Source organism: Silene latifolia, chromosome 1 (assembly GCF_048544455.1).
Source record: "Silene latifolia isolate original U9 population chromosome 1, ASM4854445v1, whole genome shotgun sequence".
In the NCBI taxonomy this organism is placed as follows: Eukaryota; Viridiplantae; Streptophyta; class Magnoliopsida; order Caryophyllales; family Caryophyllaceae; genus Silene; species Silene latifolia.
In genome coordinates, this window is record NC_133526.1 from 87,841,819 (window position 1) to 87,913,907 (window position 72,089).

At 39.2% G+C, this 72,089-nt stretch overlaps 3 protein-coding genes across 3 annotated transcripts; 1 reads left to right on the forward strand and 2 right to left on the reverse strand.

The window, feature by feature from the left end:
- The first annotated feature begins 20,577 nt into the window (after positions 1-20,577).
- On the forward strand, positions 20,578-26,423 carry LOC141607590 (vacuolar cation/proton exchanger 3-like). The gene is made up of 12 exons (XM_074426942.1): positions 20,578-20,949; positions 22,255-22,322; positions 23,814-23,842; positions 23,937-24,133; positions 24,221-24,433; positions 24,541-24,669; positions 24,822-24,938; positions 25,079-25,132; positions 25,328-25,444; positions 25,544-25,634; positions 25,728-25,792; positions 25,994-26,423. Exons 1-11 carry the CDS (start codon positions 20,692-20,694, stop codon positions 25,787-25,789), a joined length of 1,335 nt encoding a protein of 444 aa, XP_074283043.1. The 5' UTR covers positions 20,578-20,691; the 3' UTR covers positions 25,790-25,792; positions 25,994-26,423.
- A 140-nt stretch (positions 26,424-26,563) lies between these two features.
- LOC141649954 (cis-prenyltransferase 4, chloroplastic-like) lies at positions 26,564-27,867 on the reverse strand. Its single transcript, XM_074458622.1, has 4 exons — positions 27,505-27,867; positions 27,224-27,260; positions 27,151-27,169; positions 26,564-27,076 (listed from the first exon to the last, which is right to left on the reverse strand). The coding sequence occupies exons 1-4, from the start codon at positions 27,865-27,867 to the stop codon at positions 26,617-26,619; spliced, it is 879 nt and encodes a 292-aa protein (XP_074314723.1). The 3' UTR covers positions 26,564-26,616.
- A 1,024-nt stretch (positions 27,868-28,891) lies between these two features.
- On the reverse strand, positions 28,892-31,583 carry LOC141596826 (cytochrome P450 81Q32-like). Its single transcript, XM_074417113.1, has 2 exons — positions 30,613-31,583; positions 28,892-30,439 (listed from the first exon to the last, which is right to left on the reverse strand). The coding sequence occupies exons 1-2, from the start codon at positions 31,570-31,572 to the stop codon at positions 29,819-29,821; spliced, it is 1,581 nt and encodes a 526-aa protein (XP_074273214.1). The 5' UTR covers positions 31,573-31,583; the 3' UTR covers positions 28,892-29,818.
- Positions 31,584-72,089: the final 40,506 nt, after the last annotated feature.

A 72,089-nucleotide genomic window follows, 5' to 3' on the forward strand; every position in this document is an offset into this window, starting at 1 on the left:
CAACCAAGTTGATAAACCAACAAAAACAATTTGATTAAATAATGATCCAAAATGTATCGGTATATTCCACATTTTTGTCTAAGTCCCTGACTATGATCTTCTTAGAGCTAAGAAAATGCGACCCAACCCGAAATATCTCACACAAGAAGCACCGAATAACATTGCTTAATGGAGAACCCATAATGTGATCGGTAATCAAACAAGATCCAGCCCGAAGAAGAAAATAATCGGAAACACTTGGACGGGCGGGCGCCCTTCAAGAGTAAATAGAAAAGATAGCATATCTAAAGTAATCAGCATCCAGGAGAGAATTGAAATACGAATTGTAGTCACCAGTGGAGAAAACATCCATACAATATCTTACCAGCCAAATCAAGAATCTGAGACCCATAACTATATATTCTCCCCACAAAAAAAGTGGACTTTATTTGTTTGTAATATTTTGTAATAAAAATGCAGGTAAAAAAACTATGTGAACCATAATACTAGCCAATTCTAACACGTAAAATTTATATGCCCGTTATTTTGGTAGGCATTATTGGCCCATATTCTGAGAAATTTCCATTCATTTTCGTCCCTTTTGGCGTTTCTTATTTCTCGTTAAATCTCAATGATCGCCGCACTCAGGTTATTGCATATTGATTTGTCATACTATTTTTTTCCTGGGCAGGATAATGAGACTCTATGAATATGATAATTTAGAGAGAGATGAATTCGTCACATAATTTTATATGCAAAGGTCTTATATGAAACTTTGGTCTTATTCTTTTGAACTTAATTTTGCTGAATTAAACTGAATTTATAGTAGCTAAACTAAACTTAACTTATAAGAGCTGAACTGATTTGAACTTATAGGAGCTAAAGTGAACTTATAAGATATGAACTGAATTAAAATTAATTTATAGGATTGTAATTTGCTATATCAAAATTATAAAAGACATGTTCAAAATCCTACATAATAATAATAATAATAATAATAATAGTAATCAAAATTATAACGGGCATGTTCAACACTTTATTACTACTACTATTACAAGTTGTTTGATGTGAGCGGTAAGAGTTCTCATCTCTTAAGCAAGCTAAGCGGTCAGGGGTTTGATTCCTAACTCTTACGAATAAAAAAACCAAATTTGAGAGAATCTACCCACAATGGCATTTCTAGACTCCCAATCATGGGAGTTCGAGTATACGCACAAGAAAGAAAAAATATTTCAAAAGATCAAAAATCGCTACATCTCCTAAATTCACTAGTAGGAGTGCTTGAACACTATACCATTAGTATTAAACGTCAAATGCATACCACTTTGACAGGTACATCTTTGTGTCTTGTATTCACTCTCATATATATTATGTTCTGGCGTCAGTGGATCCCCACTAAAAATGTCTCATCTGTTTACCCATTAAGTTGTCTTCAATACTCCGAAAAAGATTGTCCCACGTATCAATAGGGAATATATACTCCTCATAACACCAAAGAAAAAAAAAATATTACTACTACTATTCTTAATGAGTTAAGAAAGATAATGTGGCTAAAACATAGAGCTAGGTTTCTATAGGTCAACTCCAATTTCATGCAAATAAGAAGGATAATGCGGCCTCTACCCTGCCTCTCCCCTCCTTCTAGGACCTTCTGCCGCCTCTACCCCCATCCCCTCCTGTCTCCCTGGCTGTTCTTCTGCGAGCAACGCGCGCGATGGCACACCAGCTCCAACACCAACACCATCCACCCTGCCCCACCATATAACCACCAACCCGATCTCTAAAACCCCCGCCTCCACCTCCCCGCACCTAAAGCCACAAACCGCAGCAACCACAACCACAACCCCGATCACCTACAAATCAGCCCTCACCAACTCCCTTCTTAACCCCCAACACCAATCAACCACCCCCAAATTCCCTATTTTTACCCCGATCCCGGGGAAAACCACCCCTCGCCGCGATCCAGCCGTTGAGCTGCCACCCCTCGTCCTCTCCTCTTTACGATCAAACTGGGAAAACTCCTTAATCATTAAACTTACTGGGAAATCAATTGATTCCACCCTCCTTGCTTCTTCAATTAAACTGTTGTGGAATTGCAAAGGGAAAATTCAACTAATCGGCCTTGGTAAAGGCTTCTACTCTTGCAAAGTCGAGTCTATCTCGGATCTTAATCGCATCAAGGAAAACGGACCTTGGTTTGTTCAAGGTAACTATCTACACGTCCAACCGTGGACCCCCAACTTCCAACCGTCCACAGCTTCTATCACTTCGATCCCCACTTGGTTGATCCTCCCCGAGCTCCCGATTGAATACCACCGTGCTGACATCCTTAAAGCCATCGGTAACTCAATTGGAGTTTTTATTAAGCACGATCCCAATGGCCTGCACAGGAATAATGCTCGATTTGCTAGAATCTCCGTCCAGTTGGACCAGTCCAAACCAATACCCGACATGGTTTGGCTGGGAAATTTCAGGCAAGAAATTAAACTCGCTGATAAACAAATCTATTGTAGAAATTGCCATGGGTTTTGCAAAGGACAGTGTCCTGGTTCTTCTGAAGTTGGTAAACCGTCCCCATCATCAAATGTCGAGGACTCTGTACTTCCCCCTGTTGACTCTGCTTTGGATAAAGACGTGCCTTTATCCTCTTCTAATTTGTGGTCCATTGTGCCCTTTAAAGATCCTGGTAAGCAAGCCCCTACCCCACCTTTCCTGCCTTCTCTTCCCAATAATTTAAAATCTTTCATCTCTTCTCTCCCTGACACCAGTCCTACCATCCCTTCTCCTTTTCCTAAATTGTTCTTTGATAGGCTTTTTGGGTTACCCCCCCTTTCTCAACCTTTCCTATCATCACCTTTTCCCCTTTTCCCTCCCAACCTCACAAAAAATTCAAACACCTTTACTCAAACAAAAACCGTGACCCCTGCACCTAAACCACAAAAAAATGACATCACCATCTCTTCCCCCCTCCTCCCCGGACCTGAGCCTTGCCCCTTATCTCACCCGAACCATCCCGTCCTCCTACCTCCAACCGGCCCTGCTCTTCCAGCCACCTTCGCCTCACCGAGCCCCACTAAAAATCTTACTTTTTCCCCTGGATGCGACTCCCGTGGACTACTTCCAACCCCCTCCCCTAACCCTCCCAGAAATTCAAATCAACGATATCACATTCACACAAGAACCTCGCCTCGTCTCGCGTCAGGCAACCGTGTGCAACCTGCGAGCCATCCTCGCAAATCCCTACAACCCACCCCAAACCTGCCTCAACATTTGCCTAATAAACACCAAGCTGATCTCGGGTTGCCTTCACCCTGCTCACTTACCGGACCTTTCGGATCTACCGTTCCTACCACCTGTCCTCAAGTGCTTCCTGAGGTGGTTTCTCCGGGAGTGGCACACTCTCCATCCCTCACTAATCGTACCACCGGAACTCCAGTTCTTGCTGGACCCTATGCCCATCTTGCCTCGATTGAGGAGGGTTTATCTATTGAGTTCGACATCCAAGGATCTGAGAACTGCGAGTTTTTCAAACTCAATTGTGATTTTTCGAACTGCTCTCCCATTGAAGGCCCTGGATGTGTGGATCAGTTGGGAACAAGTTCGGGGGTTGGAACACAGGGAACTCTTTCGACCTGTGCGGCTCGAACCGTCTACATCTCAACGGCTGCTCAAACCGCGTGCCAGACGAGGCAGAGGACGGGGTTAACCCTGCCGCCACCTCGAACCCTTTTCTCCTACCCGTGAATATGAATATCCTCTATTGGAACTGTCGTGGCATTGCTAGACCCTCCTTCCGTACCCACCTCTCTTACCTCATTAACGCCCACAACCCTGCCATTGTGATTCTGTCTGAGACTAGAGTCCGAACTCCTAACTCCCTGACCATCGTGCGCAAGCTCCCTTTTGACTCCTTCGAGATCTTGGACCCGGTGGGGTTCACTGGCGGCATCATTGTCCTGTGGAATTCGGGAAAGGCTGATATCACTCTTCTTAACAAATCAGACCAACTGATTAATGTGGTGGTTCAGGTACCCATTACCTCCTTCACTTTCTTACTTTCTGCGGTTTATGCGAGTCCTAAGTTCAGGTTTCGAAAAAATTTGTGGAATGACATCATTAATGTTTCTGACAATCACGACCTTCCTTGGGTTTGCTTAGGCGATTTTAACGAAGTTACTTGCAGTGCCGAAAAAATCGGGGGAAGGGGCATAAAACCGAATAGAGTGAACCTTTTCAAGACTACTCTTGACTCTTGCAACCTTATTGACATTGGTTTTTCGGGACCGAAATTCACTTGGACTAATAGGCGTCGTATTAATCCCATCCTTGAGAGACTTGACCGTGTCTGGGTTAACCAATCTTGGCTTGACCATTACCCTAACTCCCACAACTATCACCTAACCCGTCTCTCCTCTGACCATTGCCCGATTATTCTCAAGACTTCCCTCCCCCACCAACCTGCCCTCAAGTCCTTCAAGTTTGAAACTTTCTGGACCTGTGAACCTTCCTTTTACCCCCTGGTCGCCCATACCTGGCCTTCCCTGACTGACCCTATTCCGACTAGACTTTCTAACCTCAGTCTGACCATCAGCGACTGGGCGAACGCTATCTTTGGTAATCTCCCCGTTAGGAGAAAACGCCTCTCCTCCCGTCTCCTTGGTGTCCAGCGCGAGCTGTGCCTTAACCCCAACTCCAACTTTCTTCTTAACCTTAATGATTCCCTCACCCATGAACTCAACTGCATCCTCGACTTTGAACATTTTTATTGGAAAGACCGTTCCCACATCAGTTGGCTCACTGATGGTGACCGCAACACTTCTTTCTTCCATAAATCCGTCACTCTTCATAGAAGTTTCAATCGCATCCTCTCCCTCACCGATAATGTTGGCCTTGTGATCACCGGTCATGATGCTTTGAACAACCACATTACCCATTATTTCACTAATCTCTTCACCTCTGGCAAAGAGGTAGCCTACATTGCCCCCCCCCCCCCCTCTACCTTCCCCCATACTGAGCTTACCTTCATCACTACTTACTCGATTCCCACCGATGAAGAAATCCGTGCTGCCATCTTCTCCCTTGGCTCGAATAAGGCCCCGGGGCCGGATGGTTTCCACGCTGGTTTTTTCAAGAGATGCTGGGATATTATCAAATCCGACTTTATCCCCTTTGTTCAGAACATTTTCCTCTCGAAATCCGTCCCCGAGACCATCAACAGGACTTCTATCTCCCTCATCCCTAAAATCCCTTCCCCCCAATCCATCACCAACTTCCGTCCCATTAGTCTTTGCAACACCACCTATAAGATGATCACTAAGATCATAGTTAATCGCCTCGAGCCCTTTATGCATTCTATGATCTCTCCCAACCAAGGGAGCTCCATCCCTGGAAGGGGTACCGATACTAACTTCATCATTGCTTCTGAAATTCTCCACTCTATGCACACCACCAAGAGTAAACTTGGTTGGTTCGCCCTTAAACTTGACCTTGAGAAGGCCTTTGATAGACTTGAATGGGATTTTATCGTAACTGTCTTATCACCGTCAACATTGACCCAGATACCATTTCTCTCATTATGAGCTGCATTTCCTCAACCTCTGCCCATGTGACCCTTAATGGCACCCCTCTCGACACCTTCCTCCCCTCCAGAGGAATTAGACAAGGTGACCCCCTCTCTCCTTATCTCTTCATTATCTGCATGGAAGCCCTCTCTCGTCTCATCCACCAAGCCTGCCACGACTCTGAGTGGACCCCCTTTCCCCTTGGAAAAGGCGGCGTTTCCTTCTCCCACCTCCTTTTCGCTGACGACATCCTAGTCTTCGGTAGAACCTCTGAAAAGAATTTGTGCTCTCTCCAAGACACCATCCTCTCCTTTTGCTCTAACTCTGGACAAAAGATCAATTGCTCCAAGAGTAAAATCACTTTCTCCAAACACACTCCCCCTCTTGATGCCACTCTCTTCGAGGATGCCCTGGGCATCAAGAGGACTAACAACCTTGGTACCTACTTGGGCTTCCCCTCCGGGAAAAAAAAACCGAAGAGGGCTGATCTCCATTTCGTCCTTGATAACATCTCTTCCAAACTCGCCTCTTGGAAATCCCGTTTCCTTTCTAGAGCCGGTAGGATTTGCCTTATTAAGTCTACCATCAATGCCATTCCTAGTCATGCAATGCAATGCATTCACCTCCCATCCTCCATCCTTCGTGACATCGACAAGATCGCGAGGAACTTCCTTTGGTCAAGTCGATCCGCGAACAAACTCCACCTTGCCAACTGGGACCTTGTCACTCTCCCCCTCACCCTTGGCGGCCTTGGAATTAAGGCTGCTATCCCCCTTAATGATGCCCTCTCTGCTAAGCTCAGTTCTAACATCCTCCTCAATACTTCTTCCATTGCTGCCTCGGCCCTTCGCAGTAAATATTTCTCACCCTCTCGCCGCTCCTTTTCCTGTGGCTCCCATATTTGGAGAAATGTTGGGAGAGGATGGGACATCCTCAAAGACCATCTTTCCTGGTCCATTGGTGATGGATCTACCATTAGTCTTTGGGATGACCCTTGGTTATGCCTGGGCCCCCTCAGAAATGTCATCCTTGGACCCTTAAGCCTCCCCTCCTCCTGTGCTAGATTGAACACCATCATCTCCAACGGAGCTTGGGACCTAGACTCCCTTGACTTCGTCCTCCCCGACCATATCATCTCCAACATCCTTTCCATTCCCATCCCGTCTACTCCAAGACCGGACATCCTTACCACTTCCCTTGCCCCCAAAGGCAAGTTCTCTATTAGTGAGGCCTATCTTTCCCTCTGTCGCCCTCCCCCTTCCCTCTTCCCTCCTTCTCTTTCCACCGATCTTTGCTGGCTCTGGGACCTCCCGACCCAACCTAGGATTAAAGTTTTCCTTTGGCTTGCGTGGTGGAACAAACTCCCACATAAAGCTTCTCTCTTTGGGCGGAGCATTTTGCCCAGTCCGTCCTGCTCCTTGTGCCCTAACCCCTCTATTCCCGAAACCACCCTCCATGCCCTTCGCGATTGCTGCTTTGCCTCTCACTGTTGGTCCCTTCTTAACGTCCCGGACTCTTTTTTTACCTCCGACCTCCAACAATGGATCTTTGATAATTGCACCTCCCCTTCCTCCACCTGGAGTACTCTTTTTACTTTTCTCATTATGGCGTCTTTGGCTTAGACGTTGTGACCTTACCTTCTCCACCCCTTCGGCCCTCTCCCTCCCTCCTTTTGTGCTTCTCGTTTCCTCTCGGGCCTTTGCCTCGATCCGTGCCTCCGACCGCCCCGTTCTCCCCCACCCGCGATTACCACCCCCTTGATGCCTTTAGCTACCCTTTGAGTCAGGCCCCTCCGCCGCTTGGTTGGTTTAAAACCAACGTTGACGCGGCCTTTTCTCCCTCTTCTAACCTTGCTAGTTTGGGGTGTGTTACTAGAGACTGTACTGGTTCCTGGGTTCTTGGTTGGTCCACCCGCTTCCTTGGCCCTAACCCTTTCCTTTGTGAGGTCCTTGCCATTCGTGATGGGATTCGCCGTTCTAGAGTCCATGTGAATAACGTCTTGATTGCCTCTGACTGTCTTGATGCGGTTATCTCTATTTTGCGGCCCTCTGCCCCTTGTGGTCCGTGTTCTAACGTTATTCTTGAGTGTAGGGACCTCTTGCAGGACTCTCCCCATTTGAAGCTGGTTTTTGAGAAGAGATCGGCCAACCGTGTTGCGGATGCCATTGCCCACATTGCCATTCGTGACACTAGTTCTTCTTTAGGATGTTTTGAGTGGGATTACCCACCTCCTCTTGTATTTCATCTTTTTACTTTAGACTCTGTCTTGGCCTGCGTGCCTCTTTCCCCCGACCCGCCCCCGTGATGTAAACTTTAACTCTTTTTCTGACTTTTTATTTAATCTTGTTCCTTTCGTCCAAAAAAAAAAAAAAAAGAAGGATAATGCGGCTAAAGTAGTATCTTTAGTCTTTCATCAATCATCAGATGAAGCTATCTATTTTTACTAGACTCTTACAAAACTTCATAGAAGGTTCTTTAAGTACGGTAAGATGTACGTCCAATTTATTTCATATCGATCGATATACATATTTACCAACATCACGTATTCACGTATTTGCATATCTTGCACGGTTAACAAAGGGTGGGGCTATCTGCCCACTGTTTTTGTACTTCTCAGGCAGACAATACAAGTTCGTTTTCTCTCTCTTTTCTTTGGATATTGTTTTGCCATACAAATTAGAAAAGGTTAGGTTTTTGTATGAATTATTTTGAGTTGAATTGGCGTATTTATTTCATCTCGTTCTACGAGTATTAAATTTACAATATAACAACTACTCCCACCCTTTCACTGATATGTTTATACTTCCTTCATTTTCCCTCACAAAATAAAGGAAGTGTAAACATATCACTGGAACAGAGGGAGTATTAATTTTCAAACTAAATAATATAAATGATGAAAATGTATCCTCCATATGAACAAACACAATTATGACCGACAAAAAGGATTGCATTCGATGTGTGTGGCAGTGAGCCCGCTAATCTTGTAACTTAATATTAGGACTTAGGACAAACACAATTTTCACCCATTAATTTTATTAATTACTCCATCCGTGCGAGTCATTTTTTTGCATTTAAATAAAATAGCCTTACATAAAATAGAAAAGATAAATAAATGACCAAAACAAAGGGAGTAATTTAATAAAATTAGTCTAGTTTAAAATAAGGATAATAACTAATGATTCGAACGTGTATGTGTTAAGCTTGTACATGAGCGTGGTTCATGTCAATCAAGTTCGGTTCAGAAACTTAACGAGAATCCAAACTAAAATCAACCCGTGATGGGTAATAAATAAGGTTTAAAAAACAACTCCTTTCCACTCCCATTTTGGATATTTGACCTTGACCTTTATCCCAAGTTTCCAACCCTAATCCGTACTCGAGTGCAACGTTTGTCTAACAGGTTTGACATGTCTGTCTAGCTACTTGTCCAAGTTTCCAACCCTAATTCAGGAATGCTTGTGCTTTTTTGTTTGGTTTATTGATTATTTAAGGACTTCAATGAGTTTGATACTTCCTCTATATCAATCAATAGTTTATAATTATTTTATACAAAATTATAAAGTAAGAAGAGAGAAATAAGTTTACAATTATTAAAAAATCGAAAATAATTTGAAATGAAAAAAAAAAATATGATGGTCCTCACCCACATAATGAGTTGGTTTATCTATAAAAAAAAAGGAAATTGTAAACTAGTGATTGATACACCTTAAATAAAAAAGTGTAATCTATCGATCAAGACATAAAGAATATCATTTTTAGAAAACTAATGAAAATTAGATTATAAATCCGTTAAACCTATGATAGGATTTAGTTTTTCTTTTCGAAGTTGTAATGATATCGCAACTAAATAAGTCAATTTTTTTAGGTCATGGGAATGTTTATTTTCCATATTTTGGTAACTCATTTTTTTAGATTTATTAGCATAATGGATGTCGAATCATTGTATATAATTTGTTATTATTGTAACTCCCATGCAAATGCACGGCATTTTAGGTACAAATATTTAAAAATTTGACAATTAAGCAAATTAATGCAGTTTACCTTCATTTTGAAAAGGGTAGAAAATTTGTATATATAATTCTAAGGGGTTTTTTTTATTAGCCTTATTTATGTAAAAGTTAAAACAATGATTGATGTTATAAAATAATTGGGTGATAAATAATATTGTTTAATAGTAAATATAGATAGTCAACATAATTAATTAAAAAATAAATATTATCTAGTAGAATATCACTTAGGCGGAATATTTAAGCGGGAAAATTTGAAAATGTGTTAATCTTTTAGTATATAGGGTGTTCCGGGTGTAATTCCAGAGCAAGTATCGTTACCACCCGTGGCTTGTAGAATGATGTCTTGGGTTGAACCTTTCTTGCTTCTATCGTCCCTCTCGGCCTCTCCTGCAACAATGAACGAACTGAGGGCTTGGCTTTGTGCCAAGCGTACTCACTCCGACGCTCAAGTCAGTGAACTTAAAGGATTAAGCCGTGTTGCTTGGCTAGGTATGTATTGTAGAGAGATAAGGGAGATATTACCAGATGAATAGTGTATTTAGGTTCAATTGTTGGATCCTTTCCTCAAAGAAGGTTGAGGAGTATTTATAGGCTTTCACCTTTTGTCACGTAGTGGCCAAGTGGCCAAGTGGCTATCAGGTGGAAAGACCGTTCTACCCTCGGCCGATGGACCTACGGCAGGCCGGCCGAGGGCCTTGGATGTGAGTACGCGGATATGCGTCCCGGTGTGCGATTGTCGGTAGAGACTCAGTGTGGCGGTAGATGGGATGCATCGGTCAAATCGTCTAAGTCGTTGACTTGCTGTGGATATCTTTGACCTTGCTCAGTGTGTTGACTTGGTCAGCGGTGCAGAATATGCCCCATCAATTTGCCCCCAGCGTAGTCTATGCCGTGGTATGGGCTCCGATGTATGCTGAGCATATATTCTGCAGAGTAAATTTCGAAAATCTTTCTGTACCGGTGTCTTCTTGTGTATCGGCGTGGCTCTTGTTAGGCCGCACCATATACCATATCCCCCCTCCACATGGATGCGTAAAGGGTATCCGATGTGGAAAAGAACATGACGCTGGCCGAGACCAGGGCTGAGAGAGTCTTAGGTTGACTTTGATTGCCCCGGCCCGTGCTTCATGGCTTGGTTGATCGGTAGTGGCCGGCGAGACTAGATACCTAGGAATTTGTTTGAGGGAGATGAACAGTCGAAGAGATGTGAATAGGCGTGTTGAAGACGTTTGGTCACTGTTGCATTGATTGACATTCAACTGTTGCAACGATTGACATCCCGCGGTTGCATGCTTGACACGTGTGTGTTTGCTGATTGGTTGGTGCTTCATGGGCTGTGCCCTGATTGGTCCTTCTTCATGGGCTTTTCTCTATAAATAGGGCAGTTATTCCGCGATTTTGGCCTCCATTTTATTTTCAAAAATTTTCTCTAAAATCTTCATCTCTCCAAACTTTCAAGGGTTGCCTTCTTCTTAATCTTCGGAATATTTGATCCGGTGAGTGTTATTCTTTAAGGTAAACAAGCAAACTTTTTATTTTTCTTGCTAGTAATTTGTTGTGAATCATGTCTTCTCGATCTTTGGACCTAGTAAACCTGCGTCGGGGGCCCTAGGTCTCCTCTCCAAGTTGATCCTCAAATTCTGGAGGAATGGGAGGATTCTGACTCTTTTGGTGATCTTGGTGATGATGCGGAAAGGTCTCGTCCGAGTGAGGGGAGACAGTACGTCATGGATCACGGCTATGTCTGTAAGATCCGTCTTGATAGTGCTTGGTCCCGTAAGCTTGCCCGTTGTTCCGGCGGAAAACTTTTTGAGGGTCATTTTTTCTTTGGTAGGGGATACGAAATTGTTATCCCTGAGGAGGGTCAGGCCGTATGCTGCCCTCCGCCGGGCTGTACTGGCGTATACCTGCGGCATTTGGAGTACGGGCTCCGGTTTCCGCTGAATGAGTACGTTGTGGCCATAATTAGAGCCATGAACGTTGCTGTTGCCCAACTGCACCCGCTGGCCATGAGGACCATAATTGGTTTTGTCTGGCTCTGTCTTTTTAAGGGGGAGGCTCCGACGGTGAATTTATTCCGCCGACTCCATCATCTCAAACCGTCACTCTCTGGCCGCGTTGGATGGTACAGTGTACAAACGGAGCAGGGTTATGTCTCTGCTGACAAACTCTCTTCTTGCAAGGACTGGCAAGATCGGTGGGTGTACGTTAAAGTGCCGGATGACTATCCGCTGCCCCGCTCCTTCCAGCATCAGGTTAACTTGCGGTGTGAGACTAGGGCGGAGCATGACAGATGGGTCACTCGGAAGCATCTTAAAATGGATGCTAGCAGGGTCGTTCTCAAGGAGGATGAGAGGCTGGCAATGAGGCTCTTTGAGGTGGACAAGAGGGGGATGCCGAAAAGATGGATTCCCCCGACGCAGATCATTCTTCAGGATGAGCCGCTCTGCTATGTCGGCCTCATACCGGCCCTAGCACGGGGTGAGTGGGGTCGGTGTGAGGCCCATCGACGCTCTCAATGTTTCTCTATTTTCGAACTTCGATTTGTTTCTTCTGCTTGACTCTTGCTTTGTTCCTTTTGCAGACCACTTTGGACCGGACCTATCTGAGGATCTTCTTCGGAGAATGGGGCTGCACAAAGATAAAACCGTTGCTAACTTGCATCCCAAGGCTCTAGCCCATGACCGCAGGATGTCGCCGAACGACCTTATGGAACAGCGACTGAAGGTCTTGAGCAAGGAGGAGGCGCAGGCGAGGGTTGTTAGCGGCGTGGTGCGTCGGACGCGGAAAACAAAGTCTTCGGCGGCAACGGCGTCGATACCGGTTCCAACTCCCATCCCCTCCCTTAAGAAGGTGGAGATTGTTGATATTCCCGATGAGGGGGATTCTGACGCAGAGGGATCTCCCCTTATCCGTAAGAGGAAAGGGACAGCTTCTACCGCTGGCAAGGAAGTGCCTTCTCCGGTTAAGAAGGCCAAACATGGTACCTATCTAGCTTGTGGCTTAAATTTAGCCGTGCCATTAGGTGTTTCTGACGAGTCAATGTTGATACTGATGTTTTAATTGAATTTCTGCAGACCAGCCGCAGTCGGCTATTGCTCACGTTGGGCAGCAGGCGGTGGGGTCCTCTGCACAGGTTGGTGATCAAGGCGCCACCGTCAACCCTTCATCCCAGAAGGCTTTCGTCTCCCAGCCGCAGGCTAGTGGTCAAATTGTCACCACCGTCCCTTCATCCCAGAAGGTTTCCGTCTCCGAGCTTATAGAGGAGGGCACGAAGCTAATTAGGGAGCTGGCGAGGTGGAACGTGGTTACCAGTGCTCGTCTCACGGAGCAAGAGAAGGCCGTGGCTCGGGCTGTTCAAGAGCGTAATGCCACTAAGCAGGTGGCTGCATCGGCGAAGTTGGGTCTCCTCAATGAGAAGAGGCTCAGGGGAGAAGCTGAGAAGGCGCTCTCGGCTGAGAGAAAACTTAGGGAGGACGCTGAAAAGGAGGTCCTTGCTGAGAGGGCTAAGGCCGAGGCTGCGGCTGCCGAAGCTGCGAAGCTGCTGAGGAAATGTGAGCTCGCTCAGGGGCGCGCCGACCTCTACTTCCAGCAGAGGAACGAGTCCTGGGACCTGTTTAAGGCTCAGGCGGAGGTGGTTCGGGGCAAAGAGGCCATCATCAAGCAAAAGGAGGCGGACATCGAGATGCTGCAAACCGACATGCTTCCCAAACTGTGCGCCGAGTTCCGGGATTTGGCCGAAGATGCTGCTAGGGAAGTTATCGGGGAGCTTTTCCCTCTTGATGGTTCCTTCCCGTGGGGCAGGTTCGACGTGCTGCTTGATGACAAGCTCGAGGCTAAGGTGAATGCCGCGGCGGAGAAGGCCAAGGAGGCGGTGAAAGCGAAGATGGAGAGGGAGGCGGCCGCGGAGAAAGCAGCTCTTGCTGAGAAAGCTAGGGTGGCTAAGGAAGAAGCCGAAAGAATGAGGGCAGCTGAGGCTGCCGAGGCCAAGGCTGAGGCTGCTAGAAAAGCTGCTGGGTTGCCCACTGAAGAAGATGCGGCTTGATGAGCGCAAGTTTACAGCAGATCTGCTTCGGCTGTCCGGGGGCCAGTTACTCAGCCCTTCCTCCCCGCTATCTCTTTGTACGTGAACATAATAGTAGTTTTTTGCCTCTCTTTTTGTACAACCTCGGTAGGTTGCGTTTCGGCTTATCCCTGTGGGGAGGGCCGTCGTCTGTATTCTTTTCACTTGTAATCTTGTAATTTATCTTCTAATAATAATTCGTTTCCTTCGCCTCCGGCCTGGCCGAGGTCTTTATCTCATCTTTGTCAGAGTTGTCTTCCTGTATTCCTAATTGAGCGCCCTTTTTGTTTTCGGATTGGCTTGGCCGGGGCCGTTTTAGAGTGCGTATCTCAACTGTGTTTCAACGCTTCCAAGACACTTCGTTTGTTTTTGCGAGTGTAGTGTGCGATGGCCGTTACTGTCATGGTACCCGCCTTACGAGGGTGATTGCCGCTCTTGTCGGATTGACAGTGTGAGCCGGCGTCGGTTTCTTGACAGAGGCTGCCGCTCTTGTCGGTATGACAGTGTGAGCCGGCGTCTGTTTCTCGATAGCGTGTTACGTGGCGTCTACCACTTGGAGTGACTGCGACGGCATCAAACCCCTTGGGGTGACTGCCGTGGCGTCTACTTCTTGATAGCGTGTTACGTGGCGTCTACCACTTGGAGTGACTGCGACGGCATCAAACCTCTTGGGGTGACTGCCGTGGCGTCTACTACTTGGGGTGACTGCGACGGCGCTAATTTCTTGATGGAGACTGCCGCTCTTGTCGGTATGACAGTGTGAGCCGGCGTCTACTTCTTGATAGCGTGTTACGTGGCGTCTACCACTTGGAGTGACTGCGACGGCATCAAACCTCTTGGGGTGACTGCCGTGGCGTCTACTACTTGGGGTGACTGCGACGGCGCTAATTTCTTGATGGAGACTGCCGCTCTTGTCGGTATGACAGTGTGAGCCGGCGTCTACTTCTTGATAGCGTGTTACGTGGCGTCTACCACTTGGAGTGACTGCGACGGCATCAAACCTCTTGGGGTGACTGCCGTGGCGTCTACTACTTGGGGTGACTGCGACGACGCTAATTTCTTAATGGAGATCGCCGCTCTTGTCGGTATGACGGTGTGAGCGCGTCTACTTCTTGATAGCGTGTTACGTGGCGTCTACCACTTGGAGTGACTGCGACGGCATCAAACCTCTTGGGGTGATTGCCGTGGCGTCTACTACTTGGGGTGACTGCGACGGCGCTAATTTCTTGATGGAGACTGCCGCTCTTGTCGGTATGACAGTGTGAGCCGGCGTCTACTTCTTGATAGCGTGTTACGTGGCGTCTACCACTTGGAGTGACTGCGACGGCATCAAACCTCTTGGGGTGACTGCCGTGGCGTCTACTACTTGGGGTGACTGCGACGGCGCTAATTTCTTGATGGAGACTGCCGCTCTTGTCGGTATGACAAGTGTGAGCGGCGTCTACTTCTTGATAGCGTGTTACGTGGCGTCTACCACTTGGAGTGACTGCGACGGCATCAAACCTCTTGGGGTGATTGCCGTGGCGTCTACTACTTGGGGTGACTGCGACGGCGCTAATTTCTTGATGGAGACCGCCGCTCTTGTCGGTATGACAGTGTGAGCCGGCGTCTACTTCTTGATAGCGTGTTACGTGGCGTCTACCACTTGGAGTGACTGCGACGGCATCAAACCTCTTGGGGTGATTGCCGTGGCGTCTACTACTTGGGGTGACTGCGACGGCGCTAATTTCTTGATGGAGACCGCCGCTCTTGTCGGTATGACAAAGGTGTGAGCCGCGTCTACTTCTTGATAGGTAAATCGAGGGGAAAATTTTGCTTTGATGGAAGGCTTGGATGGTTTTCATTAGGTAAAAATATGCGTTGGGGTGTCCACATCAATTTTGGACACCTCCGCGCCTACATAAACTTCTACGAGATTACCAATGCCCTAACGGCTCATCGCATGCACACCTCCCCGGTCGGCCACTAATTGTATCCATGAGGTCGCCCTCCCGCTTTGTAAGGACGGGCTTTTTCCTTTTTCGGACTTCCTTGCCTCTTTGAGGGATTGCATGTTGCAACCTCGGGCAGCTATCCGGACGTTGACCACCTCATCCTTCTCGTCTTTGGAGACGAGCTTATGCGCTTCCCCGGTCGGAGACATACATCGATGTTAGGGCCCGGATGGACATTCTTTGCGTCGGCCTCGCTCGGGGTGACTCGGCCTATGAGAACGTTGTAGGCGGACGAGCCGTCAATGACCACGAACTCGGCTAGGACGTTTTTAGCCGCGTTCTTTTCGCCGAACGTCACCGGAGTCGATTGATCCCGCGGCACCAGGCCGGCCCCAGAAGCTGTATAGGGGTTGGTGCGGGGGCTTAAGTCCTTGATCTTCAGGCCGAGGCCGAGAAAGCACTCTCTAAACATGATGTTCGTGTATGCGCCTGTGTCAATCGGGCACCTCTTGACCAGGTGGTTGGATATGTCCAAATTGACTACAAGCGGGTCGTTGTGAGGGGCGATGACCCCTTCGTAGTCCTTTCTTCCGATAGTCATATCGGGGATGCTTGCAGAGGGGATCCTTGAGTTGGGTACAAAGTTGATGGCCTGATATAGCTCGTTTAGGTGCCGCTTGTGCCCATGAGCGGACCCTCCGTTCTCGTTGCCCCCGATGACAATATGAATCACGCCTATCCGCTCGAAGACGGACTTCCTATCTGAATCTGCCGCGTCGGTCTTTTGGCCTTTTGCAACGTACTTGCCGAGGCTTCCTTCCGGATCGCCTCCTCTATGGCATTCTTCGGATGGCGGCGATCGTTGGTTAAATGGCCGGTGTGGCCGTGGTACTCACAAGATCGGCTCGTGTCACCGTCACTTTTCGGCTTGGGGGTCTCTCCCACTTCGGCCCTCGTTTTGCTCGGGCGAAGACTTCGGCGGATACGACGAGAGGGGTTTTTTCACTATACCGCCTCTGGTGGTACGTTCCTGAATTCCACCCGGCGCCTACCGAGTCTTGCTTCCGGTCGGATCTGTCCGACCGTGATCTGTTATTCTCACGGCGTCTTCCATCGGACCGCGAGCCGTTGTTGTCGCGGCGTCCTTCGTCCTGACTATCCTGCCTGTGACTCTTCTTTTCTGAGTGCTCGGCTTCGCGGGGATCTTCCCAGGTCTTGTGGTAATCTTCCACCTTGATGGCTTGGTCGGCCAACTTTCTCGCGGCGTCCGTGCCCAGCCTCCGCTCTTGATGAGCTCGTTTTTTAAGGCTCCCCTTGGGAGGCCCTTCATCAGTGCGAAGGCCGCCAGCTCGGGATTAATTTCTCGAATCTGCTGGACCTTTCCATCAAACCTCTTCACGTAGCTCCGGAGAGACTCGCCCCCCTCCTGTCTGATGGTCAGGAGGTCAGATGTCTCTACGGCCCTTCTCCTATTGCAGGAGTACTGGGCTAGGAAAGCGCCCTTCAGGTCGGCGTAATAGTACACCGAGCCATCCGGAAGCCCTTTGTACCAGCTCTGAGCCATCCCATGCAAAGTTGTTGGGAAAATTCGGCACCAGACCTCATCGGGCTGTTCCCATACCGACATGTAAGACTCGAAGGCCTCAGCGTGGTCGATCGGATCACCATCTCCCTTGTATGACGGAGGTGGCGGCTTGAGCTTATTCGGCACCGGGACTTCTAGGACGTAGGCGTTGAGGGGTCGCCCTAACCACGTGTCGAACGACACGCGGCGATCGGCTCCTTGCGTCCCTAACCTGGCTCCTCCCCCCGTAGCGGGAGGGGCTCCTTCTTCGACTCGGACTTCTTCTCCAACTCTGCTGAGTCGGACTCCTCTGGCTCCTTCGGGGTGAGCCTCGTTCGTGTGGCGGGGACGCTGTCCTCCCACGAGTGCGGGAAGGACTTAGGTCTACCGCGCCCACTTTGGGCTCCCCTGGCGTCTTGACTGGGTCGGCTTCTCCTAGCGCTCCGTTCAAATTTCTTGGAGTCACATTTTGGGCCCCGGTCTCCGGGACGCTTTCCGCCGCTCTTGTCGGGCGTGACGGTGTGAGCGGGCGTACCACTAATTAGGTCTAGGAGCATTTTCAGTCTTGCTACATCAACCACACGTCCCATGATGGTGACCTGGTTGGCTGTCAGCGGCGTGTCGGGTATTGATGGCATCCCGAACTCCGGTTGGATTACACCGCCGGTGGAGGGCTGTATGACTCCGGAGTTGTTGAAAGTATCGTCTTGGTAAAATGCGGTTTCGTCGGTTACGACTGCGTCTTGTTGTTTCGACATTTTCTTAGCTCTTTGGGTGGGTTTTTGTTGGTTACTTCTTTTTTGTTTGGGAATGAATGTGACTAGCTTCTAGTGTCTATCCCCACAGACGGCGCCAATTGTTCCGGGTGTAATTCCAGAGCAAGTATCGTTACCACCCGTGGCTTGTAGAATGATGTCTTGGGTTGAACCTTTCTTGCTTCTATCGTCCCTCTCGGCCTCTCCTGCAACAATGAACGAACTGAGGGCTTGGCTTTGTGCCAAGCGTACTCACTCCGACGCTCAAGTCAGTGAACTTAAAGGATTAAGCCGTGTTGCTTGGCTAGGTATGTATTGTAGAGAGATAAGGGAGATATTACCAGATGAATAGTGTATTTAGGTTCAATTGTTGGATCCTTTCCTCAAAGAAGGTTGAGGAGTATTTATAGGCTTTCACCTTTTGTCACGTAGTGGCCAAGTGGCCAAGTGGCTATCAGGTGGAAAGACCGTTCTACCCTCGGCCGATGGACCTACGGCGGTCGCGCCGAGGGCCTTGGATGTGAGTACGCGGATATGCGTCCCGGTGGCGATTGTCGGGCCGAGACTCGGGTGGCGGTAGATGGGATGCATCGGTCAAATTTGCTAAGTCGTTGACTTGCTGTGGATATCTTTGACCTTGCTCAGTGTGTTGACTTGGTCAGCGGTGCAGAATATGCCCCATCATAGGGGATTTATCAAACAAGACTCATTTCCTTCGGAACTATACTACATGCATCTATGTGTCCCCCACGATGTTTGTATATTCCATAGTTTTTAGGGTATATAGAAGTAGGGATGATAATGGGTAGGGTTTGGTAGGGTTTTTACTTTTTATAGGATCCATATTATATATGTTGGATGCATATCCGCTCCATATCCATAGAAACTGGTCTAAAATGGGTTCGATCTTTTTTAAATTTTTTCGTTAATTTCTTCATCTTCTAAATGTACTTTCGCTATTAAAATTACCATTAAAATGTTTAATAGAATTATAGATATAAAATATTTTGATATTTATCATGATAAAGTAAAAAATTAACACACAAGCTAAGTTATTATTTGTACGATGAAAAAGTTATTTGTTGCTTCTTCAATATTTAAATTAGGTTATAAATCCGTTAATGACTATGAAATAAGAAAACTGACATAATAGAATTGAATAAAAAATAAGAAAACATGACTTCTACAAATATTAGTTGTTCTTAGCCCTGTTTGGTAAACAGCGGATTAATTTCAGTATAAGCAGATTGCAAAAGCAGATTATAAATGACAGATTTTATCAGAAGGTTTGACTAGCATATTATAATTAGCAGAATTAACTTGAGTGTTTGGTAATTGACAGATTACGATTAGTATATTGTTAGTTTCATTTCTTTGTAAAATGGAGAAAACTTTCCTATTTTACAATATGCTAACCAATATGCTGGGGTAGGCAGCATATTGTAAAACAGGATATTGACCCCAAATATGTTGTTTCAATATGTTGTTTACCAAACACTAGAATTAGCATATTGATTGGTCAAACATGCTAAAATCCTTGAATATGCTAAAAATTGGTCAATATGCCCTTTACTAAATAGCGCCCTTATATATCTAAAAATATAAAAATAAAATAAAAAATATGGGTCTGTGTAGGGTCTGGATCTTAGCGACAAGATCCATATACTTATCCACTTAAATTGTTCTAGATTCATATCCGACACATATCCATTGAATCCATAACAATGAGATTCATATCCTCCCAATCAAGGTCCGATCCAATAAATATGGATAGGGTCCTGGATTCACGGCCATCCCTATAATAGAAGTGCTTCTATATATACTAGTAGTAATATTTGTCTTTAAAAAGAGTGTTTTGTTCAAACTTCACAAATTTGTATTAATTTGGTTTTGATATCTTTTGTATCTGCTATAAATATGACTTATTGTTAATGAATTCATCTTTCACTAAAAATTACTGCAAGTAGAATATGCATCGTATTATTATAAATGTGGGGTCATGTATTCATATGAACACACAACGTCAATAGAAGAACTCATCTTAATGTGATCGTGTTGAAATTCTCTGAAATTACTATTTTCTAGCGCAATTTACAATAAAAGGTAAAAGAATAACCGAGAAGGATATTTGTAGAGTAATTAAACAGAAAATGATGTTATCATCATATCGCTTTCAAAATAATAGGTTCCTTGTTTGAATCATTTCCCGATATATTACACTGCCCTTGCTTGTGACACATTTAACGCAAAAAAAAAAAAAAAACCATACCACATTAATATTATAGGGTAAATCACATATATTAGATGTCGTATGATTATCACTAAAATGAGAGTGGTTCAATTCGCCAAAGTCACCTTATTGGAGTTTTTTCTAAGGGAAGAAGTTGATTACCTAGTCTCTTTAAGTAATTTAAAACTACCACATAAATCTAATTCCGATATACTAACCACATAACTTTGAACAATTTACATATATTACAATTGATGTATTTTTAAAATTCATGCAAGTTTAATTGTCCATACAACCAAACGATACCTAACAAAATCCACCATGTCATTTGTTTTTACCATTTATCATATGCGGTAAAATACTACTCAAATGGCGAAGTGAGCCAAGTGAGGAAACATACAAACTAAGAAGCTTCGAGGAAATTAACCCCGAACCGTTAGTAATGCAACACTCCTTAAATGATCACTTGTAGTAGAACAACATACTGAAATCATCAGCCCTTATCCATCTCTAGACATTCTTCAATTGTGTGTCGCAACCAACCAAATTTATATTATTCCCTTTTGCAAACACCAAAAAGAGTTGGAAAAAAAATATGGATTCAGTAGTAACAATGGAAAATGGTGGGTTGAAGGGGTCGAGCAAGGAGATCCGACCGGGTAAAACCGCTCATAGCATGTCCTCGTCGTCGCTTCGAAAAAAATCGAGTGCACGACTCGTGTCGAATGTCCGGTGTGGGTTGCTTAGGAATGTCCTGACTAATTTACAAGAAGTCATTTTGGGAACTAAGCTTGCTATCCTTTTCCCCGCTATTCCTTTAGCCATTGCTGCTCATTATTACAACTTCGGAAGGGTAAGAAATTACTTACTCCGTAATTCTCCTAACACTTAATTAACTTATCTCCATCTTACTAACTTGACGTTTTTACTGATTTATGCTGAATTCCATTTTAGGGTTTACAAGAATGTTTAAAATCCTAACTTCATCTTATATTTGGACAGTCTCCTAAATTCGCTTCCACTTAAACTTCTCACCCCTAATATCAAATTATAAAATTATAGCTACGTCAATGGTAAATGATGGTTTAAATAAGATTATATAAAAATTAAAAAAAAAAAGTTATAAACGAGCTTTCGAGCTGAGATCGAGCTTGGCCTCGGCTCGAATTTACCCAAGCTCGTTTCGAGTTCGAGCTTGGTTTGACCGAGCACGAGCTGAGCTTTGACTGAGTCAATTCAGAGGACTCAATGAGTCAGCTCATCAGATCATTTGCAATTCTAGATAGAAGTAATCTAATGAAAGAAACAACTGATAAACAACTATTGCTCCTCATCCTTTCTACTGATAAATAGCGACAACGCTGTTTAATGCAAGTATGGATTGCAAGCCATTATCGAGAATAATGGGGCCATGCATCGTGCGTGGTTGCGTTTCAACATACTTCCGAATGATTTATCCTGACACTTGGGTAGTATGCATGGCTATATAAAAGACTTTATGCATGGACCACCACTTAGTTAATAAAGCTCTATTTAGTAAATATAATGGATTAATTGAGTAATTACAGCGTGAAGACCAATTCATGGACTATACAACCAGTTGTATATGTTGTACGGTGTAGAATCTGAGCTTTGTGTCAAAGTATCCGAGCTTTATATTAAAGAATATGAGCTTTGTTAGAAAATATTGGGTTCATTCATTTACACATTAAAAACATGAAATTTAAATTAGCTCAGAAAAAATACACGTAAGCTCGGATTCTTATACTTGGTTGTACCATGCTTATGATACAACTGGATGTATAATCCTATTTGTGCGTGAAGACGGTGTCATAGTATAAGATTGATCATTTATATAAAAATTACTCTTTTATTGATAGCAATAAATAAATTATTTTTTTAGAAAAGACCGTCTCACGGTATAAAACTGTCGTTCTAGAATTTTTAAACCTAATAACTAATAACTTAACATGCATGCATATGTCAAGAAACCACCATAAATTAACACAATTGCAATGATGACTTAATTAACATATATTCTTGATAACTAACTAAAAAAGGTACTGTATGTATTACTTACAAGAAAGGAGAATAAAAGAATGTTACTTAATTATTTGTAATTTAAGAAATACTAATAATGTTGGGCGTTTTTGAGCAGGCATGGGTGTTTGGTTTGAGCTTACTTGGACTTACCCCACTCGCTGAACGTGTTAGCTTTCTCACTGAGTAAGCCTACTTACTTCCTTTTCTTCTTTGTATTTACGGGTTTTCTAATATGTGCCTAACCGCACATAATAAGAAGTTAATTAGACAAAAATTTGCAAGATTATTTCATCAATTATGGTAAAAATGAACTCATGATATAATTAATCTTATTACAAATCTTTCTCTAATAATTGGTATATTAAGAGCACTCACAGGATGTATTGTCCTCTTAACACTCTCTCTTTTATAAGAAGAGGTCCTCTCTATTGTGGAGATGTATAGAACATCCTCTTACCAAGAGGATATTCTCTATTTGCTCTACTTTTAGAGGAAATAGAACATTGACTTTTGTGCCAACTATCTAATAATATTTTTTCATTTGGATTATTTTCCTTTATTTTTTTTCTTTTGTAAAAAGTTAAAATGTATATAAATAGGTAGAGGATGGATTAGAGGATCCTCTCTATTGTGGACAAAAATATAAAGAGGAGGATAAAGATAGTGGAAATGGAGGTGGGTCATAAAGAAGGTGATATGTCAAAGAATAAGAGGGTGAAAGGACAAATAAGACAATCATACCATCCTCTCTATTGCTCATGCTCTAATGTGTGCCTTAGGATTCCCTACACATTTCTTTATCTATTGTGTGAGGTTTATATGGAGTATAATGCATGTGACAGTCTCGTATTGAAACCCTTCCACTTGATGACGTCCTATCATAAAAAATACTCCTAATTTCTACTCCCTCTATTTAACTCCACTTTACATGTTTGTTTTATCACGTTTGTCAACGCGACTTTTACGCGGTAAATATTTTTAGCTACGTATTTGTAAAAATTATAAAAGTTAGATATTTTTAAAGTACTCTTAAAGACGAATCAAATAAGATCTCACATTAATATATTTTAACTTATGTATCGAGAGAAAACTGAAGTTGAATATCCGCTTGTGAATAGTGTGCAAAAGAGAAACCTGCAAAGTGGAGTTGAATGGAGGGAGTATATCTAATTAGAATCGCAGTATAAGCCTTGTTACACCGAATCGGCAAGATAGAGATTACGGAGTACTATTTCCGCCTCCGGAAACATTATTATTTAACTTTGTCCCGGTCATTTGTTTATCCTTGTTTTTTGCACAAAGACCAAGCAAAAGGCCGCTGGGGACCATTTGTGGGTGTTATTATTGAGTGACAAGTGGACAATAGGTCATATAGATAATGATCAAATTATCGTTCAAAAATATATCTAATATAGAAAGGTAAACAAATGAATAAGATAGACTTAAATAGAATAGTAAACAAATGACAGGAAGGGAGTATATTCGAGCTCCATCATTGAAGAATACTCCATATATACAATCTTTTGTTCCGCCCGCTTAAATGTGGAGTACTAAACCTTCTGCATCCCAGTTTGTTCATTCGAGTTTTCCTTGAATAATTTTGCGACAAAGTCATCACCATTGTGACACATACTTGTAATTCTTCTAGCTAACATGGCCATTTAAACTTTGCAGACAAATTGCATACTACACTGGTCCAACAGGTAATCATAAATTTTACAAATGGAGATTATTTGGCGATAAATTTGTATAGAAATAATGCTAATTCATAGAGTGTATAATGTATGATGAAAACAGTGGGAGGGCTATTGAATGCAACATGTGGAAATGTGACAGAGCTGATTATAGCAGTATTAGCACTAAGCCAGAACAAAATAGATGTGGTCAAGTACTCACTTCTTGGTTCCATTCTCTCCAACCTTCTTCTCGTTCTTGGTACTTCCCTCTTATGTGGCGGTCTTGCTAACCTTCACAAAGAGCAGAAGTTTGACAGGGTACGTTATTTTATGGATTCATGTTTAGGAGTGATTAGCACATGCATGATATGGGTTAATGTTTTTGGTTTTGGTGTTAATTCACAGAAGCAAGCAGATGTGAATTGCTTCCTCTTATTGTTGGGATTATTCTGTCACATATTGCCATTGCTCTTTAAAATGGCTGCAAAATCAGGCGAAATATCGACTCTTCCAACACTTAGTATATCCAGAGCAGGCAGCATAGTAATGTTGGTCGCATATGTTGCTTACCTTGTCTTCCAGCTATGGACTCACAGGCAGATGTTTGAGACTAAAGAGGTGATAATTCATTGAATCAACAAAAAAAAAAAAAAAAAAAAAAACATCTTTTAGTAGTGCTAATCGTCGGATGGCCTAATCAAAATCAATGAACTCACCTTAACCAGGATTCTGATGATGATGACGCGGTTGAAGAAGAAGTCCCTGTCATTGGTTTCTGGAGTGGGTTCGCTTGGCTAGCTGGGATGACTGTTGTCATAGCATTGTTATCTGAGTACATCGTTGGTTCCATCGAGGTACTTTATTGCCTTCGACCCTAAGAATTTTGAAATGTGATGAGTAGTTTGGTGTGGACACTGTAAATTATAAAAAGTTGGATCATTTATTGTAATTCATATCAAACACTGGATCCCTTAATAACATACGGTGTGGTTTGGATGGGAGACAGGCTGCTTCTGATTCCTGGGGAATTTCAGTGAGCTTCATCAGCATAATTTTGCTGCCAATAGTCGGAAATGCAGCTGAACATGCTGGAGCCATTATTTTCGCTTTCAAAAACAAGTTGGTATGTCTTCTTTTATGGCAATTCCTCACCTCATATTATAATATAATTATACATTCATACTCTATTTGAGCACATCAAATTTTTTTAAATGTCCCAAGTTTTGTACTGAATACTTCGAATCTTGTGTGTACTTTTGACAGGACATTTCTTTGGGTGTTGCTCTTGGATCAGCCACTCAAATTTCAATGTTTGTGGTGAGTATTGAGCTAAATGTTAAGTATAACTTAAATGTTTCATCTAGACCAACCTTTACTTATTCACATAAACTTACATAAGATCGTTGTATGACATGCAACGGCCACTGCTGATTACAATTTACATGAAAGGAATAGTTATATTGCTCTGCAGTCTTTAAATTCTGAAGTATGTCGTCCCTTTTCTCGTTGCAGGTTCCCTTATGTGTAGTAGTAGCTTGGATAATGGGTATACAAATGGATCTTGATTTCAATACGATTGAGACCGGTTGCCTCGCTCTTTCCATAATTCTCACCGCCTTCACATTACAGGTACATATTTCACTTGACAACAGTGCAAATTAGTCGTGATAAGTTCATCTTAATTAATGACTACGGAAATTAATGTGACAATTTATGTGAAATTTGTAGGATGGAACTTCTCATTACATGAAAGGAATAGTTCTATTGCTCTGCTATGTTGTTATAGGGGCTTGCTTTATCTTCATCCGAACTCCATCAAGTACGAGACTTTACCATATACTCGTACACCTTTATTTCATTTAGTCCATATATCGATCATAATGCTTATTGTCGATGTTCTTATTGTTTGTAGACCAAGCGAATATTTTGAACGTGGCCAACACATCTACCAACAGCCAAATGCTTGGACTTTAGAAGGTAAGCTTAGCATCTTGAATTTATATGCAGAAATCCATAGCATTACTGTCCTTCAAGTTGTTTAATGATTAACTAACGCTAGTATCGGTTGAAGACGAAAGCAAAATGTGACTAATAAAAATAGGATGGATCGGAGGTAGTACTTAAAATGAATTTGTATTATTTTGCCCTTCTCTTACGAGTGTTTCTATTTTCCTGCAGGTGCTCATTCTCGTACTTGGCTTACAAAAACCAAAAATGGATAATTGATTGTCTCATTCATTTCAGAAATTTTGAATTTCGTGCCAAAGCAAGTTTTCGATCTATAAACCACAACTTTTGTGTATATATACCTCAGAGGAATGCTTCCTGCACTCGGGAGATGGTTGCGACTGAAGAGTGGAGATGTTGTTTACTACTGAGGGATCTTTGGTTCACTAAGAACATATATATATATATATGTCAAGTACAAGAGTGATTTTCCTTAAAGGTTAATTTTATATGTAATTTTCATAATTTACTGCATATATTTTGTTTCATCTTCTCAGTTAAAGGGAATGAAATGAACATAGCTGCTCTTTTTTGTATTGCCTTTTGTGGTGTCAACTGTGAGCCTTATGTTAAAAATTGAGTCCATTTGGTTGGAGGCAGCGCAGCGAATTTCTACTAAATTAACTCGACATATATTGATCAATTCATACGTAAACAAGTGAATGAGACATACATGTTAACCGTCTTCATTCTAATTTTGAAATGACAAACAAGTACAAGAATAAAATTACAATTCATAATACAATTTAATTATACATGTCATATTCTCATGTATGTTCGAATATATATATGAATCAAATTCTTCCAAAGCGCCTTCCTCTAAGCTGAAATGAACGTAATGCCTCAACAAAATCAACTTCACCAAAATCAGGCCAATGTATATTAGTAAAATACATCTCAGTATAAGCTGATTGCCAAAGATAAAAGTTACTAATCCGCAATTCCCCGCTTGTTCTTATGAGTAAATCGGGATTAGGGATGTCGCTAATCTTAGTTAGGAGTTCTTGTTGGATCAAAGTACTGGTTACATCTACTGGTTCAAGTAGCCCTTCTTTCACTTTGTTTGCTATGCTTTGACATGCTTGTACGATGTCGTTTTGCCCACTGTAGCTCATTGCTAATATTACATGTAATTTAGTGTTATCTTTTGTTTCTTCTTCTATTTCTTTAACCACTTTTTGTAAGGAAATTGGAAATAGTGACATGTCTCCGATCACCGTCACTCGAGCACCGCGGCTGCAATATAAATTTCGTCTTGTAACAAAGATGATAATAACCGATTGAAATACAACGAAATATTTTTAGAATGTATGATTTTATCCCAAAACATTACGTAATGATAATCATCTAACGTTATTGTTAGTACTTACCTCTGGGATGGGCCAAAATTGTCCTTTAAACTTCTTTCGAAAAGATCCATCAAAAAATTAACTTCGTCCTGCAAAATTAATCGGGAATGGAAGAAAATGAAGCTAATTTAACCGTATTATGATCAACGTAATACTCATAGTAGTATTTTACACTGCAACTCAATTATTTAGCCAATAACTTTTTAACTTTTTTACATTAATTAATATCCGAAAATTACTTTCTCTATTCCAATTATTTATTTACTTTTGATTAAACTACTACTAATGATATAACTTAGGGATAAATTAGAAAGGAGAGAAGGAAAGGCTCACTTTGGGGCGACGCCAATTTTCGGAAGAGAAAGCGAAAAGAGAAACAACAGGAATATTAAACTTGGTGGACATTTCAATGAACTCCATCATAGCACCAACTCCGGCCTCATATCCTTCCACATAACTCAACCCTCTTTGATTGGCCCACCTTCTATTTCCGTCCAATATCACTGCCACGTGTTGTGGCATCAGCTCATGTCGGAGACCCTCCGGCAACTCTCCTTCGCCGTCTCCATTTTCCGACCTTACGTAGTTCTTGTTGTTTGACGCCTGGACATAGTTAGGTGAAATGTAAAACAAACTTATAACCCACTTTAGAACAATTCCCTTGATTATCAACCAAACGGTTTCGAAAAATCCCATTTGAGAAATATTATTTATTTGAAGTTAAAAGATACTCCGTATTGAATAGTTGATTTATTAAGTACTATATATTCTGAAATTAAATCAAGTATTGTTAGTCTATTTATATAGGTATTAATACGTGCATGATTAATTGTACTCCGTATATTGCTTTATGATTGTATAAATTGCATGCATGAAGCACAGTGCCTTGCTGGTTTCATTAAGTTCTCACATGTTAAATACTTGGATTCAGTTTTGCTTTAGCTGGAATAACTAACTTATATCGTAATTTTGCGATATTCATGTGAAACAACACCGAGATGGAGTGTTAATAAAGATTCTTATTAGGATACCAACTTATCAAGGTATACCCAAGGGTGATTTTGTAAGATATATGAAAAGGCCGGTTAGTTATATTATTGAATGAGTTACAAGTAGGGCTATAAATGAACTGAGCCTGCTCGACAAGTCCTCGGGATCGGCTCGGTTAAAGCTCGGCTCGAGATCGGTCAAACTGAGCTCGAGCTCGAGCTCGAACTAAGCCGAGCCCAAATCCGAGCCGAGCTCGAGCACACTAAGGCTCGGCTCGGGAGCTCCTTTGAGCTCGTTATTTTTAAAATTAATTAATGTTTTTTAATATATTTACTTAAATTGTATCAATTTTAAAATAAATAAATTTAAATATTACTGTAGTTTATAAGATAAAATTACATAATAGTTGTTATTATAAGCTAACAAAAAGATAATATTCTCGTTTGAATTTGAATTTATAAATCAAAAATTACGTTATAATTAAAATAATGCTTGAGAAAATGGTACGCAAACAAATTAAAGCTCGGGCTCGAGTTCCGGCTCGTAAAATATTATATGAGCCTATCTCGAGCCTTGATTTCAAGAGCTCGGGTTCGGGCTCGATCTTGATCTTTATAATATGAGCCGAGCTCGATCATAAGTAAGCTCGAGCTCAGCTCAGCTCGGTTACACCCCTAGTTACAAGGAATTACAATGATATCCTTATATACTATTACAATGCATTGGAGAAGAACAAATCTAATTACATATTTACCTTAACCGAAACAATATAAACTAAATTAATTTAATTACAAGAATTAGGAAAGCGGAAATATTAACAAAATTACACAAAGAATATGGAAAGACTAAGATACGGAAACTAGAATAATATACTAGGAAATATTCCTAACATGCTCCCGCAAGATCGACGACCCAAAGGCGAGACCAATCTTAGAAAGCAAAGAAGCAAACCGTGGACGAGGAAGAGGTTTAGTGAAGACGTCTGCGAGCTAATCATCACCGGAAATGTGTTGAACGCGAAGGTGACCCTGTTGAACATGTTCACGAAAATAGTGGAAGACAAGAGCCAAATAATGCCAAATTATTGGTCTATCCGACTCAAGAATTTATTTACGCTTTTTTTTTGGGAGTATTTTAATCAAATGTAAATAATTTGTTGAATAGATCGCATAGTTACTTTCAACTCATCAATCAACGTAAATTTTATGCAACATCTTGCACTTAATTTATTCTAAATAATCCGTACCCATACTTGTGCAGTTTCATATGGGTTTTAAACTAGTAGAAGTATAGATACATACCAAAGCCATAATAACAATCTTTGTCCGTCAAAAAGTTGTGAATTCAGGTAGGAAAATGAGTTAGCGCCACCAAGTGAAAACCATGTTGTCGGTTGTCAAGGTAACTAATAGACCCACCTAGTCATCAAATAATACTCATTTCGTTTAATAGTTATCTATTATTTTTTACACAAAGATTAAGAAAGGATGAATAGGTGAGTTTGGAGTAAGCAAAACAAATAACTCCACAAGCATATAAAAGGTGGCCCACAAAAAGTTACAATAAATAGAAATAGATAAGTATTGACTAATACACTCCAAATTAGAAATAGGCAACTATTGACCGAGACAGGGAGTATTCGATAGACAATAAATGTTCAAATGTGAGAGAGGAGATTCAACATTGTTGGGCGTGGTCGAAGCGTTGCTTCTAAGGGCTTAACCTTGGTCGTAGTTAACAAAACACCTTCTTCCATGTCCACCATTTTTTCACCATTTGTTTCCAACTCAAAGCATTGTATTAAGGATCCGATAATTAGCCCGACCGACCGTATAGCCATTATATCAACACTTGATTGACTATTTCTAGACCAAAAATCCATGAACTTGTACCCTGCCATGTTTTCTTGGCTCCCTTCCTCGAACCTCTCGGGCTTGAACTTCCGAGGCTCATCCCAATACTCGGGATTATTGTGTATGGCCCACATGTTAATGAATAGCAAGGTGCCTGGAGGGACGCGAAAGCGGCCCTCCACAATGCAACCTTTGGTTGCCTCGTGAGGTACTAGTAATGGACTGGCAGGGTACATTCTTAACGTCTCTTTTATAATGCATTCGAGGTAAGGAAGCCGATCAGGCTCGTCAATTAAGCGATTGGGTCCGACTTGATTGTCTATTTCGGCTTGTGCTTTATGTAGGACCCTTTGATTGTTTAGTAAAAGCGATAGTACCCACTCTATTGTTGTCGAACAAGCGTCTGGTCCTGTTACTAGCAAAACCTGAAAGCAAGATAATTTACAATTAAACATTGGTTATTGATATATAATTTAGAGTTAGTAGCGATACTGAAATCTTTGATATATAATTGAACCGTCTTGTCAAATCATACTACATACAAAACAAAATACAGAGTAACATTAGACCTTAAGTAAACATTGATGTAAAGACTTACAAGAACAAAATCTTTGATAATGCGGTCGGAGTAAAGCACGGGATCTTTAAGTTGCAATGACAACATAACTTGAATCAAAGTCTTGTTGCAATTACTTGTCTCTCTTGAATCCTTCTCATACTCATTATTCATCAACTTGGACCTTTGCTCGTCGATCAAATCTTGTAAAATTCGATCTAATTCCCCGTGCAGACGAACAAACTTTTTTCTCAAGTACCTCTCTTGCCCAAACTTGCTTAAAATAGGCACATAATTTGCTACAACATTAGTAGACTTACCTACTTTAACCATCTCTTTTAAAACCCTCTCAAGTCTCTTCCCATTTTCTCCATTACACCACTCTTCCCCTACTACTACCCTCATAATTATCATATACGTCAACTCGTAAAAGACTCCCTTCACCTCTACCACCCCACCATTACTAACATTATTATTCCCTCTGTCATCCGACGACTGTATAGACTGTCTGTACAGTCGTCGGATGAGAGACTTCATCTCTTCTTGACGGGCTGTTAAGAAGAGGTGAGGGCACCCAGAATAAATAAGATCGGACATCAAAATCCGTCTTAAGGTCCGCCATTGCTGGCCGTACGGGAGAGCTGAAAATACCTTAGCGTTATAAGGTCCGATAAACTTGCTTGCTAGGATTTGAGGGTTGTCAGGGAAAATGTCGTTTTGACGAAGGCATTCCCTAGCCGCGGATTGTGATGAAACGACGACTACGGACCATGGTCCAAGCCTTAGGTAGAATGTGGGACCATAAGCTTCAGATAGGTTAGCTAAGGTTCGATGTAACGGTTTCTTAAGGAGGTAGAAGTGGCCTATGATTGGGAAGCAGAGGAATGGTGTGGGTGGGAGGTTTTTGAGTTTATGGATGAAAAATGTGATAATGACATAGAGTGCTAGGAAGCATGGTATTCCATACAAAAACAAGTTAATCATGGCTTTTGTCTGAAACATAAACAGGTTGAAAAAAGTATGTTTGAGTATTGATTTTGTGTATCAACATATAGAGAGAGAGTTCTTTTTAAGGCTTGAATTGCTGCGGAAGTCCGCGAGTAAAAAAGGCTTGATACGAACAATGCGCGATTAACATTAGGATTATTTTCAGGTTGGTACCCTAAGGTTTGGCCTAATTACACTTTAATGTCTTTAAAGTTTGTATAATTTTATTTTAGTGTCCTGAGTTTTAGACTACTTTTTATTTTGTGACCTATATATAACACTATTTTGAATGCCCGTACGTTACAACAGGGTAATTAACTTATTTATAATGCAAAAAAAAAAAAACGTTATAAGGGTTTAAGATTTACATTCTATGTCTAATAATTTGTTTACATATTATTAAAATATCTCTTTCAAAAAAAATAAAAGATTAATATATAACTCTTGTTTATAATCATATAATCACTCCACCTTTATACTAATCTTTCGATGTGGGATAATTCTACTATTTATAAGTAATATATTCACCAAACTTGGATTATTTTTATGATGTGGGACAATTCTACTATTTATACTACATTCATCAAACCTGCATTGTTTTTCAATGTGGGACAAATAACATACTCAGAATTACACCATCTTTTTGCACTTAGTTCGACATCCAACCAGAACCCGAATACCGAATACGGACAATTGCTACTCATTATATCTAATAGTTATATTTAAATTTAATAATATGATCAAGTACTCTTCATTAATATTTGTACGTTGTTTTTCTTCAATTTTTATTTTATCATAATTGAGATACGGAAATTTCTCGTGGTACCCCTTAATTTTGTCAGATTTTCAATGTTACCCCTACTTTTAATAATCTGCCTATGGAACCCTTGAGGTTCCATTTTTTTGCCCATGGTACCCCCTAATGTAAAGGCTGTTAAATGGACGTTAAGTTTGATAGGGTGGCAATAAAATAACAATTAAAAAATAATGCCCCCATTATTGTTTTATTGGTACGGATATCTCTCCCTTTTAAATGAAAATTTAATTAACTATATCATTATAATATTGGAAATTTCTCATGGTAACCTTTAACTTTGATAGATTACACATGGTACCCCTAATTTTAAGTTTCTACAAATGGTACTCATGTGTTCACCTTTTTTCTTTCCCAGAATACCATTTGACAACTTCCGTCATAACGCCATTAATCTTATGACTTGTGACGCCTTTTTCTTTTGTTATCTATTACACAAACACTTCATCATCTAATTCCTAAATCCATATTTTATTTAATAAACTAACATTTAATACCTAAATAACAAAACACAAATAGCACGGCATGCTCACTTACTCATAGGAGTAACGACGTTATGAAAAAAAAAAAAGTAAACACAAGGGTATTATATGTAAAACTTAAAATTATAGGTATTATGTGTAATCTACCAAAATTCGAGGGTACCATGAAAAGTTTCTGTTATAATATTGACCATTTTATCGCTCTTTCTCCCACCCAAAAAAAATGGTACAACTTTAAAAATTTAACATTTAATTCAAGATTATGTTTAAAGTCTCTTATTTGATAAGTATATTGATGGTTATCAAATTATACCTCGCAAGTGCATGATTGTCGTTGTACACTATTTGAGGGTCGATCCCACGAGGAGCTAGGGAGAATATTAATCGTTCTAATTCTTATGCTTAGCTAAGTCGGATAAAACAAGGATGAATTAATATCTAAAGGACTAAACTAAATAACAATTGAATATAAATAAATAATGCAAAAGTTAAAGAATAAAAGCATGCTAAAACAATGCGGCTTTACTCAATAAATAAGGACCTAGGGAGCGACTAAACCACCGACATTCGTAATAAATCATGAGTTCCTTCAACTAGTTGTCAAGGGGGAAGTGTATTGGGTGGAGACGCCTCTAATTCGCCCACCAACTCCCTCCCGGGCTCATGGTGGGACACTAGTGATACCGAATCAACTCCCTCTCGGGCTCATGACTCGATTTCCCCCGACTCAAGACTCAAGGCTCACCAAAGTGGGCCCACTCCGCTCACCTCTCATCAAGATCAAGGGCTTAAGCCCGCGATAAACTCCCGGTCATCCCTACCCTTCTCCCGAAGGCGAACTTCAGACCGAAAAACAAAGGCACCCGACTTGGGTTCTCCTGTAACACCCCCATACTCCAAGTGCCTTACCAGGACCACTCAGGTATAAGGATGCCACCATCTCGGTTACCCGAGGCATGATATTCATAAGACAATAACGAAACAGCTTTAAAAGTAAAGAAAGTTTAAAGTGATTACATAGCAATACCAAACTGATAAAAAGAAATACAAGATCCTCAGACGGTCTACTGCTAAAACTATCAAAGCTATAAAACATCGTCTGACACAGCGGAAGACTTCTAACTGCCACGTGATGACTCATCCCATCTATCCCATACGCATCACATCACACCTGCTCAATAACTGCTCACCACCCCCGAATGGATCACCACAGTTTTTAAAACATTTAAACGGGGTCAGTACTAATCACACAACTCAATATATATCAACAATAAGATAAACAGACAGCTTAACCGTCACACACACAACCACACCAATTCCAACAATCTCAATCACCGACTGTCCACTGGACTAGCCCTGCCAGTGGGGGACCGCAGCCGCACCCACCAAATCCCCGCTCCTCATAATGAGCGATAACCCTGTCCATTAATGTACACATCCCTTCTGTGGCGGGTTCCACAGAAGGCGAAACTAGGGCGTGAAGCCACTCCCGCAAGTGACCCCACTCAGCCGAGGACACGCCTCGAGAACCACAGACAACAATCACAAACACGATCGCAATCACAACCGTCACAATACAATTACTATATCAACAATCAATCTCAACACATCAACCAATATCCCATTATGGGACTAATACTGAGTAGGAGATCCTACCTGGAACAGCAACACAATCAGACGGTCTCAACAGCTGTATCACAAATCCTTTTCTACGAATCCTCCTCCTAACATATAATCACATAATTACTAACAATCACAAAACTAACACAAAACCCCCAATCCCAAAATTAGGGTTTAACGAAACTTGACGAAATACTATAAAATTGGTATGTAGATCTTACCCTCGACGCAAGGATCGCAAAGGTATAAAGAACGATGGAATCCGACCTCTCAAGCTCCGGGATTTGTCAACAACACGAATGAATGCGAAGAACGTAACTTGAATCTCCCTTTTAATGTTATTAGGTTTGTAAAAGTGTATTATGAAAGTGACAGAAAGATTTATATATTAATCCGTGTTATTAACAAAACCCGTCGAATTATCACTCGCTAACCGAGCTACTCGATCGAGTAGCTAAGGTACTCGATCGAGTGCCCCCTTACTCGATCGAGTGCCCCCTTACTCGATCGAGTACCCAACAGGTCAGAAACTATTTTAAAACGCAACTCACCCTTACTCGACAGAGTAAGGCTTACTCGATAGAGTACCCAAAGACTCATAAATACGGAGTATTACAGTCTTCCCTCCTTAAAAAGAACTTCGTCCCCGAAGTTCAACCCATACATAAAAACAAACATACTAACTCGGTCAAGACGCAACAAAGCTACTAAGAACTCAAAAAAAACCCCAACTTACAGAACATGAAACCATGAACTCTTAACACCAACTCTACCAACTATTCCTACCTCCACACCTCACTCACGATGTCGTATCAACTACATCATAAACTCTCCCGACACTAACTCCATACATAACCAACTACATAAACATCAAACGGAATGTTACATTCTACCACCCTTAAAAGGAACTTCGTCCTCGAAGTTTACTCACACTCATAACCTCATCATCCAACTGTCAACACTATCGAAGTATTCTCGCATTCCTAATATTGAACTACTACAAGCACGTCCATGACCTTTTAACACTATCAACCACAACATATACAAAGCCATACCTTATGCTACACCAACACTCTACTTCCAAATATACTACCATATGTACAACCATCAAAATCTCTTTTATCGCATCCTACTCCTCTTAAGATAAATGTTACGTCCTCGTAACTCACTAATACTAAATTCTACATATATCTTTTCATTATCCTCATCACCACCGCATGTCAAAGATAACCACCTAGAACCTAAACACTCGCCATGCACATATCCAAGGCTCTCTTACTTAAACAACTCTCATACTTCACTTCACTCGTCACACCACCTAACCTATACCACAACATCCTTAACTTAAACCAAAACTTCACTTGTTCCCTATTACCGCAACATGACACACCTCTCTATATAAACTACATAAAACTCTTATCATCAAAAGCATAACTCACGATCCACACTTGTTACGTACACTCACACTAGATCCTCAAGTTCATTTCTTTCATTACCGCAAGACTCATACATAACTTAACACGACACTAATTACTCAACACCCTACACTCACTGTCTCAACAAAGGATTATGAACCACCCGCATATATCGATCATGATTATGACTACGATGCCTCAACTTAAAACAAGATCAAAATTATCAGAATAACTTCGCACAATCAGTGTCCCATCAACAGAATGTCACTATACCATGACAACAACGAAAACATGTACAACTCTCTTTCATATCATACTCTACCCTCATTCCAAAACTTAACTGGTAAGAAACATCAATAAACAAAACAACTGTCTATCCGTACAAACTGAAACTCACAGGAAGCAACATTAAACAAAACAACAATTTATGTGTAACTGGTATGTACTTTCGAAACTCGAATCATAATCATCCCGCCTACTCCACCACAACCGGTGACGACATCACAATACCACCACCAACAGCTACACCGCAATTCGAAAATACCCGCATCACAACACTAGGTACCGTGCCCGGATCACCACCCGAGGCATCACAACCACATCGATAGTCATCACAACTTACACAGTCCCATAAACACTGACTCAACATAACTTCTCGGACAAGAAAAACTTACTCAAATCCACTTTACTAAATCATAATGCAACATGTTATATGAATTAAATAGATAATAATCTCATGAACATCATCCTTACCATTTCACGGAATAAACAAGTATCATCCATACACATACAATTTTAACTATCCATGCCAGATCAATCACATTATTACCTTTTTAGCCTCATTCCATCAGATTGTCGTACCCTACATATATCACAAACATTCATATAACATCTTTATAACTATCACACCATACCGCTTCTCGTGAGGTCAGAACCTCACACGAACATTTATACACATCATAGACCCACAATCACATCCAACTAGTCAATCCTGATCACGTAAGCTACCACTCGATAAAGGTTACCTGTCGCCCGAGCTTAACTCATATGCCCCTCATAACATATTTTTCCATTCGCATAACCATCACCTCATGCCATACCACTAATATTAAACCACTAGCGCTCGCCTCATATAACCACATCTTATACTCCCTTGCAACCATACATATCAATCCGGCCTTTGTAAAATCAACCTCTCTAGGACTGCTGTCTTTCTTATCTATCATCACCCTTAACCACTAGTGACAACACCACAATACCACCACAGCTCGTATATCCAACCTCTTACACTTATATCAAAACAACACGGTTTTTCTCCTATCTTTGGTTAACATCCCCAAATAAAGAACATCAAACCCATCAACAAAATTACCTCAACGTTATTCCCAATACTATATTAATTGTATCGTCATCTAACTTTCCACCAAAAAATCTCATATCGTGCAGATATTCTACCAACTTCTTATTCCCTTAATTCCTCAAAACCCATGAATAATCATGTTGTCCCGAGATTCCTATGTAACCGTTAACTCAAATCCCCATGATAGTATCATACATCTTGACGATTCCTTACTTTTATATCACATAACTCCGGTCAACAGTTTTCCTAGTTTTACTCCCCTCATTCTTTTCTTTTACTCTCGACAAAATCAATTAACCATAAAACTCCTTATTACTTCTTCTTAACTCTTTAGTGTTCCGTTTGCTTTCTCATTGCTCCAAGACTCACATCCCATTATTTATATCGATATCATCTCATTCTTTCTTACCATGGATCTTCTCTTATTATGCTATCACTCACACTTGCCACTAATTTATCCATAAAATCAACGTTCACTGTTCAAACAATTGCATCTCATTCGTACATCTCTAGAACTCAAAATTTATTTCATACCGTTAAATGCCCAAAGAAATCACACGTAGTTTCACCTCTTAATAAACCAAATCTTTCAAACTCACTCACTGTCTACAAATCCACCTCGCAACATGTCTCCATAAAGTTCACTATATACCACTATTCTCAACCCCTTTTAAAACGAACTTTCACTACTTATATTCTTGACTCACTCGACTCCTAACCATCTCCCTCCATAATTCTTTACACATCTCAAGTTGCCACTATCCACATCCTTACTCTCAATCCTTTCATTCTCACGTTCCTTAGACTCACATCTTCCCTTGTCCATATTCACTTACTTTTTACATTACTCAACATACAAACATATCACTCATCTCATCTCACAAAACATGTTCTATGTCTCTATAAACCATACCAATCTTCCTTTTCTTTTTCCACTATCCATCACAACACATATAACTCATGTCCTCCAACCGAACTCCTACTCACTACAGGTGCCACTCACTACACCATAAGATTGGGTAACTTACGTATCAAGACCAACATACATGTAAAACAATGCATAAAGAAGCAAAATAACACCTTTGAATTAAACATAATATGCAACGAAGTCAAAGGGTAAGCATATGACCCAAAACAGGGGGTCACTAGATCGAAATAGTGCAAGCCACTCGATCGAGTAAGGGACTTACTCGATCGAGTAGGTGAAGATCAGAAGCACGTAAAACAAATCACCAGGGATACTCGATCGAGTAACTAACGTACTCGATCGAATTCCCCCATACTCGATCGAGTACCAATGATACTCGATCGAGTACCCCAATTCTCAGCACTGTCCAGTTTTCGTAAAACAGTCATAACTCACTCATTACTTGGTCGTTTTGGGCGTGTGACCTATCGTTAGAATCGTAAAAGGACAAGCTATCACCTCCAATTGGAATCACATCAAAATCATTTATGCATCTCAAGTTATAATAGTTTAAAGACAACCTCTTTATAAACGAAAAGCACAACTATTGATTTTTACTTCCCAAACGACTTAACAATAACAAGGTAGACAAAACGACTCAGTACTCATAAAACCAGTATTGCTAATCTCACGTTACCATCTTCAAAAATCAAGCAACAACATCCATCATGCACCTATATTATTTAACTCATTAGTCATGTACTAACCGCATACTTTAAATTTTATAACTTTTCGTAACACAAAACATTCTCATACATTACAAATCCTATTTCCATGTTACTAATACAACAACATTACAAATACACTTCGTCACCTAAACATATTCATAATCACAAAATTCATATTCTCATGCAATTGCTACTCCATCTTTTCCAATCCATTCATCCATTTCCAACACATTACTCACTATTCTCATACACTTTTCTAACAATTCCAACCAACATTGTAAACCAACTATCATGCAACATGCTTTCAATCAAAACATACGAAATCACATCATCACCATCTTTTCTACACATTCCTCATTCTCCACATACATACATCCACTGATTCATGCCACACATCACTATATAGATACACAATTCACAAGATAAACACATAGCGATCCCGACTCATATCCCATGGTGACCGGTTCAAAATTATAGGGCGAGTTCGCGACTTTAGGACATCTCCCAATTCTTTGCATTAGCTCCTACAACCTTTACCCCGGGTTCATTTTAATTGACTCCCTATATTCATTGGATTCATTGGTTACAGGTTTCAGGATTGTCGCTCTGATACCATTTGTAACACCCCCATACTCCAAGTGCCTTACCAGGACCACTCAGGTATAAGGATACCACCATCTCGGTTACCCGAGGCATGATATTCATAAGACAATAACGAAACAACTTTAAAAGTAAAGAAAGTTTAAAGTGATTACATAGTAATACCAAACTGATAAAAAGAAATACAAGATCCTCAGACGGTCTACTGCTAAAACTATCAAAGTTATAAAACATCGTCTGACACAGCGGAAGACTTCTAACTGCCACGTGACGACTCATCCCATCTATCCCATACGCATCACATCATACCTGCTCAATAACTGCTCACCACCCCCGAATGGATCACCACGATTTTAAAACATTTAAACGGGTCGATACTAATCACACAACTCAATATATATCAACAATAAGATAAATGACTGACTTAACCGTCACACACACAACCACACCAATTCCAACAATCTCAATCACCGATCGTCCACCGGACTAGCCCCGCCATGGGGGACCGCACCGCACCCACCAAATCCCCGCTCCTCATAATGAGCGATAACCCCGTCCATTAATGTACACATCCCTTCGTGGCGGGTTCCACGAAGGCGAAACTAGGGCGTGAAGCCACTCCCGCAAGTGACCCCACTCGGTAGGACACGCCTCGAGAACCACAGACAACAATCACAAACACGATCGCAATCACAACCGTCACAATACAATTACTATATCAACAATCAATCTCAACACATCAACCAATATCCCATTATGGGACTAATACTGAGTAGGAGATCCTACCTGGAACAGCAACACAATCAGACGGTCTCAACAGCTGTATCACAAATCCTTTTCTACGAATCCTCCTCCTAACATATAATCACATAATTACTAACAATCACAAAACTAACACAAAACCCCCAATCCCAAAATTAGGGTTTAACGAAACTTGACGAAATACTATAAAATTGGTATGTAGATCTTACCCTCGACGCAAGGATCGCAAAGGTATAAAGAACGATGGAATCCGACCTCTCAAGCTCCGGGATTTGTCAACAACACGGATGAATGCGAAGAACGTAACTTGAATCTCCCTTTTAATGTTATTAGGTTTGTAAAAGTGTATTATGAAAGTGACAGAAAGATTTATATATTAATCCGTGTTATTAACAAAACCCGTCGAATTATCACTCGCTAACCGAGCTACTCGATCGAGTAGCTAAGGTACTCGATCGAGTGCCCCCTTACTCGATCGAGTGCCCCCTTACTCGATCGAGTATCCTAGTTACTCGATCGAGTACCCAACAGGTCAGAAACTATTTTAAAACGCAACTCACCCTTACTCGACAGAGTAAGGCTTACTCGATAGAGTACCCAAAGACTCATAAATACGGAGTATTACATCTCCCTCCCGGGCTCAACCCAAGTCGGCACACGACTAAAACAAGGTAATGTGATCAACCCCAACCTAACCAACTCCCGTTTGTGGACAAGAGTCAAAACCGACAATTACTCCCAAATAGACACAACAATTCGATTCCTTTGTTTAAACCCAACAACCCCTCCTCAAAAACTAATTTAATGAACTCAATTAGATAAATTACTCATGTTAGGGTCTAATCGCACCCTAGTGAAAGGACTACTCACTATTCATGGTTAATTTAGCAAGACAAGCAATAAAGGAGGATTCTTTTAGTGTAAACATGATGTAAAATTGGATTCTACAATTAATCATGCAATAATTAAATAAAACTATGATAATAGACAAATTAAGCTAAGATGGGTAGAGATTAAACCAAAAGACACAATCTTTGACACAACCAACCCAAAGATTCAATCTTTGGGTGAAAACAACAAAAGAGAACAAGGAAAAGATGAACAAGAGAGAGAAAAGCAATAATCAAACAACTAGAAGAAGAATTCTAACATAAACCACTTAACAAAACTAAAGAGTAAGCAAATGTAAACAAATGAAATTAAAGAGAGAAAGAGAAATTGAAATATACCAACAACAAGAATAATTGAGTAAACAATGAGGAACTTGGTGAAAGAAATCTTGAATCTTGTAAATTGTTTGAAGGATTGTCACAAATTACAAGGGTTTTTCTATTTCTTCCACTAAGAGTTGTTATATGATGATGATCTCTTCAGAAAACTCAAGTTTTTTGCTTATATACTAGGTTAAAATCAAGTAAAAACGACTTAAAACAATGTCGTTTAAGCTAATAAGAGTATTGCGCGAATCTGGAGATGCGCACTGCCAAGTTGAGATACGCACGGTCAGATGCGCACGGTTTGTGCTTTCCTGTAAGAGATGCGCATCTGCTTCTGGATACGCATTAGACTCAGCCTTTTGTTCTCTTAAGCCTTTTATTCCGTCTTGGGTTGGGCTTGTGGTCATGTGTATCGCATATGGGCCTCCCTTAGTGGGTGTAATATTGCTAAATCATCATCTTTCCTACAAAAAATGGATAAACACAACCAAAACCGAAACAAACTTTCAAAAGGACGGGATTTGAGCATTATATGGAATTAAAACCTTGAAATGCACATAAAATACATTCAAGTGAGCTATAAGCAAAGGTTCTTAGGCATAGAAAGAGCGTAAATAACGAAGTTAACATATACTTTAAGAGATTCAATATATTTGGGGTGCTACCTAAGTTCCAAGTGTGGGAAATAATCTGTATACTTCCCTTAAAAATGAAGGATTATAACGAATTTAATTAAGACGATCACTAGTCATAAAATAAATACATAAACAAAGTAAAAGATTCAGAAATAACCTTCGGTCCTAGCAAAAACGGCCTAAGAACAATATCAAAATTGATATTCGCCTATCAGTTGCACCCAAGACGATATGAGATATGCCCTATTGATTGTGCTAGAATCGATCTAAAATTTTCTGTAAAATTTAGTTGTTTTGTGTTTTTCTGATGAGAGAGGAGGCTAGGTCAAGAAAAAGAATTAGGGTAGAATAATTCTCTCCCTTTCTTTCTTATACTGACCGAAAATTAGGAAGAATAAATCTTTCCTAATTTCGGCCCATCTGACCGAAATAAGGAGTATAATCTCCTTATTTTTGGTCTTTCCAAAAATGTATAAAATGTGTTAAATTGTCATCTAGTGAGGATCGAACCCCTGACCTCTTGGTTTGTGTACCCTCACTATTACCACTATGACACATTCATCTTGTTGATATTAAATATAACTGATTACATTTAATTACGAATTAACAGATTAATTCGTCCAAGCTAACATTACATACATTTAATTAAATATAACTTATTATATTTAATTTACGAATTGACAGTTAATTCGTCTCAACTAATATTATTTAATTTTCATTAAATAATTATCTCATCAACACATTGACTAACTTTTTAGTCATTTTGGGCATCAATGTGATTATATTTCTATAACCACATTTCTCAAACACATCCTATAGGTGTGACCTTTAGGGACCAGTTGATCACCGCCATCTGTATGATAATAACGTCAAACTTTCTAGCAAGCCAACCGTTATTAGGTAAACGTTAATCAACTGATTAAATATACGAAGTATACCCTTGTGAACCTGTAAGAGATTTACAAATGTTATCACACTAATTTGTGGAGGACACAAGCTCCAACAAACTCCCACTTGTCCTCACAAGTGTATGTGCGATAACCGATTCTCATATCCTATAAAATTTCTCCCACTCAATGTAAAACAATTTGCAAATCCGAATTCACAAAGGTCGTATTTTACAAGCGATCAATATCAAGAGTGGTTTCCCCGACTAGAGAGTAACTTAACTGATAATCGAATCAACATTCGAGCATGGCCATGCATTTCAGTTACAACTCCTCGAGTGGCCCTGAGAAATAACTATACCTGATAAGGGTTGGATATTTTCCTCAACTCGAATCCTGCAGATGTAAGCACAATATGAAATGACCCAAAAAAAATCTACTTAGCCTCCAGTTACGGCAGACCGTGAGAAAGAAACCAAAGTCACCCAAAAACTGCCTTAATCTCAAGAGACAGTCGATAGTCAAAAGAATCGACTCTAGGAACACAATGGATGTCCTATCCATGACCTGGCAACGAATGTTATTAAACATTTAGGACTCCATTACGCTGTCACAAAAAAAGTTGTCCTACGAGGTATCGTGATAATCTCGCATATGTGATCGATCAGTCAACTGTTTGACTTATGGCTCGTTGAACCCACCATCAATCGACTGCACAATATAATAGCCGGAGTTATCAGCTCACATTGGCGATTACGGACCAAAACAAATATAATATAATTCAGTTCACTTTGTGGCGTTCAATGTTGTCAGTACAATCCACATGAAAAAAAAAATATTATATATAAAACGATGAAGTTATAAATAGTATATGAAAAGATAACGTATCAAATCCATAATCAAGTACTACAACTCAGGAACATGTTTAATCCCCATGGAATTAACATGCCCTACATGCTTATCATAATTCAACGGTTTGGTGAGAGGATCCGCGATGTTATCATCCGTCGCAATCTTGTCAATCACTATCTCTTCTTGCTCCACGTAATCACGGATCAGGTGAGCTTTCCGAAGTACATGTCTAGATTTGTTGCTAGACTTTCGCTCCTTAGCCTGGAAGATGGCACCTCTATTGTCACAATAGATGGTGATCGGGTCATTCGAACTAGGAACTACCGAAAGCCCTTGTAAGAATTGACGCATCCATATCACTTCCTTTGCTGCCTCCGAAGCGGCATAGTACTCGGATTCAGTAGTAGAATCTGCTACAACACTCTGTTTGGAACTCTTCCAGCTGACCGCAGCACCATTAAGAGTGAAGACGAACCCGGACTGAGATTTTGAATCATCTCGATCCGTTTGGAAGCTAGAATCTGCGTAACCGGTTGCGCATAGCTTAGTATCGCCTCCATAAGTCAATACCCTATCCTTAGTCCTCCGTAGGTACTTAAGGATATTTTTTACAACTATCCAATGTGTTTCACCTGGATTCTTTTGGTACCGACTCGTCATACTCAATGCATATGCCACGTCTGGACGTGTGCATATCATGGCATACATGATTGATCCTATTGCAGATGCATAAGGAACACGACTCATGCGCTCCATCCCTTCAGGCGTCGTGGGTGACTGAGACTTGCTCAACTGCATCCCAGACGTCATTGGAAGGTTTCCCTTCTTGGAGTTGGTCATCTTTGAACCTCTCAAGAATCTTATCCAAATAAGACTCCTGACTAAGTGATAACGTCCGTCGTGATCTATCTCGGTAGATACGGATTCCCAAAATGCGTTGTGCCTCACCCAAATCTTTCATCTGGAAATGGTTCTTCAACCATCCTTTAACCGAAGATAGGAGAGGAATGTCATTCCCAATCAAGAGTATGTCATCGACATACAATATCAAGAATACAATCTTACTCCCACTCGACTTGGTATATAAGCATGGTTCCTCGACCGATCGAGTAAAACCATACTCTTTTATCACCTGGTCGAAACGATGATTCCAACTCCGAGAAGCTTGCTTAAGTCCATAAATGGAACGCTTAAGCTTGCATACTTTCTTAGGATGTTCAGGATCTATGAAACCTTCGGGTTGCACCATGTACAACTCTTCCTCCAAATAACCGTTTAAGAAGGCGGTTTTTACATCCATTTGCCAAATTTCATAATCATGAAAGGCGGCAATCGCTAAGATTGTCCGAATGGAACGTAGCATGACTACAGGTGCAAAAATCTCATCATAATGCAATTCGTGCACTTGAGTGAAAACTTTTGCCACTAGTCGTACCTTATAGGTATCTGGTTGCGCGTCTACAGAATGCTTTATTTTGTAAAGCCATTTGCACTGTAGAGGTTTTACCTTATTAGGTAAATCAACTAGATTTCATACGTTATTCTCATACATGGAGTCCATCTCGGATTGCATGGCTTCGAGCCATAGCTTTGAGTCGGAACAGGCCATAGCACCTTTATAGGTTGCGGGTTCATTACTTTCTAGAAGTAAAACGTCATTCTCCTCGACCATACCAATGTATCTGTCCGGAGGATGAGAGTCTCTACCCGACCTCCTAGGTTCCTCAGGAATATTCACCGTTTCATCAGTTGGAGGTACAGCTTCCTCCATCTGTTCCTCGGTTGTTGGTTCTGGAATCTCCGACAGCTCGAAGGTTCTATTACTCGACTTGTTCTCGAGAAATTCTTTCTCTAAGAACGTCGCACTAGCCGCAACAAAAACTAGATGTTCGGTAGGCGAATAGAAGTAATGACCAAATGTTCCTTTTGGATAACCTATAAAGTATGTCTTGACCGATCGCGGGCCGAGCTTATCCTCGTGTCTCCACTTGACATAAGCCTCGCAGCCCCAAACCTGAATAAAGGACAAGTTAGGGACCGTTCCCTTCCACATTTCATATGGAGTCTTGTCGACAGCTTTAGACGGACTTCGGTTAAGTATAAGAGCGGCTGACAAAAGAGCATAACCCCATAATGAATCAGGCACTACCGTGTGACTCATCATGGATCGAACCATATCAAGTAAGGTTCAATTTCTCCGTTCGGACACACCATTCAATTGAGGTGTTCCAGGTGGTGTTGATCAAACTCATTTGAAAGATATTCGCCACCCCGATCTGAACGGAGTGCTTTAATCTTTCTACCCAGTTGGTTCTGTACCCTATTCTGGTATTCCTTGAATTTCTCAAAGGACTCACTTTTATGCTTCATTAAGTAGACATATCCGTATCTACTCAAATCGTCCGTGAAAGTGATAAAATATCTATAGCCATCTCTAGCGGTAATTGACATAGGTCCACATACGTCCGTATGTATGAGTCCTAATAGGTCACTAGCGCGCATTCCAACACCTTTGAAGGAAATTCGAGTCATCTTGCCAATGAGACATGATTCACACGTGCCATATGTAGAAAAATCGAATGCGGGAATGGTCCCATTATCGACGAGTTTCTTCACGCGTTTCTCATTTATGTATCCATTCGACAATGCCATAGATAGGTTTGATCTTTGTCACCAACCTTTAATTTCTTATTATTCATGTGTAATACTTCCGTGGTTTGATCTAAGATATAAATTCCATTCATGGAAACTGCTTTGCCATAAATCATTTCATTAAAAGAGAAAATACAACTATCATCTTTTATTGAAAATGTAAAACCGTCTTTAGCAAGTACGGAAACAGAAATAATGTTCTTAGATAAACTGGGTACATAGTAACAGTTATTTAAAGATAACTCAAAACCACTAGGGAGTTGGATTACATATGTCCCCTTCGAGGCAGCAACAACTCGTGCTCCATTCCCGACTCGCAGGTCCACATCACCTTTTTCGAGAGGTGTGATGTTCTTTAGGCCCTACAAATGATTACACAGATGAGAACCACAACCAGTATCAAGTACCCAAGTTCCGAAACTTGCATGGTTAATCTCAATCATATGAATATAAGATAACATACCAACAGGAACAACGCGGCCTGCCTTGATGTCCTCACGGTAGACGGGACATTTCCTCCTCCAATGTCCAGTCTTGTGACAATGGTGGCACTCTATGTCACCGCCCTTGCTCTTTGTCTTGCCCTGTGAGCCACTAGTCTCACCAGGCGCACTCTTACCGTTTTCTGGCTTCTTAAACTTTGGCTTACCTACAACTAGGTCGCCATGAGCCTTGCCCTTACCTTTACCCTTGTTGTAAATCGTGAGAACATCCTACTTCATGCTCCCACTCAATTTCATATCCTTCTCGGTCTGTACGAGAAGGGAGTGTAGCTCATGAGGACTCTTTTTCAAGTCATTCATGTAGTAGTTCGCCCTGAAAAGGGCAAAACCATCGTGAAGAGAATGAAGCATTCGGTCAATGACAATGCTCTCACTGATTTTACAATTCAGTGCCTCCAGCTTCTCGACATTCTCAATCATGTGAAGAATGTGTGGGCTAACCGGTTGGCCCTTCTGGAGTTTCGCATCAAAGAAGCGACAGGTATGCTCATATGTAACGATTCTCGGTGCCTGTGAGAACTCGTTAGTGAGCGTGGTGAAAATCTTGTTTGCACCTTGGGCAATGAAGCGTCTCTGCAAATTGGTTTCCATTGCAAAGATGAGTACGTTCTTTATCGCACCCGCTTCCATAACGAAATCACTATAAGCGAGTGACTCGTTGGCTCCTACATTTGGGCCTGGGTTGACCGGTATTGGCTCAGTTAAATACCTGAGCTTACCGTCAGCAATGGCAGCATTCCGTAGTGCCGCCTCCGAGTCCGCAAAGTTGAACCCGTCATTTTTCAGACATGTGAACTGATTCATGTTGTCCATAAAAACTTTCAGGCAGGACGCGCGATCAAGTGTGGCACTTGGCATTGGGATTTCGTTATTTCCAGCCATTTGTTGTAACAGTAAAATTAACGTGTTCTACACTGCGAAAAGAAAATTGAATAATAAGCCTATGCATCGAATTGATTTTTAAGTCTAATGCAATACTGTTATAACGCGAAGACTCATGCATTTATACAATTGACCTCCCTCAAGAATTATATAAATGACCCCAAGACTCAATTCTCTGCAAATTGATAAGCTAACCTTTTAGCTAATTCTACCGTTAGAATTCTTGGTCGATAAATTTCTGTAAATTCTATCTTTAGTCCATCATAATCACGAGAAACTCTTCGGACTATGATGTTGAGGTAAACTAAGTCAACACAACTACTTACCCAACGTAGAAGGGGTCATATTAGGCCTACCGACGAAGAAGGGATTCATAGATGTTTGCCCTTATAAAGACTAATCTCAATTTCCCTTTTAGAGGAAGATCCCATCAACTATATTTTAATTCATTTTAAGTGAACTATAATCTAGCATGCGAGAATGAATAAACTAAGGTGATGGCTTAAAAAATGACATCTGTATGTCCATGAAAACTAACATACAATCTATATGAGTCAATTTTCATGCATTTTAATAGTAGGTGGTTTGGTTTTAGGCGGAAAATGATGCATTAACTAGCATGTGAATGAAAAGCAATAAGAATGAAAACATAAAAACAATAAAAAGTCCTAGTGTGGTCTATCCTATCAAAATGAACATTAAATACAAGTTTGGAATCCATCCTTGGACCCGAGAAGCTTGTCTTGATGTTCCATCTTGATCCATGTAGCGGGAGTGAGCTCCAATCTCCATCTTTAGTCTTCTTTGAAAATTACAATAAATAAAATTACATAATAAACCTATTTATTACATTCTAATTTCAAAACCCAAAACTAAAGAAAAAATAAAGGAGATTCGAGATCTCATAATTACATAAAAAATTATGTTTCCTTCATTACGAAAACATAATTTGACTAAGGCCACACTAAGTATTACAAATTACAACTGATTGCAAAAATACGTAAATTAAATTCATTCAATCGATTCATTCAACTAAAATAAAAATGCATCAACTAAAAATAAATTAAACATAAATGACACAATTCCTTAATTATGTTGATTAATTTTATCCAAACCACCTAATTAAATCAAATTAAGTGACAATTCCTCAATTAATCACATTAATTTCAATCTTAATTCATATTAAACTTGTAATATGAATTTAATCCATCAATATTTTAAACTGCTTTAAAATAATTAGGTATCTTTTAATTATGAACCGCTTCACAATAATTAATTGGCCCAAAAAAAAACTTTAAAATTAGCTCGGTAAAACCGAAACAACTCAAAAATAATCTTTCTCTCGGTTTTACAACTAAAACCATTTTTTTTTTCATTTTTGCGGCAAAAACAACAAGACAAAAACATTCCGTTTTGTTTTCTTTTTAAACTCGGCTTTATCTGTAAAAACCGAAACACAAATTTTTTTTTTTATGAACTCGCTACGGTGAACGATGAATCAAACGTGAATAGTAACAGGAAAAAAATATTCTTACTTTTCTCGGATGCTTTTCAAATCGGCATAAACAAAAACAGCCGCAAAAAACTTTAATCGGTTTTTCAGGAGAACCCGAAAGAAAGAAAAAAAACAGTTTTTTTTTTTAAATTACTGTTCATCCGTGAACAGTAACGGAAACGAAAAAAAAAATTCCACGGCTCAAAAAATTCCAGCCGATTATATTTTTTCGCAAACCCTAATTATTGTTTACAAACAATTTTATGAGAATCATCAAAATTAAAATTCGTGGCCTTGTCTCTGATACCAATTGTGGGAAATAATCTGTATACTTCCCTTAAAAATGAAGGATTATAACGAATTTAATTAAGACGATCACTAGTCATAAAATAAATACATAAACAAAGTAAAAGATTCAGAAATAACCTTCGGTCCTAGCAAAAACGGCCTAAGAACCATATCAAAATTGATATTCGCCTATCAGTTGCACCCAAGACGATATGAGATATGCCCTATTGATTGTGCTAGAATCGATCTAAAATTTTCTGTAAAATTTAGTTGTTTTGTGTTTTTCTCGACGATGAGAGAGGCTAGGTCAAGAAAAAGAATTAGGGTAGAATAATTCTCTCCCTTTCTTTCTTATACTGACCGAAAATTAGGAAGAATAAATCTTTCCTAATTTCGGCCCATCTGACCGAAATAAGGAGTATAATCTCCTTATTTTTGGTCTTTCCAAAAATGTATAAAATGTGTTAAATTGTCATCTAGTGAGGATCGAACCCCTGACCTCTTGGTTTTTTTACCCTCACTATTACCACTATGACACATACATCTTGTTGATATTAAATATAACTGATTACATTTAATTACGAATTAACATATTAATTCGTCCAAGCTAACATTACATACATTTAATTAAATATAACTTATTATATTTAATTTACGAATTGACAGTTAATTCGTCTCAACTAATATTAATTAATTTTCATTAGATAATTATCTCATCAACACATTGACTAACTTTTTAGTCATTTTGGGCATCAATGTGATTATATTTCTATAACCACATTTCTCAAACACATCCTATAGGTGTGACCTTTAGGGACCAGTTGATCACCGCCATCTGTATGATAATAACGTCAAACTTTCTAGCAAGCCAACCGTTATTAGGTAAACGTTAATCAACTGATTAAATATACGTAGTATACCCTTGTGAACCTGTAAGAGATTTACAAATGTTATCACACTAATTTGTGGAGAACACAAGCTCCAACACCAAGGATAAATTCTATTTATAATCATGGGATCACCCAACCTTATGATGATCTTCTGATGTGGGACAATTCAACTTTTTATACGTAGTATATATTTATCACACCTACATTATTTTTCAATGTGAGACGAATAACATATTTAAAAGTACACCATATTTTTTGAACCTAATTCGACATCCAACCCGATTTAATAATAAGCAAATACCTATATTATCTATTAATATTCATACGTTTGTTTTCTATTTTTTTTATCATAATTAAAATATGTGCAAATGATATGAACTTATACTCTAATGATAGAATTTTTTTTAACAAAATTCTAATTATATTATTTAAACGTAGTATATTTACCACACCTACATTATTTTTCAATGTGGGACATATAAAATCTATAGGTAGAAAATATAATGATATAAACTTTTAAGAGCTCTCCAAGACAATACTTAAGAGACTCAAAAGATTTTGGGTTGATGCCTAAGTTCCAAGGATGCCTCCTATTTATAATCATAGAATCACCCACCTTATGCTATATTTCGATGTGGAAAAATTCTATTTTTTTATATGTAGTATATTTGTCACACCTATATTATTTTTGAATGTGGGACATATAACATACTATGAAATACACCATCTTTAATACGGGAAAGTAGTAAACAACCCCCTTTAATATGTGCAAATTATATGAAATCTATATATACTCTAATGATAACATTTCTTACAATGAATCTAATAATATTATTTTTATAATTTTTTTACCGACATTATTTTTCCAAATGAAATGTAAAAGTTTTTACATACAAATTAGAAACATCATTTGAATATAAAATAAGAAATACAGAGTATATATTATAATAACTAAAAGATTTTCCAAAGATTAACTTATGTTAGAAATTATTATTTAGAGACAGTAATACAAACTCTTTTAAGAGCTCTCTATGACAATACTTAAGAGAATCAGAAGATTTTGGGTTATGAATTCTATTTATAATCATAAGATCACCCTGCCTTATGGTAATCTTCCGATGTGGGACAATTCTAATATTTATACATAGTATATTCACCACACTTACATTACTTTTCAATGTAGGACAAATAACATACTAAGTACACCATTTTTTTCGCACCTACTTTGACATCAACCCGATTTAATAATGAGAAAATGAAATACAATCTACACTCTAATGATAGCATTTTTTTGTCACAATCTAATTATATAATTTTCATACGATATTTTTTTGTCAAATAAAATATAAAGTTTTTATTTCAAAATTATAAACATCACTTTATATGATATAGAAAATGCATATATATGGGACAATTCTATTATTTATACATAATATATTCACCACACCTACATTATTTTTCAATGTGGGACATATAACAAACTAAAAAGTACATATCTTTTATATCAAAAATTTTTGGGTTAATACCTAAGTTTCAAGGATGTCTCTTATTTATATTTATAAAAGCACCCTACCGTATAATATTCTTTCGACGTGAGATATATAATTTAATTATTTAGACGTAGTATGTTCATCATGCCTACATTATTTTTTAATGTGAAAGATATACCATACCAAAAAGTACATGTCTCTTCTTAAAAAAACCACTATTGTATACATATTTTTTTTTCTTTGAAGGTAAAACCACTTAGTCTCGATCATTAGATAGGGATCTCTACATCATATATATAACAACTCATTAACGCTCTATTACTGCATTCAGAAGACAACCATTAGTAAAATCTTTGTTTTTGTACTGTGTCAGGAGACTACCATTAGTAAAACCTTTAGTTTTGTATTTTTGGATTTTCTTGTTCATGTTCTTAACTCTTTCCCAGGTAGTTCTCAACGATTTCCATTTTATTTTTTATATCATATCGTAGATAATGATAGAAAATTTTAAGAGCTCTTTAAAACAATATTTATGAGACTCAAAAAATTTTGGGTGGATACATAAGTTCCAAATATGCCTCCTATTTATAATCATAGGATCACATCACCTTATATTAATCTTTTGATGTGGGATAATTCTACTATTTATATGTAATATATTAACCACACCTACGTTATTTTCCAATATGGGACAAAACATACTAAAAATTACACATATGTGCAAATAATATGAAATCTATACTCTAATGATAGCATTTTTTACCACGAAGCTAATTATATTATTTTAATAATTTTTTTAACGATTCTTTTTTGCCAAGTGAAATGTAAAAGTGATATAAAAATTGGAAATATCACTTGAGTATAATTTAGAAAATATATATATTATAATAATTAAAAGATTCTCCACTTTATTTTTTACATCAAAAATTATTATTTATGATATTTTCCTAAATTAATTTTTGATGATGTGGACGCTCTCAGATCGCTTTCGAAAACACTCTTATATATATATATATATATATATATATATATATATATATATATATATATATATATATATATATATATATATATATATATATATATATATATATATATATATATATAGGAATGAGATCATGTGATGATACACTATCTTTTTGAGGATTGAGGATTTCGTTACAATATCACAGGTTGTTCAATACAATATCACAGGTTATTCAATATAATATCACAATAAAAAAACACCTGTGCAAAAAAATATATATATATAAATTTTTTTTTCAAAAAAAAAAATTTTTTTTTGGCAAAGGTCAAATTTTTCTTGATATTGTATTGAAAAACATGTGATATTGTATTCACTAATCCTCAATCCTCAAATATTTAGGAGTTCTCACCGGATCCCGACTCTCTCTCTCTCTCTCTCTCTCTCTCTATATATATATATATATATATATATATATATATATATATATATATATATATATATATATATATATATATATATAGAAGAGATCAACTAAGGCCCTTAGATATATTAAGTCCATAAGTCCTAATGTAGGCGGTTGGATCAAGCAAATGAATGGCCAAGATTACGCAGTAAAACCCCACTCAACTAATATTTTTGATTTACCTTTCTCCTCTTACCCAGTAACCTATGCATGATACACTGTTATGTCCATCAGTCCATGATCATTTCCCTCCTCATTTTCTAGACAATTCAAAACAACTTGCGGGTATTTTTCCCTCTATTACCTGTCATTTCGTCTTCCTTTTCTTTCTTCACATTGCTGATAACTCCATTTTCATCACTACCAATTAACTCCATCCTAAAAAACGCCATTTTCATCACTACAAATTAATTCCAACTCGCCTTCAAACTCGCCCGTCTCCATTTTTTTATAAGGTATTTTTTCCATTCCTTATTTAATGATTTGTAGTTTGTTTTTTGTTAATTATTACCTTTGTTAAACTATCATAAAAAGAGTTCATTTGATTTTTCAATCTTCAATTATGGGTTTGCTGATGTTGATTTGTTCAATTGTTAATTATGGTTGTGCAGATCAAATTCGAGGTCATTTGATAATTAACAATGGTTTTTGCCAAGAAAAATGCCAAGAAATCTTCCAAGAAATTTGAATCGAGGGTAAAAAATCTCGTCTTGTTGGTATAACTCTTATAGAATGATGTGTAACTTCAATTAAATATCTGTATAACTCTAATCCCAATTGTTTGTCATCTACGATGGATGTTGTAGAAAGTATTGACACGGGAGTTGATATCCAGGTTAAAAGTTTTGATTTTGATTTATACGTTACTAGATGTCTAACTCTGCTTACTAGATGTATAACTTTAGTACTCAATATGTATAACTCTGGTTACTTAATGTAAAACTCTGGTTACTAGATGTATAACTTTAGTACGCAATATGTATAACTCTGGTTTCTAGATGTATAACTTTGGGTTCTAGATGTATAGCTCTTCTGATTCTGTGACCAACTCCTTTTTCATAATGTCAAACTCTAATTGTTATATGTATAACTATACTTCTAATTAGTTTCCATACATAGAGTTATACAATATATGCCTACAGTTATACAATTTATACCTGGATTTATACAATATATAGCTAGAGTTATATAATTTATACTTTGGAGTTATACATTAGATGACTGGAGTTATACCTAGAGTTATACCTGGAGTTATTCCTGGAGTTATTCATTATACTGTATATGCTTACAGTTATACATTGTATGGCCAGAGTTATACATTCTATGGCTAGAGTTATACATTACATGGCCAGAGTTATACTTTCTATTGCTAGAGTTATACATTTTATTGCAGTCATTTGTTGTATAACTCTGATTACATGTTGAATAACTTCTGTTGTCATAATGTATAACTGGAGTTATACAATATATGGCCAGAGTTATACATTCTATGGCTAGAGTTATACTCCGTACATTACATGGCCAGAGTTATACTTTATATGTCTAGAGTTATACATTCTATTGCAGTTATTTGTTGTATAACTCTGATTACATGTTGAATAACTTCTGCTGTCATAATGTATAACTGGAGTTATACAATATTTGCCTAGAGTTATACATTTTATTCCTGGAGTTATACAATATATGCCTACAGTTATACAGTATATGCCTAGAGTTATACAGTATATACTTGAAGTTATACATTTTAATAATAGAGTTATACATTCATGGCTTGAGTTACACATTAGATAATTTTAGTTTCAGATTGTCCACTTTTGTTATTATATGTATAACTGTACTGTTATTCTGTATAACTCTCCTGATTATCTCTTATTTTGTTTGTCGACTCTGATTATATGTATATGTATAACTCATCTTTAATCAATCCCTTTTTGTTTGTCACTACAGATGGATGATGCACCAAGTCTTGAGAAGGGAGCTGATTCCCGGTTCAAAGTTTGACCTTTTTATAATCATGTTGTCATTTGTTGTATAACTCGATTACATTTTGAATAACTTTTCTTTGTCGAATGTATAACTCTTGATATTTTCTCGATTAACCCTATTATCGAGAATGCATAACTTTACTTATATTTTGTATAACTCGACTATCTATTGTATAACTTTATTTCACAAGATGTCTATTTCATTGTTGCAAATATCTCTAATTGCAACTACAAAGATGTCTAATTTTGTGTGTTGTCCTTGTTTTTCCCCAGATGGTCGAGGCCAAGCCAATGGTGAAGAGGTTGCATGAAATCACGGTTTCGTGTCGACCTCAAAGGCTTGTCTCTCTCATTGAAAAGCTTAATGAGGATCAGGTGTCCGCTGTTAAGAAAATTGGGTTTGGTGGCGTTTTGGAGCTTAAGATTAGCAGCTTCCCACTTGCACACGTTCGCCTATTCTTGGAGTCCTTCTCGGATGGGTCATATGTGTTCAGGGCTTCTCGGAAGAAGGAGTTTATGATCAGTAAGCATGATGTGCATGACTGTTTCTTGATACCTTTTGGACCCAACCCTCTCCCTTTGGTGCCTGTGAGCTCGCAGAAGGGGTCCAACGATCCCGAGAATAAGGAGCTGAAGGACAAATGGCGGCAAGCGTACGGGGTGGGCAAAGAGAATAGTGCAATAAGTTTAGGGAAAGTTTACAAGCAACTTATGGTGTACGAGGAGGCGGACGATCATTTTTGCCGGCTTTTTATTTTGTTCTGTATGTCTTTATTCCTCGCACCCACCCCAAACAACGGGATAGATTGGAAGCTGTTAAGGGCTGTAGAAGATCCTAAAGCCATCCCGCATTTTGACTGGTGCTCTTATATTTTGGAAATGATGGTGAAAGCGGGGACAGACTGTAAAAAGGGGGTAACGATGTTGGGTGGTTGTATCCCCTTCCTCATGATAAGCTACTTTCAGCGATATGATTACAAGGGTAAGCCGTGCCTCCAGGTATCCGAGGTGCCTTCAAGACCCCTCTTATAGAAGGAGTTTGGACAGTAGCAGCCTCAGCGACCCGCGTGAACCCAAACTACTATTGCTATCAGGCCCCCCACCCCCTCTCTCCTGCTCAACTTCTGAGAAGAAGTTCATTCAGATAGAACTACCAGCAGGTGTCAAGGATGACCAGGAATTGAAAGCTAGGGTTGTCGATGTAAGTTCAAACTATTATATATTTCGCATATGGATTCTTTTTCACCAACGTACCCATCTATTATAATATAACTAACTTACTGTACTTCTTGAATGCAGTGTACTCACGAGCTTTATCTACAAATGCAAAGGAACGCTATTGTGTTCTATTCATGGTACGCAGATGTAACCGCAAGGATCAAAGCTGTAACTAGTAATCCGACGGGCCTAAATCCTAGTCAGGCCTCTCAAGAATTCTTTGAGGGTGAAAAGATTCAAAAGTAGGTCGCTGAAGCAGAACAGATTGCAGAAAGGCTGAAGGTTTCTGTTGGTAACGCTCCTGCATTTGGAGAGGTCGTTAATGAGTCGCCCAAAAAATGTGACGGAATTGATGCATCTACGCGTCAAATAAGTGAAGTTCTTTCTAGTCTCGCCAATGATGGGGGTGGGAGGGGTGGTAACCCTCATGCTGAGCCGCGTGTAGAGTCGGACAAGGCCGACGCGCCAACGAAATCAGTGGCAGTTTCATGGTCAAAGATTATGGAGGAAGTGGGAGGTCATACAATAGTTTCTAATCAGAAGTCAGATGCTAGCCCAGGGTTAGAGGATCAAGTCGTGTGCACCTCCGTCCAAACGGTCAGAGAGCTGTTCTTGGAGACGAATTACACCGCGGATGAAATTGACCAAGCTTACGGACGGGGATACGACGCTGAGATTCTGCCCGGGGTAGGTGATGAGGTGCATGAGCACGTTCATGGGGAGGGACTGAAAAAAAATGTTGAAAATGTTGAAAGATTGTCAGACATTGACCATGAAAGATTATCAGACATTGTACACCAAGCTGACGGACGGTCAGAGGATGCCGAATCTCGGCCCCGGGCAGGTGATGAGGTGCGCGAGCAAGTTCATGGGGAGGGATTGAAAGAAAATGTGCAAAGATTGTCAGACAATCAACCGTCAGATAAGGAGATGGAAAAATCTACGGTCCCAGAATTGGGTTTGGATACACAAGAATTGATGGAGTGTATGTTTTCTACTGCTGAAATGAAGGAAGCTTTATGTGGACTTCCATCGTACGGGAGTGGTCCTGGTGGCGAGGTAAGTTTGTTAATTTGCGCTAAATACTTTTTAAACAATCGTTTTTTTTTTATTGGTCGTGTATAACTCTAAGTTGATAAAGTATAACTTTGTTGAAACTTATGTTGAGGCCTTGTAACTGTAGTGCCACTGCAACGGCCGGTTGGTACAACTCTTAACCAGTATATGACTACGATTATACAAAGATATGACTAGAGTTATACAATATATGCTTTGGAGTTATACATTAGATAGCTGAAGGTATATCTAGAGTTATACCTGGAGTTATTCCTGGAGTTATACATTATAGTGTATATGCTTACAGTTATACATTTTATGGCTAGAGTTATACATTCTATGCTTACAGTTATACATTTTATGGCCAGAGTTATACGTTTATTACAATTCCTAACCATATGTGTATAACTCTTACTCTAGGCGAATAATTCTGATAGCATATTTTTAACACTTCACACGTGTATAGCTCTTGCCCTTCTATGTATAATCGTAATTCATTGGTCTCAGAAACTCGTGACCCAATTGTCTCACTTTTAGAGTTTTACCTGTAATTTTTTTGATACAAAAACATGGTGTTTAATTTTATGATTTTTCATTCAGGCCTCTGTTAAAAAGGATGTAATTGAGAATGTTGAACAACATTCTAACAATGGGGGTGTAAACGTAGATGTTGTCGAGGGTGCGGAGATCACCCCGGGGAATCCTTCAACGGAATGGAGTGGAAATCAAATCTCTCTGACTTTCATGAGCACGACAGATGTGAATGAGGCATTTGCCGGGGTTGAGGAGCGAACGATTGGTGCTGCCAAAGAAGGTTTGGTAGTTGAAATAGCTGGTGCTAGGGTTGAGCCGGTTGCACCACTCCCACCCCCTATTTATGTACCGCGATGTGACATGATCCACCATCCTTTCTTACTGCATTCAACTGCCCCCCTTCCGTGTATGGACATTGTACCTGAGAACCTAGGTTGTTTTCAGGATTGCGGGGCACCCGAACCTGACCAGCACGTATGCTCACAGTGGTTGCGATTTAACAAGGAACGTTTCAGGACGGTGTTCAGGGTGAGGAAGGATGTAATGGATTATGTCTTTGATCAATTCCACGTCCATAAGAAAGAGTAAGTAAAAGATAAGTTTTACCTATATTTCAATACGACAGTCAAACAGGCCATGAATCTTTTTCCTTGCTGCGTGTCTCAATTTTGCTAATCCTTTGTAGGGAACAATTGGTCACATATCCCTGTCCAAACTGCATAACGCGTATTGATCTCCAGTCGTTGATGCCCGGGGCTCAGATTACGGACAATGTCATCGACTGCTGGTCTGTTCTACTCAATCAGCTTACGCACGCGAACACCGCAGCTGTTTCAAGTTCGCGCTGTTTCTTTGGCCTAGGTCACGCTGTAAGTGTGCTTGAACTCCGCAAGTTATTTTGTGACAAACTGTACGTAACTTGTGATACAAGCTGCCAACCCCCGTCTATCATTTTTATAGGACCTAGCAATTGCAATTTGGCAAGGCAGGAAGAAAAACTTGGTTGTTGATAATTCTGAAGGCTTTTGTGCCTCGTGGGACATGTGGCAAGAGTCCTGTTCTAGTCCATTCCAACTGGACTCCGATATGGTGAGCTCAGATATCAATATAGAGACATTTACATACTGGAATTATACATTATTTTCCTAGAGTTTAACAGTATATCCTTAGAGTTGTACAATATATGCTTTGGAGTTAGGCCTAAAGTTATACCTAGAGTAATACCTGGAGTTATACACTACACTGTATATGCTTACAGTTATAGATTTTATGACTAGAGTTATACATCCGATGGCAAGAGTTATACATTATATAACTCTAGCTTTCAGAATGACTAGAGTTATACGTTCTAGGACTGAAGTTATACATTATTTGTCTAGAGTTATACAGTATATGCTTAGAGTTTTGATGAGTGGCTAACTTCACTCCATAACTCTAAGCATATAATGTATAACTTTAACCATAGAATGTATAACTCACTGCACATAAAGTACAACTGTAAGCATATACAGTATAATGTATAACTCCAGGCATCTTCTTACTGCACATAATGTACAACTGCAAGAATATACTGTATAACTCTAGAAATTGAATGTACAACTCTACACATATAATGTATAACTCTAACCATAGAATGTATAATTCCAACTACACACAATATGTATGCCTCTAATCTGCTAATTATGTTTTATAACTCTTAGATTTTTGGTGCATGTTTGTAGGTTTTCGTCCCGGTAAGCACTGGCGATGAAGATCATTACTCTTGCATTTGCATAAATTTCCTCTCTGAGCAGATCGAGTATCTTGATAATCATTCTTACGAGGACGATCTTCTGAAATTACCATACGGAGGGATTGCGCGTATTACTGTAAGTCTTATAAAACTGGTGACTAGATTAATTATCAGCTCCATTTGTTTTGTTAATTGGTCTTCCCCTTTTAAACACCTTGCTTAACTTCCGCCAGGCTGATGCAATGGGAAAGTATATGGCCTACAAAGGGCTCGACAAAGGCAAGAAAGTTGAAGGGTTTCCTTTTGTCAACATTAAATTCAACTGGCAGGGATCAGGATATACTGACAATGACTGTGGTCTTTACGTCATGGTTCATATGTTGCTGTACCGTGGAGAGCCATTCGACTGTACCCTAGGGACTAAGGAAAGCAATGACCTCATGCGAGCGGAAATTGCTGCAACCCTTGTCCTCAGTGACATTAACTTGGACAGGGAAGCTGTGTTATCTAGGGTAACAGCTTTTAAGGAGCTTAAAGACCGTGAAATGGAGGAGGTGCGTGATAAACAGAGGATAGCCGGCAACACAAGTGGAAGTAAGAGAGATGTTGGAATCGCCGGAGAGAACAGTTCTGCTAAACGACCTTGCTCTAAAGTCAGTTCAACCTATCAGACTCCACCTTCCAAAGTAGCCCTGGGCCGGACGCCGTCTAGTCGGGCCCTCTCAGCTGTTAATAGCCGCTCCCGGGATAAGGGCGATGGCCTTGGTTGCACCACATATTGCGGGGAATCAGACGCCGACCTTACCGTGGTCGCCAAGATGCTGAAGATGAACAAGACATTAACTAGGGATATCCCGGTGTATCTCAAACAAGTGGCTGATTACGTTTTCCTTGATGACTACAAATTTCCAAATGAGTAAGCTGTCTAAAATCCTAATGTTTTATCATATTAAGTTTTATCAATATAGACACATTTCCATATTGGAATTCAACCGTATTTTGCGTAGAGTTTTACAGTATATGCTCAGAGTTGTACAATATATACTTTGGAGTTATACATTAGAGGCCTGGAGTTATACCTAGAGTAATACATGGAGTTATATGTTTCATCCCTGAAGTTATATATATCGTTAATGGAGTTACACATTCCTAAACTGCAGTTATACGTTTCATCAGTGAAGTTATGCAGTCATTTTAATAGCAGTTACCTTCCCATTTAGTATACGTTATAGCCTGATTAACACCTGTTGTCTGAACTACAGTGAATGACTTGTGAGTTATGGCCGGCACGGAACAATTAATAGGTTGCAAATGTTGTCTATGCTCCCTGAGACGCCAATGGATGAAAAAGTGATTGAGTGTTGGTCCTTGTTGCTTAATCGATTGGAGGCAGAGGATTGCGCGATTTTTCGTTCGTCTTTCTTCGGTATCCGTCATATGGTATGGTCCTAATCAATCCTTTCATATGTTATAAGAGTTGCACATACCCTCTTTAAAACTTTCACAGTGGAAATTAAGTCTAAAGTTATACATACCCTCCCTAGAGTTAAACATTTTGTTTTGAGAAGTTATTAATAACCAGTATGAACTTAGGCATTCTTCATTATGCTATAAGAGTTACTGTGAAACTCCAATGCACAACCCCTATAACTCCACTGGTATCCTCACACATATACTGCTACTTGAACAGGAAATAATCTTGAGACTTGTACGAAACCCTGTCCAACAAACACCGGACACCGAAAGGTTGTACAATACGTGGGACGTCTTCCGAACCGACTGTGGGACAGATTTCAGCTTGAAGGCTGATTTAATCTTCATACCCATTAAGATTGAAGCCCATTATGCATGTGTGTGTATCAACTTTAATTTTAGGACGATTGATCTTCTGGACAATAAGTACTATTCAAGTCCGCGGCAATCGGAGATATGCAAAGCATGTCACGTTATTGTAAGTGGAATTAAATTGTAATTATGTTCAACTAAAAAATGTTCTCACCGCTTTTACAATCTCACTTTTTGACGTTCTTGTCTCTGCCAGGCGATCCTCATGAGCGACTACGTGGAGTCTAGGGACGACGAGAAGAACAGAGGGAAAGACATACCGGCGTTCCAGTTCCGTCAGATCCAGTTTGCCTGGCATCAGCAAACGATAAACGACACCGAGTCTGGCTTATTCGCCATGATGCACATGTTAATGTACGAGGGTGATAGTTTTGGTCACGTTGATCTCGAGAGGAAGGTGAACCGTCGATATTTGGTGATCCAGTTGGCAACGACGCTTCTCCTAGCTGACATGAACATCATCAGGGAAGGAGTTCTGTCCAAGGTCAATGGTTTCATTGGCGAGAAATTACAGATCTTGAAGCAAGTAGAAGCCAGACGGAAAGCAGCGCGGAGAGGAGATAAAAAACCTGCGAAAAAATAGAATGTATTTCCTTTGATTCTGTATTCTCTTTTTTTGCAACTCTAGTATGTTGTCAAGAAACTCCTTAACAACTTAGACAACTTTTTGGAATAGATTGTTACTATCATCTTGGTCAGTCATAATTAAAATCCAAGTTTTACAGATAAGTATTAGAGTTATACACTCTGTGAAGTAAACTTATACAAATTATGTATAGGAGTTATACAACACATGACTGCAGTTATGAAAAAAAGGCAAAATTTATTAGACAGCTAAGAGTTCTACAAAAAACATCAAGAGTTATACAAACCGTGTACAAGAGTTATACAACATATGACTGCAGTTATTTAAAGGCAAATTTTATTAGACAGTTATGAGTTTTACAAAAAATAACAAGAGTTATACAAATTGTGAACAAGAGTTATACACTCTGTGAAGTACATTTATCCATATATGGGTAAGAGTTTTACTTAAAGCCACTGAAATTATAATTCGTTCTGTGACACCCTCATTTATCGCGGAAAAGTAAACACGTAATTCTAGAATTAAACTGCATGGATATGTTTGTAATAGGTTCATTTGGATAAAAACCTGTAATTTTTAAAACTTTTCTAAACCATTCACAAACATTTCCAAATGAAGAGTGCCAAAACCTGCAAAGACTAACAAACTAATTTACATAACATAGCTAAAGTCGCGAGAATATAGTGATACAAACCAAAGTAAAAGAGGGAGACATATGTCCCTAAAATGTATGTGACATAAAAAGTGTTTAAGGGTCACAATAAAATAAAGCCAATCTAGGTCCCAAGGTTACTTTGCTCGCTAGCTCGTCCGTGTACCCCATATATGCATCACCTACCTGTCATTCGCATTTTATACAAACACGAAAGCCACAATTCAGTGGGGAGTAACTTCGAGTCCTCCCAGCCACGAAATGTCATATTTAATGTAACATGTAATGTAACATGTAAACAACATCATACATAAATTAATTATCGAGTATTCTAACATATGAGCACTAAACTGACCAAATTAAACTATCATGTGAAACATATAACAAGCAGTAATCCAAACTTTATCAATTGTAACCGGCTTGCATCTCACCTATTACAATTCATAAAATCACCATACAAGAAAGGGCAATATATCAAAGACAGGCATAAGTTCTTAGCACCGTCAATAGTCACTCTGTAACTCGAGTCTATACCACGAGGTAGGGAAGGTAATCGAACCGGTATCTTGGCTCAGAGGTTCTATCAAAACATGGCCAAGACACAACACAACCCTAGTCCTAAATCTGCGCAAACCTAGACATGCGGATACACACCACCGCACCCAAGACCCACAATTTTTTTAAAATACAAAGTGAGTACCCTAAGGAGTCCACCAAAGGGTTGGCTAGTACTTAAGCTGACCACTTACTCTCAAAATAAGTAACGAGGTCATGCCCCAACTTGGATATAAACCCACCAAGTCAGGAACACAAAGGCTATTGAGCAGTGAACATACACTCGTCAAAGACTATAAAGACCTATCTATGATGAAGGCCGAAATACTCACCTAGGACCTAGTCCCAGCTAGTCCCAGCTTGAATACTTTAGCCCACACCACACAAGACAAGTAGGACACCCAATTAACCATAAAAGGGGCAAAGAGTCCAACTTACCAACATAAATGCTAACATTCTATCATGTGAAAAGCTATATAAATGTTTATTCAGCAGACAATCCAACAATATCTACAATATCAATAATAATCCAAATTCCAGCTAACCATTAATCTCATAATTCATGAGAACAAGCTAAAATGGCAACAAGGCAAGAAGACTCAAGTATAAAGCAACCAATTCATCCAACAACCAACATGTGAAATGATAATTACAAATATCAAGGCATAACATAAAACCTCCAATAACAACCAATCTCACCTCAAAGACAAACCCTCGACCCGAGTCCCGCGACGGGTCATCGGTCAAATCGAGGCTGACTGGTTTAAACCTAGTTTGACCAAACTCGTTCGGTCAATCTGGCCCAGCTCAGAGTCTTGGCCTACTTTGGCCCAAATCACAAATTTTATCGCAATATTATTCTCATGCTATTTCCAATTTCTATCATGTGAAAAACGAAAGTAAAACATTATCAATCACCTAAACACTTATCAAACAACAAACACAACATCAACTACTAATGTGACATTAATTCGTCGAGTAACTCGGAATAGTTACCTTAAGCTAGAAAAGAGACAAGCAGTAAACTTGAGAAAGCTTCTAAAACCCAAAATTACTCTTCATCTTCAACCACATATGAGTCACCTAAAATAATTATGTGAAAGGACGATATTAACGAATTATCGTTATATAAAATATGAGACGGGATTTAAATAACTCGAATAACTCAAACTTGTCTTATAATAATAAATATTCCATTATATAATTTAACATGCCAGTTAAATAAAATATTATGAGTGACGATGAATAATTTACGTTATATGAAATTACGGAATAAAATGTGACAAAGCTCAAGTGACTCATTCATACCCCCAATAAGTAAACTAGACAAGTCCAATTAAATTAACGAGGCAATTTTAATTAGATTAGCCAGACGAGTTCAAACACCTAAATATGAGAAGTCCTATTAACTTAATAAGTCCAATTAAATTAATATGTAAATGAATGATATTTAACGAGTTACGTGATATAAAATACGAGACGGTTATTTAATCATATTTTAAATAAACCAAACTAGCGCCAAAACAATTTATAACCATGACTCACGAGCTATTATGGCAACCTCAACTCGACCTCACAACAAACCACACGCGGCCTCAACCCGTACCCCAGCCAGGCCACTGCCCAGGCCACGGCCAGGCCACCTGACTCGCCAAAACAGGCCATAAAGCAGGCCGTGAAAAGCAGGCCAGTGCAGGCTATGTGCCGTCCAGTTGCAGGCCAAAACAGGCTGTGACAGACAACCACTCGACTGCCCACAACCAGCGGTCATGCCGTCCTTAACACAGCCCAAAAACCACCACTTTTACGCCCCAAAACAGCACCACAAACACGACAATTTACCACCCAAAACAAATTTCATAACTAAGGCACTTAAAGACAAAATTTAAAGTATGAAGAAGGTAGAATTCACTCACTTAAATCACCAATTTCATATAACCATGTAACCATAAGACTAGAATTTACTTCAAACCAAAAATATGACGGTCTCAAATACTACAACAATAATTTATCCAATTCATACAACCAAATTTCAGTCCATTGGGTCCTCATTTCAGCCGTGTAAAACAGTCTATTTGGCTTGCAAACTCTCGCCCAAAACAGTCCTCATAAACACCATGTAAACCATGCCCATAACCAACTTACTCAACCCTTCCTCCACGGCTGCCAAACAGCCAGCAACTAGCCCCACAAATACCCCGTTATGGCTGACTAAACAGCCCATTTCTACCACCCTATCACCATTCCAAAACAGTCATACCCGTAGAAAGGTGAACATGTAAATGCGGGAAGATTGGACGGGAGTTCAATAGTTTACGTATTCAACCAACATTTCTAGCCCTATAATTTCTCAGCTCAAACATACTAAAAACGGTCCCATTTCGGCCTAGAAGCAACCGCACAAATTGTCCAAAATCGGTCCACTGTCAAATATAAGATTAAGATCTGCAGGAGATATGGGCTAACATAGTAACATTTAAATTCAACCTAGCTATACTCGAAAATGTCATGCAAAACAGATTGTTCCTGAGACGGAACCTCAGTCTTAGCCGTACCCTTCACATCCAAATCCCCTAGAGAAACCGAGCCAACAACAGTCCACTAAACTACATGAAACCGTGCCAAACACGGCTCCAAAACCAGCATCATTTTGAGACGGAAAAATTTACATACAAAAGAGAAAAACATAAAGGTTCAAGTCGAGTAACCTATCACCGTTACCTTTAACCTCACGAATTTCCAAGTAAAAACGTCGAAAATGGGAGTCTCTCATCAGTCTTTAGCTAAAAGGAGGAAAAACGAGTCGATTAAGACAAGAAATCGAGTTGTCATTTAAGACGGTATTTTCGAAACCCCAACAAAATAGAAGCTTTCTTACCTTAAATGAACGAGGAAGGGACGAGGAAGCTAATGGTACAAAAATAATGGAGTTTGGTTGAGAAACGAAGGCAGGATCGGAGTTTGAAGACGGGATGAAAATGGCGATTTGGTTCTTTTTGTTTGTTGTTGCTGCAGGTGCAATCGAAAAGAGGAAGGGAAAGGGAAAGTGAAGGGGTGGGGACAGGGTAACATACAACATTAATAATAATAATAATAATAATAATAATAATAATAATAATAATAATAATAATAATAATAATAATAATAATGAGACACCAGCTAGCTTGCTAGCTACTAATTATACGTACGTTTCTTCATCGTTAAGTAATTTCCCTCGTTTTTAAAACCGCCTCGAGTTAATAAAATCGGTTTTAGTAAAAGTTTCAGTAATAAAACGGAATTAATAATAAATAAATTTAATGAGTGAAAATAAAATAAACTCAGCTAGTTAACGTAAATAATACAATATCAGCTTGAATCGGAATTATTAGCGATTTTTACAAAACTAACGGATATTAATAAAAATTGCTAATTTAGTGAAATAAGCTCAAAATAGCTAATTGGACGGTTTTGTTCCCAAAATCCATCTCGGGTTCACTTAAAACAACTTTCATAAGGACTCGTAAAGAAACGGAAATTATTAAATAAATAAACTCGAACTAACTTCAATAAACTTATTAATGATTATTAAAATTAACGTATCGAATTATGATGAAATTAATTAATTAGCTAAGCATATATATATATAAATTGTTAAATGATGTAATTAAATTCAAAATAGGAATTAAAAGAATTTTATTCAACTTAATAAAATACGGGGTGTTACAATCACCCCATCTTTTAAAAAGTTTCGTCCTCGAAACTTGAAAGTATAAATGAAAGGTTATAGAAATAAAACTGGAATTGGAATCGGTAACCAAAACATTTTAAAGGTTATTTATCGTAAGAATCAAAATTCTTTCAAGAACTTCAACTAAAATTTTCCGACAGAACCAGACTCTCATCGGAGGAACGAAAGTGTTCTCGTTACGTATTCAAGAACATCACATTCCAAATCAAAGATAAGGTCAAAAGGCAAATCATTTGTATAAATCGAAAATCAAAATACCTTCAAAAAACATTAATGAAGAGTTTTCAAAAATATAAGTCTCATTCATGGAACGGAAATGCTCTTGTCGTGCACACAAGAACGCTAACTTTCCAAGTCAGAGACAAATTTAAAACAAAAACTATTCGCCGACAAGCGTAGAACAAGTTATCAAACTTTTCCAATAACTAGTTCTAACATCCGATCAACATTAAAATCAAAATAAGAGAAAGGTAATCTACTCAAATTTTCTTTTGCAAAAAGCCAAAATAGAAATAAAGGTTTCACTTTTAAAGCCAAATGGGAGTCAAATCCCTGAAAATGTAACAGTTAACTTTGACAAAGAAGTCATAAATAGATCAAAGTTAACAGAAATTGGATAAAATTTAAAGAAATCTCGGGTTTAGCGATTAAAATCATGATAGAGAAGTCTATATTCAAGGAACAAATATGGGATTAAATCAAATTTTCATTTTCAAATCTTTAAAAATAGGTTAGGTTTGCAGAAGTGACATAAACTTTTAACAACGAAATGAAATTGGTAGCTTGAAAGTTTAGAAATTGTACCAAAAAGGAAAGTAACTTAGATAGCATAAAAACAAAGTATGTTAAGAGAGCTCAAACTTAACCAACAAGAGAGCTATAACGACTTTCCTAGGGATAAGAACTGAAGTCAAATTTACAAGGATGTCAAAGATAGAGTTTCACAAGATACGAGTGTCAAACTTAAAGGAGGAGCAAGATGAAGCGAGGAAAGGAGGTATGAACGGTAACGCTTATGATCGAGGAGAAAGGGAATTTAGACAACAAGGAAACTTAAGCAACATGTCAGGGTGTGAGACTAAAAGAGTCGAATCATAAAGATAACTAGTTAACAACCAGTAAGAGATATTAGAATTAGGGAGGTATTCAAGACAAGGAAATAACGAGTAAACTTTTATACTTAAGAATCAAATCCAACCAAGGTATGAACGAAAGGGAGGAAAACGATTAATGGTACGAAAGAGGATTTTAAGGCTTAATCCATACGCTTCCTAAAACTTAAGGTTCTCTCTAACAAGGTCACGCCTATTAGGGTATTGTACCTTCATAACAAAACGACCAAATCCCAAAACAAGGGTCAAGGTAAAAATAAACGCTCGCTTAAGGGGTGATAAATCAGTTAGATACTTCTTCCACCTATCTTATCACATATTAGGATTTCCCTAAATCAAATCTACCACTCAAGTATAAAAGAATCTCTTTATCTCAAGCACTCGACACAACCTCAATGTTTTAAAAACCAAAGAATGAATTGACAAAGACTTCTCAACAAAGTTCTCAAGGAACAACTAACACCAAATCACATTCCCAATCTATACGGGATTGTTAACATCTAAAAATGGGTTTTCTTCCAAATTCATATCCTAAACTTATCTCATGTTTACTCCTAAGGCGACGACGCTCAACCTACTAAGCTTTCAAATCCCAAACATAAACAACAAAGCCAAATTCTATAACTTTAATCACATAGGCAACTCATTCCTAACACAAAGAATCTACCAATCGATTATACTCACTTTGTCAAGGAACTAGGTATAAGAATCACTAAGTATGTCTCATCACATTACCTAAGTCTTTCTAACATCACGACTTCTCAAAGCCAGGGTTAAGGGTCAGACACAAACAATCTCCTCAAAAGTCGAATTTTCCAACCAAGGTCAACATTCCTCACAAGAAAGAGTACTATCTAATGGTGTTAAGGAAGGATAAGCAAAGAACAAAGGACAAGTTAGGAGTACAAGCGTAGCTTTCAAAGTAAAACAGAAGGAAGTTTAGAAGGAGGATAAGCACCAAGAGATTAAGAATAAGGCGAGATACAAAAAGAACGAGAAACATCTTCAAGGAAGTAGAAGCATTCTTCAAAGGTTGAACAAATCTTCAATCCTCAGCAATAGGCACTAAATCTTGATCTTCTTAAAATATAAGTGTCCTTTCAATGGAACGGAGATACTCTTGGCGATCACTCAAGAACATCAATATTCCAATTCAAAGACATAAAAATACATTTTTACACCAACAAATGATAAAACTAATTATCAGACGTCTCCAATAACAAGCTTTAACACTAATTGACGTTAAAACCAGTGAAAAACATTAAAATATTTTCAAAACCTTTAGTTCAAATTTTTTTTATAATAAGGGTAATAACTCCATTAGCTATAGATAAGCTTACGGTCATTGATCCAAGAACGCAACAATTATAAAATGACAATCAACAAACATGTTAGTACCTAACAAAGAGCAAACACAAAGAGACTACAACATAAGATCCTAAATCTACCCACCTTACCCATCTCTCAAGTTTATTATTTTAAGGTCAAGTTATTTATATTGGGGTGCACAAACGTGCGTCGGGAGCAAATATGCTCTGATACCAACTGTGACACCCTCATTTATCGCGGAAAAGTAAACACGTAATTCTAGAATTAAACTGCATGGATATGTTTGTAATAGGTTCATTTGGATAAAAACCTGTAATTTTTAAAACTTTTCTAAACCATTCACAAACATTTCCAAATGAAGAGTGCCAAAACCTGCAAAGACTAACAAACTAATTTACATAACATAGCTAAAGTCGCGAGAATATAGTGATACAAACCAAAGTAAAAGAGGGAGACATATGTCCCTAAAATGTATGTGACATAAAAAGTGTTTAAGGGTCAAAATAAAATAAAGCCAATCTAGGTCCCAAGGTTACTTTGCTCGCTAGCTCGTCCGTGTACCCCATATATGCATCACCTACCTGTCATTCGCATTTTATACAAACACGAAAGCCACAATTCAGGTGGGGAGTAACTTCGAGTCCTCCCGCCCACGAAATGTCATATTTAATGTAACATGTAATGTAACATGTAAACAACATCATACATAAATTAATTATCGAGTATTCTAACATATGAGCACTAAACTGACCAAATTAAACTATCATGTGAAACATATAACAAGCAGTAATCCAAACTTTATCAATTGTAACCGGCTTGCATCTCACCTATTACAATTCATAAAATCACCATACAAGAAAGGGCAATATATCAAAGACAGGACATAAGTTCTTAGCACCGTCAATAGTCACTCAGAATCTCGAGTCTATACCACGAGGTAGGGAAGGTAATCGAACCGGTATCTTGGCTCAGAGGTTCTATCAAAACATGGCCAAGACACAACACAACCCTAGTCCTAAATCTGCGCAGACCTAGACATGCGGATACACACCACCGCACCCAAGACCCACAATTTTTTTAAAAAACAAAGTGAGTACCCTAAGGAGTCCACCAAAGGGTTGGCTAGTACTTAAGCTGACCACTTACTCTCAAAATAAGTAACGAGGTCATGCCCCAACTTGGATATAAACCCACCAAGTCGAGCACAAAGGCTATTGAGCGGTGAACATACGATCGTCAAAGACTATAAAGACCTATCTATGATGAAGGCCGAAATACTCACCTAGGACCTAGTCCCAGCTAGTCCCAGCTTGAATACTTTAGCCCACACCACACAAGACAAGTAGGACACCCAATTAACCATAAAAGGGGCAAAGAGTCCAACTTACCAACATAAATGCTAACATTCTATCATGTGAAAAGCTATATAAATGTCTATTCAAATGAGACAATCCAACAATATCTACACTATCAATAATAATCCAAATTCCAGCTAACCATTAATCTCATAATTCATGAGAACAAGCTAAAATGGCAACAAGGCAAGAAGACTCAAGTATAAGGCAACCAATTCATCCAACAACCAACATGTGAAATGATAATTACAAATATCAAGGCATAACATAAAACCTCCAATAACAACCAATCTCACCTCAAAGACAAACCCTCGACCCGAGTCCCGCGACGGGTCATCGGTCAAATCGAGGTGATGGTTTAAACCTAGTTTGACCAAACTCGTTCGGTCAATCTGCCCACTCGAGTCTTGGCCTACTTTGGCCCAAATCACAAATTTTATCGCAATATTATTCTCATGCTATTTCCAATTTCTATCATGTGAAAAACGAAAGTAAAACATTATCAATCACCTAAACACTTATCAAACAACAAACACAACATCAACTACTAATGTGACATTAATTCGTCGAGTAACTCGGAATAGTTACCTTAAGCTAGAAAAGAGACAAGCAATAAACTTGAGAAAGCTTCTAAAACCCAAAATTACTCTTCATCTTCAACCACATATGAGTCACCTAAAATAATTATGTGAAAGGACGATATTAACGAATTATCGTTATATAAAATATGAGACGGGATTTAAATAACTCGAATAACTCAAACTTGTCTTATAATAATAAATATTCCATTATATAATTTAACATGCCAGTTAAATAAAATATTATGAGTGACGATGAATAATTTACGTTATATGAAATTACGGAATAAAATGTGACAAAGCTCAAGTGACTCATTCATACCCCCAATAAGTAAACTAGACAAGTCCAATTAAAT

Coding starts and splice junctions, on each gene's coding strand:
- LOC141607590 (XM_074426942.1), top strand. CDS start 20,692: ATGGATTCAGTAGTAACAATGGAAAATGGTGGGTTGAAGGGGTCGAGC. Junction 24,670..24,821: donor ACATCGTTGGTTCCATCGAG/GTACTTTATTGC, acceptor GATGGGAGACAG/GCTGCTTCTGATTCCTGGGG. Junction 25,635..25,727: donor CTTCATCCGAACTCCATCAA/GTACGAGACTTT, acceptor TATTGTTTGTAG/ACCAAGCGAATATTTTGAAC.
- LOC141649954 (XM_074458622.1), bottom strand. CDS start 27,867: ATGGGATTTTTCGAAACCGTTTGGTTGATAATCAAGGGAATTGTTCTA. Junction 27,261..27,504: donor AAAATTGGCGTCGCCCCAAA/GTGAGCCTTTCC, acceptor TTAATTTTGCAG/GACGAAGTTAATTTTTTGAT.
- LOC141596826 (XM_074417113.1), bottom strand. CDS start 31,572: ATGTTTCAGACAAAAGCCATGATTAACTTGTTTTTGTATGGAATACCA. Junction 30,440..30,612: donor TTATCAAAGATTTTGTTCTT/GTAAGTCTTTAC, acceptor TCTTGCTTTCAG/GTTTTGCTAGTAACAGGACC.